At 49.0% G+C, this 60,948-nt stretch overlaps 1 protein-coding gene across 1 annotated transcript; it reads left to right on the forward strand.

Moving 5' to 3' along the window:
* Positions 1-18,776: 18,776 nt before the first annotated feature.
* RSPO4 (R-spondin 4) lies at positions 18,777-55,168 on the forward strand. The gene is made up of 5 exons (XM_002692278.6): positions 18,777-18,986; positions 46,284-46,472; positions 47,386-47,526; positions 50,640-50,825; positions 53,489-55,168. The coding sequence occupies exons 1-5, from the start codon at positions 18,908-18,910 to the stop codon at positions 53,590-53,592; spliced, it is 699 nt and encodes a 232-aa protein (XP_002692324.1). The 5' UTR covers positions 18,777-18,907; the 3' UTR covers positions 53,593-55,168.
* The last annotated feature ends 5,780 nt before the right edge of the window (positions 55,169-60,948 follow it).

Raw genomic sequence — 60,948 nt, forward strand, 5'->3', positions numbered from 1 at the left:
CAACAAGATGAGGCATAAATAAATGATGTTATTTCCTGTTCATTTCACCACCAATGATGAATCTGAGGCCCAGAGAGGGGCAGTGACTTGAGCAAGGGCTGCAGTGAGTCAGCAGAATATCTTAGACCTTCACTCAGCCTCTCCATGTCTACTGCATTCCATTCCTGCTCTGGCTATTTCTAAAGAGGAGGTCTGTCTTGATTTGCCAGCTGTACCAATCAGAAGTATTTTAGTTCCCTATTTCAGAAATCTTGTTGAACAAAGGGAATGTAGTAATCCCAAAAAGGTCACGTCCAATGGGCTGTGGGTATGGTGAGATGCAGACACATGGACAATATTGGCAGCCCTCCCCCTACACTTAGCTTTGCTTCTCTCTGTATCTCTATTGGGTAGCATCATTTTTTTCTGCTTCAGACAAGCTTTGCTCCATGTGGTATAAATAATGAAACAACATCCCCAAGACTACACTGCAATAGCCTGAAGAGGGAGATCCTCTCTGTAGCCCCAACAGAAAGAAAAGATTCCAACTGGCTCCAGTTCTAGTCTAACTAGAAAGCCCTCCTCTTGTAGCCAGAATGACAGGCATCTTGACTGACACCTTCATCCAGACTCCCAGAATTGGAAGAGTTCCCCAGAGACAGAGGAAAGGGAGTAAGAAAGCATGATGGGCAAACCCTGACCAATGCCTGTTGTCCCAGAGAAGCAGAGATCTCTCCAGCAGGGGGGAAGAGATGCTCATCCCCAAAACGAATCAGTGAATCAGCCCTTTTCTTTCATGGAAGCTCATATTTTCCCTTCCAGCTCTTGTGCTCTCTCCCTCTCTTTGACTATAATCTACCACCATCACCTTCAACAACAGCATTGTTCAGCTCAGTCCTGCCTCCATTTGCGGTAACTCCCAGATGCCCTCTTCTTACCCTTTAACCAAATCTTAGCACTTATATTCTAGGGCTCCTTCCCAACCCAGGAGATTTTTCCCTTTTGTGAATGAACTTCCCACCCTATCCAAAGACATTTTTACAGTTATGTGCTTGGCTCTGTGTGGAGACAGAAAGATATGCCAGTGTAAGAAGGTACATCTGACTTGATCTGAAATGCCATTCCAGAGGAGCGGCTGAATGGTCTTTGGAAGGCTGTAATTCATGCTGGAGGAAGAAAACAACATTCCTTCCATGGTCCCCAAGGCTGATTAGTAGACTAAGTGAGAAGAAGAATGGGAAAAGAAGACAGTGCTGGGTTTTTTTTCATATGTATGATCTAGTTTGTGCTGTGCTTAGTCACTCAGTTGTGTCCAACTCTTTGTGACCCCATGGACAGTAGCCAGGCACCTCTGTCCACGGGGATTCTCCAGGCAAGAATACTGGAGTGGGTTGCCATGCTCTCCTTCAGGGGATCTTCTCAATCCATGGGTTGAACCCAGGTCTCCTGCACTGCAGGTGGATTCTTTACCATCTGAGCCACCAGGGAAGCCCATCAAAAGTGGAGTGGGTAGCTTATCCCATCTCCAGGGAATCTTCCTGCCCCAGGAATCAAACCAGGGTCTCCTGCATTGCAGGCAGATGCTTTACCAGCTGAGCTACCAGGGAAGCCCGTATGAGCTAGTTTAGCATTCCCCAAATCTATGCTACCTAAATCTTAATTTACAGACAAAGGAGCTGGTGCTCAGACAGTGAAGTGGCTACCCAAGATCACACACCCAGGGAGCTCAGATTTGAATTGTCCAACTGTCCTGTCCCCTTCCCACCCACTCCCTAATAAACACCCCCCATTATTAAAAGATGACTCACACTACAGAAACATCTCCTAATTAAATTTGAAAATAGGAAAAGCATTTGGAATGTACTCTGAGGACACTGGCCTTAGAAGAATTACTTCCATACCAAGCATTTGTTCCCCAGCTATGTAGCAGCTGGATTTTTTTTTTTTTTTTTGTATTCCTTGATGAGCAGAATGTAAGATTCACAGAAGATGACCAGTTTCCACTCTTTACTTTCTTCCTAAGCTGCCTCAAATCCTTTGTACAATAGGGACATAGAAATCAATTGATTGATCAGTTAAGAAATCTATTGATGAATAAATTCTGCCTTTTATCAGATGTGCTTATTTGATGGAATTATTACCCCAGAATAGGCACAACTATGTCCCAGGCTCTATGCCCCCAAACACAATGACAATCGGTAGAGAAAATTGGTTTGGTTTATAGCCAACAGTCTGGGGACACATCTGTTGTCAAGCTCCAAGTCAAGTTACTAAAGTTGTGGAGGAAAATATGGCTTCTCTCCCTTTCTGACCGTTCAGAGGTGTAATAAAATAAGCTATTACTCTCCCAGCCTCCTCCTTTCTAAGCTGTGTGACCTGCAGGATGTACCTTCAGAGCGTCTCTTGTTTCCCATCAAGAGAATGGTGGGTTGTGCCAGGTGACTATGAAGTTGGCCTTCAAAATTGGCCATAAGGCTATAAGTGTCTCTTATGCTGAGTCCAGCACCCAGTAGGAACTCAAGCTAAGTTTTTGAAAGATTTAATTGAGTAGAGTTGAAAAAGTAGAAATATGGGTGAATTTGGTGCCATCTCCTGGCCATGTGACCTGAAGCAAGCTCATGACCTCTCAGAGCCTCAATTTCCTCTTCTATAAGATGGATTCAATGACACCAGCTTTGGAAAGTGGTGAAGATGAAATAGGTTGAGAAATGTTAATAGTGTTCAGGAATGGTTAGCCCCTCTCCTTCCTCACCCAGTGAAGGACAGACTCATCTCCTGTGGAAACTGAGGCACAGGACTCAGCCTCCTAGGCACCTGTCTCTGGCGCCAGCTCCAGTGGCAGTTGTGAAAGGCACTGGGCTGGTTGGTTGAAAAGAGAGATCAGGAAGTATTGATGCCCACAGCTCTGTGGCCCCTTCCTTGGCAGATGAGGAATCAATCTATTATTGGAGCGACCCTGTTGGCTAACTCAATGGAAACAGAATTCATTTATAGGCATCCCCCGCTTTATGAAAGTTCACTTTAGACCACTCTGCTTTTATGAAACATCTACTTTAGTACCTGTTTACACTAACCAAAATAAATCCAAAAAGGATTTTCACTTTTACAAAAAAAAAAAAAAAAAGTGAAGACAAAATAGCACTCAGCGTTTGTTTTGCAGCAAGTCCTTATCAAGCCAGCACACTGCCTGGGCAGCGAGAGGGGCCGCACCCAGCTCCATCCGCCCAGAACTACACTCAGCATCTCAGTATCAAACCACCATAGCTTTGAACTGTGTCTGTGAGCATCTGTGCTTTATCTCGGTTTATACTGTGCATATCCATCAGCAAGATGTTTGTTGTTCAGTCGCTCTCATGTCCGATTCTTTGTGAGTACGCCAGGCTTCCATGTCCTTCACTATCTCCTGGAGTTTGCTCAAACTCATGTCCATTGAGTCAGTGATACCATCGAACCATCTCATCCTCTGTTGACCCCTTTTCCTCCTGACCTCAATCTTTTCCAGCATCAGGGTCTTTTCCAATGAGTCAGCTCTTTGCACGAGGTGGCCAAAGTATTGAAGCTTCAGCTTCCGCATCAAGGTGTATCCTAAGGCAATTGTTTTTTCAACCTACACCATTTTGGCTTACAAAAGTTTTCATAGGAATGCTTTACTTTCAGATAGTGTGGGTAACTGTTTTCACAGTGACCAACAAGGGTGGAGGTCATCTAGCCTAACCAGTCTCTTCCTCTTCATCTCTCCTTCCCTCATTTTGCTTCATCCACACCAGCCTCCCTGCTGATTCTCAGGCCCATGAAGCCCATTTCCACCTCAAGGCCTTTGCATGGCTATTCCTTCTACCTGGAATATTCTTCTAGGCAGTTGTCACAAAGATTTGCTTTCTCACTTCCTTTGGACTGCTGCTTAAGTGACACCTTGTCAGAGAGGACTTCCTTAACCATCAACTTGTCTTAGTTGCTCTCAACATTGCTCTCCTCTTTACTTTTCTTTGAGGCACTTAAGCCTCACATGCAGAGTGCATTTATTTGTTGTCTGTCTCCCACAACCAAAATGTGAACTCCAAGAGGGCAGGACTTTGTCTAGCTCAAAGCCAACTTCAGTCCTTAGAATAGTGATTGATGGATGGTAGGTTCTCAGTAACTATCAAATAAATGGGTGGATTAAGTGGATTGGAGCATGGGAGGATGGATGGATAGATGGACGGATGGATGGATGAGAGAATGGAAGTGTAAAAAGATGGGTGATTATAGGTTTGTAGATGGGAAGATGGGTTGACTGATTGATAGGTGGATGGGTCAATGGATGGATGAGAGGATAGGAGGGTGGGTGGATGAGTTGATAGGTCAGTGGGTAGAGTGGAAAGAGCATAGGGTTTGAAATAAGACAAGCCTGTGTTTTTGTTCCAGTCCTCTCCCCACTCCTTATGTTACCTTAGCTGATCCTCTATTTCCATATCTGCAAAATATGCAAAATGAATTCTGCCTTATGGGGTCATCCTTTGCATCTCTGTCTTCTAAGAGGATGGGTAGAGGAGAGCTGAGGGTAGACTGGGTGGGTAAGATCAAAGAATGTCAGCAGAAAGTATTGCCTCTTCTGACTTTGTCTCCAGGTAGGAGACCAGATGGCCCAAGATAAGACTGAAAGTGTAGGGCTGGAAAAAAGAAGAAGGGGATGGCGAGAATATTGGGAAGGAAGAATGGGTAACACCAGTGACTCATTGATAAAGGGTCTAAAAAAAGGGCGGCACCCACAATGGAGTGAGTGGGACCAGGCTACCAGTAAGAGGAGATTTAAATCAAATCAAATCAAAGTGATTCCCAGCCACAGATTATTTGCTGGAACTTTGTGATGATTCAGAGAGGCAGCCCAGTAGTAAGGAGTAGGGCTTTGGAACCAGAGAGATCTGAAGTTGAATCCTAGCTGTGCCCTTGACTTGGGTAAGTTACTTCTTCTCTCTGAACTCTGGTTTCTTCATCTGAGAAATGTATATAATCATTATTTGGGGCCCTTATGGATGTTGTATGGAGAAGGCAATGGCACCCCACTCCAGTACTCTTGCCTGGAAAGTCCCATGGATGGAGGAGCCTGGTAGGCTGCAGTCCATGGGGTCGCTAGAGTCAGACACAACTGAGTGACTTCACTTTCACTTTTCACTTTCATGCATTGGAGAAGGAAATGGCAACCCACTCCAGTGTTCTTGCCTGGAGAATCCCATGGACGGCGGAGCCTGGTGGGCTGCTGTCTATGGGGTTGCACAGAGTCGGACACGACTGAAGCGACTTAGCAGCAGCAGCAGCAGCATGGATGTTGTGAGGATTAAAAGAGATTGTGTGTAAAGTGCTTAGTATGGAATCCTTCACTGGGGAAATGAGCTGCCATGTATCGAGGAGACTTAAGCAGCCCTGTGGAGGGGCCCACATGGAGAGGAACCAAGATCCCCAGTCAAGAGCCAGCACCAGCTTGCTGGCCATGTGAGTGAGCCACCTTGGGGGCAGACCCTCTGGTTGCAGCGAAACCTTCAGGTGTGGGTGGCCCCAGCTGATATCTGGACAGCAACCTCCTGGGAGACTCTGAGCCAGAAGCCCCCACCCATACCAGCTGCAGAGTCCTAGAAAAAAGTGGATCTCCTGACAAAAAGTGACCAGATCCGCTGAGTACAGAGGAAGAGTGGAAGCCAAACCTTCAGGGAGGATGGAGAGAGAAGAGGGTGAGAAAGCAGCCACCACACAGATGGGCAGAACTTCTGAGATGTTTCATGATGACAGAGAGAAGTGAAGTGAAGATGGGAGCAAAGTGGGGTGGACAGGACAGAGACCAGAGACTGGAGGCAGATGGAGGAGGGTGGGGAGGCAGAGCTGGCCAGCTGAACCAAGAGAAGAAGGAAGCTAGCAAAGGGGGTTGCACCCAGGGGTAGGAATTCTGGCTAGTTCAGGACCATGAGCAGCCATCTTTCCCTCCTCCTCACATAAAGAAGAACCAAGAACTAGGGATGCAGAAAACAGCCACGTGAGGGCTGGTAAGCTTCCTGCTGGTACCTGAGGCAAGGACCCCATATCCAATCTCCCTTTCTCTTAGAGAATATTACCCCTAAGAATCTGCCTGTAATGCAGGAGACCTGGGTTCGATCCCTGGGTCAGGAAGATCCCCTGGAGAAGGAAATGGCAACCCACCCCAGTATTCTTGCCTGGAGAATCCAATGGACAGAGGAGCCTGGCGGGCTACAGGCCATGGGGTAGCAAAGAATCGGACACAACTGAGCGGCTAAACCACTACTGCTCCCCCAGCTGGCTACTCTCTCTCTCCCAGTCCTTTTCCTTTGTGGCGTTTTCCGCAACTGGTGCATCATCTGTCTGCCACCCCCAGCCCCTGTCCAATCAGATTATCAACTCCAAGAGGGCGGGGACATCACCAAACTCACAGCTAGACTCAGAAGCCCGCCGAGGGCCTGGGGCAAGAAGCCCATTGTGTGCAGACAAGGTCCCTGGTTTGGGAGTTCAGTCACAGTCAGCAAGAGAGCAAATCCACAAGGCCAACTCAGATGGTGGGAAAAGGCTTAAAGGGAATGAAGCAGGCTAAAGGGACGGAGCATGGTGATGGAGAATCGGGACTCCTTGATTACGTGATCAAGGAATGCCTCCCCGAGAAGGTGACATTCAAGCTGAGAACAGGAGGACCAGAAAGAGCTCAGCGTGGGAGATCTGGGGAGTGTTCCAGGCAGAGGGAACAGCAAGAAAAAAGGCCCCAAGACCGTTGTGAGGGGGTGTGTCTGAAGAGCAGGAAGGCAACCAGTGTGGCCCGGGGGAGAGGTGAGAAGAGGTCAGCAGGACCACATCCTGTGGGCCCTGCAGGCTGTGATGAGGGGAGAAACGGGGGCCACAGCAAGTGTTAAGCAGGAGAAGGAGATGACCTGGTTTCCTTTATATCAGATCCCTTTGGCTTTTGGGGGGTCGGAGGCAGAGGCAAAACTGGAAGACCACCTGGGAGGCCTTCCCATGCATACAGGCAGGAAGTGCCGGGCACTTGGACTAGGTGGGCAGTCACAGAGGTGATGGACAGAAGGATCTGGGTTTGAGAGCTATTTCACAGGTAAAACTGACTAGCCATGGTGCTTATCTTGCTGCTGCTGCTGCTGCTGCTGCTGCTAAGTCGCTTCAGTCGTGTCCGACTCTGTGCGACCCAATAGACGGCAGCCCACTAGGCTTCCCCGTCCCTGGGATTCTCCAGTCAAGAACACTGGAGTGGGTTGCCATTTCCTTCTCCAATGCATGAAAGTGAAAAGTGAAAGTGATGTCACTCAGTCGTGTCCGACTCTAGCGACGCCATGGACTGCAGCCCACCAGGCTCCTCCATCCATGGGATTTTCTAGGCAAAAGTACTGGAGTGGGGTGCCATTGAGAGTTCAAGTGCAAATGGGTTACTTGGGAGCAGACCCCAGAAAGCAAGTGGGCAACCTGGTTTCCATCCTACTAGGAAGTCTGGAGACAAGAGTCATCCCACCCAAGGGGCAAGGAAGCTGAGGCTTATCTACCATCTCCCAGGGTGCTAACTCTCCCAGCCTGCCTGGTGGGTGGTCAGAGCCCCAGGGTCTGGCCAGCAAGTATCTAAATGGTGAACACCAAATGGTATGGGCAGGGCACCCACTGATGGAGCCGGAGAAATGGCAGGAGCGGGAGACTTGGGACTGTGGATATCTTTACCAAGAATTCCCAGGAACTGAACTGGTCTGAAGTTACAAGGAATTGGAGAGAGACTAGGGAGGCCCCCAGGTAAGGGCTGGGATTAAGAGGACTGAAGATAACTGGAGGGTTGATGCCTGTCACTTTTTCCTCAGCCCAATTTTGGCTGAGCTGGCTAGGAAGAAGGTGGTTGAGGACTGTGTGGGCTGCGGGAGGCTATGGGTCCTGAGGATCCTTAGGGCTGGGAGTCAGATGCCAGAGAAGACAAGGGGGAGATCAGGGAGCTAGGGCTCTGGACCTAGCGGCAGCCAGATCTGTGTTCCCTCTGTGTGACTCTCTGGGGCCTCCATTTCCCCATCTGTGAAATGGGTTGTTGTGAGAATTAAGGGGAGAGAGTAGAAGGACCCAGAACTCCAGCTTTTCTAATGCTAGTGTCTGATCTTGTCCCTCCCCAGTCCTCCTCAAAGGTCGCAGCTCCTGCTTCCTTATCCCCACCACCACCCACCCCTCCCATCTCCCTGGGAATACACCCCAACAAGGCTGTGCATGTCCCAAGCCCACCACCGGTGCTTCTGCTCTGCCCTACTTCCCACACACCACTCCCTGCTCCCTCCACTCCAGCCACTCTACCTCCCTTCACTACTTTGAGCCCAAGTTCATTCCCACCTCTGAGCCTTTGCATCTGCTGTTTCCACTGCCTGAAATGCTCACCCGACTTGGTGACTAAACAACAACACGTATTAGGCACTTACAATGTGCCAGGCAAGTTCTAAGTGCTTTGCATGCCTTAACTCATTTTAACCCTCACAATAACTTGATTACCATGCCCATTTTACAGACGAGGAAACTAAGGCACAGAAGGGTTCCACAAATTGCCCAAGGTCACATATCATTCGTGCATGCTCAGTCGTGTCTGACTGCAACCCCATGGACTATAGCCCGTCAGGCTCATCTGTTCATGGGATTTCCCAAGCAAGAATACTGGAGTGGGTTGCCATTTCCTACTCCAGGGGCTCTTCCTGATCTAGGGATTGAACTTGTGTCTCCTGTGACTCCTGCATTGCAGGTGGAGTCTTTACCTGCTGAGCCATCGGAAGGTCAAGTAATAAATAAGTAATAGAACCAGGACTTGAACCCAGGTGGTCTGATGCTGGCCTCCATTTACCACCAAGCTCTACTGCCTCTCAGCTGACAAACAATATATTTCTATATTGTTATATATATATATATACATATTTTTATATATAAATATGTATAAATAATAACGACATCAACTGCTATAATTTGCACCTACCCCCACTCAAGTCAGAACTTGAGCTGGGTGCTCTGCAGTCGTCATTTGATCTCCAGAGTCTTCCTTGGACAGATGTATCATCTCCATTTCACAGACAAAAAGTGAGGCTCACAGTTAAGGGTGCGTAGCAAGTAAGAGGCTCAACTTCTTCCAGAGTGGGAAGGTTCAGAGGTATGAACCTTGACTTTTTCCTTCACTTTTCTGCAGTCAGTTCCCCCCCATCTCCCCAGAGCCAAGGCTGGTCCCTGCACATCTGCCCCAGCCCACCAGAGACCTGCCTCCCCCAACTATGCAACACTTCTCTTTGTCCTTCCCTTCTCTCCCCCAGTCAATTCCTGAGAGATCAACTTGATGGTGAACATGTTTTAGAAATATTTTCACTGTTGTTTTAAAATTTTTCCCTTTGTTTGAAAAAGTGTTACAACTTTAACCGCAAAAGCAAGAAAACCCCTATCCCAGCGGACCAGGGCTGTGAGTGTAAAACCATGAACTACTGTATTAAATAATCAGAACTGAAAGCCACCCAAACAATAGAACTCAGAGTTCTGGCATCAGGAGGGCTTGGGTCTTCGAGGCTGGCTCTGGGTGGGATTAGGGGGGTTTTCAAACACAGGTAAGGAGATGAGGATCTTGCCTCCTGTAATAGGTTGTAAATCCTGCTCTGATGCCTGGGTCTTCTCCCAAGGGTGCTGAGAGCAGTTTTCTTTCTCATTGTCTTCCAGGCGATGGACTACATCCTGGGGAAGAGGGGAAACTGGGATTCACAGAGTAGATGCGGAAAGAGGCTAGAAGTAGTGTCCCAGGTTAGAGACCCCACCGAGGGCTCTGTCTGGGGCCAGAGTGGAGGCTCAGGATGAAACCAGGATCATATGTCAGTATGGGGCTAGGAGTATGACTTGGGCTATAAGAAGGACCAGGATTCAGTCTGTCATAGGATCAGGGTTCCATCAGAGCCTGAAGTCAGCATCTACTGTGAAACAATATTCGAGGTTCCAACTGATCCCAAGATGACAACTTAGACTGGGACTCAGTCCATGATCAAGAATGGGGTCAGAGCCCCATATGGGACCAGGATTATGATTCAGTCTAAGATCAGGGTCAAGAATCAGTGTGTGATGAAGGACCAAGGCTAAGTCTATGATGAGAGTCAAGGCAGAGTGTTACAACCAGGATCAGGATTCATCTTGTATCCTCGAACCACCAAATAGGTGTCTACCACTTTCTGAGACATGGGGGGAGTCTGTTCACCTACTAGGCCTCAGTTTCCTTTTTGTAAGCTGGGCTAATCATAACCCATGCCCTGTATTCTTCTGCAGTTAAATGTCAGGTGGGATGAAAGAGCAGATGTCAGCAAGCTTTGCAAACTGCAGGGCACTGGGCAGATGTTTACATAAACACCCCAGAGGAAACCCCAAACAAGGCTCACTGTGGAAAACCTAAATGTCACTAAGCCTCCTGCTCCATCTTCTATCCTACTTTCTCTTCTGCCTGTAAAACTAATAATAGCTAACAGCTACACCAAGTGGCCTCGTGCCAGGCACTGTTCTAAGAGCTTCATATATATTTAATCTAATCCTCAAACAACCCTATGAAGTAGGTACTAACATGATCCCTGTTTTCAGTGGAGGAAACAGAAGCAGAGATAAGTAATTTGCTTAAAAATATTTATGAAATCTCTGTTTCAAACCTAGATAGTTTGGCTTCTAAGTCTATGCTCAGTATGGGAACTAGGGGTGGGGGATGAGTCTGAGAGGTTCCTCATGGAGCAGACAGACTAGGGTAAGAGATGCAGGTTAGCAAAGGGCCTAGGGATGACCCGTGGCCCCCAGCAGCCTGCCTGTGCCCGGGAGGCGAGACTTTCAGCAGACCCCACTCCCACAGGGGGACATAAAAGACTGGGGGAGGAGTTGGCGGGTGGCATTAAGGCATCTCTTTAAACTTGTTTGTTTATGGAAAGAAATTTCAGGCCAGCTGTTGAAAACCTGTATTTTATGGGTAATTTTTCAATTTATTTCACACTGGTATTAAAAACAATAACCCCAACCTACCATGGAGGCTGTGATTCCACTGGGGTTGGCGAGGCGGGGGGCAGTGCTGGCTTAAAGCAGTGCCTTTGTTTGCCTGAGCATCCCAGGGCCAAGGCTGCTAGCCTTCCCCTGGGAAAAAATAGCCCAAGTAAAGAAGAAAGACAGGGGTTGTTGCAGAGGTTGTGATTTAAGAGAACAATACAAAGTTCAGTGGAAGAAGCTGGGGTGCCTCTCTTTTGTGTGTTAGTTGCTCAGTCATGTCTGACTCTTTGTGACCCCACAGACTTTAGGCCACCAGGCTCCTCTGTCCCTGGAATTCTCCAGGCAAGAATACAGGAGTGGGTTGCCATTTCCTTCTCCAGGGGATCTTCCCAACCCAGGGATCAAACCCATGTCTCCTGCATCGCAGGCAGATTCTTTATCGTAATGAGCCACCAGGGAAGCCCAACTCTCTTTTATAGATGATGAAACTGGTATAGATAATGGAAATTATTAGTGAAGATTTACTCTGAAATAGGCATTGCTTTTACCTGCACACCTCAAGAGTGGTCAGAAGAATTAGTAACTGTATTGGTTGGGTTGCTGAGGAGATCTTGAGACACAGACTGGAGTTCAAGAACTTTTCTTGGGAATTGATCTTGGGAAACACAGGGCTGAGAATGAGTGAAACAGGACCTAAAGGCAATCCATGGATCATTAAGACAGTTACCACTGGGCAAAACAGGAGCTCAACCCTGCTGGGGAGTTCTGGGAGACAGCGTAGACCATGCCTCAGGCTCCCTGACTTGCTGAAGGAGGGAGCTGGGGTATTTGTCCATCATTGGGCATCTCCACTCTGTTATTGATTCTATTAGCAATGTTTTTGTTTCAAATATTTTTTCAGTTTTATAAATTTCTGGTTCTTTTTAGTTAATTTCTATGTCTTTGTTGAGATCTTCCATTTTAATTTTTTCAAAAGAAAGTATGATTTCTTCTCAAAGCATTTTTTTATGGCTGCTTTAAAATCCTTGTCAGATAATTCCAATATCTGAATCATCAGGTATTAGCATTGGTTAATTGTCTTTTCTCATTCAAATTATGGTTTTCTGGTTTCTGGTATGACATTTAATTTTCCACATATCCTAGAAATCTGGGCTGTTATATTATATCTAGGTCTATTTTAAATCTTTAATTTTAGTAGGCAGTTTCACTGTTTAGGTGTACATATAGGTTCTCACCTACTTTGGGGGCTGTAGTTGCAATGACCATTTGGTTTCCAGAGCCCTTGCAATTCTAGTCTGGTCTGCTTTGCTCTTCTGGTGCTAGTGGTGCTAGTGTTATCCTACTACCAAAATTGGACAAAGTCAGACAAAAATGCACAGGGATCAGCAGCCTTCATGAATACAGAAGCAATGATCCTTAATAAAACATTGTCAAGTAGATTTTAGCAATATATAAAAAGAATCATATGGGTTTCCCAGGTGGCTCAGTGCTAAAGAATCTGCCTGCAAATGCAGGAGATGCTAGGAGACACAAGTTGGATCCCTGGGTTGGGAAGATCCCCTGGAGGAGGAAATGGCAACCCACTCCAGTATTCTTGCCTGGAGGATCCCATGGAGAGAGGAGCCTGACAGGCCACAGTCCACAGGGGTGCAAAGATCAGTTGTGACTGAGTAACTGAGTGTGCACGTGTGCACACGCATACACACACACACACACACACACACACACATCATACACCGTGGCTAAGCAGAGTTTATTCCAGGGTGGAAAGGCTAATTCAACATTCATGTATATATACACAATGGAATACTACTCAATCACAAAAAAGAATGATATAATGCTATTTTCAGCAACATAAATGGAACTACGATCATACTAAGTGAAGTAAGTCAAATAGAAAAAGACAAATATCATATGATACCACTTACTGTGAAATCTAAAATATAATACAAAATGAACTTATTTACAGAACAGAAAGAGACTCACAGACATAGAAAACAAACTTTGGTTACCAAAGGTGAAAGGAGGGAGTGTGTGGGATAAATTAGGAGTTTGGGATTAGCAGATATAAACTACAATATATAAAATAAGGGAATTCCCTGGCCGTCCAGTGGTTAGGACTCTGTTTTCACTACCACATGCCTGGGTTCAATCCCTGGTCGGGGAACTAAGATCCCAAAAGCATTATGGCACAGCAAAAAAAAATAAGTCTTAAAAATAAAATAAGTAACAGTGTCCTACTATACAGCACAGGGAACTATATTCACTATCTTATGTGTGTGTGCATGTGTGCTAAGTCGCTTCAGTTGTGTTTGACTCTTTGCGACCCTACAGACTATAGCCTGCCAGGCCCCTCTATCCATGAGGTTCTCCAGGCCAGAATACAGGAGTGGGTTGCCACGCCCTTCTGCAGGGCATCTTCCTGACCCAGAGATCAAACCCATGTCTCTTAGGTCTGTTGAATTGGCAGGTGGGTTCTTTACCACTAACGCCACCTGGGAAGCCCGTCATATAATAACCTAGAATAAAAAAAGAACAAGATGAAGAATATATATATAAGAAAACCAAATCACTTTGGCGTACCTCAGAAACTAACACAATATTGCAAATCAGTCAAATTGCAATTTTTTAAAAACCAGATGCATTTCTATAGGTTAGGAATGAACAAATGGGCAGCAAAACTAAAAATACAATTGCTTCTTTAGAAAAGAAAAGAAATACTTAGGTGTAAATCTAATAAAACACACGTGTGTGTGTGTGTGTGTGTGTGTGTGTGTATACTGAAAATGATCCCAAACACTGATTTTTTTTAAAAAATCGAAGATCTTAAAAAATGGAGAGACACATATTCATGGATTGGAAGACTCAACATAGTTAAGATATAAATTTTCCCCAAATAGATCTACATGTTTAATGTAATTCTGATCAAATTCAACAAGATTTTTTGCAGACATAGACAAAATTATTATAACATTTATATTGAAAGGCGTAGGAACTAGAATAGATCAAACAACTCTGAGAAAGAATAAAATGGGTAGAATCAGTCTACCCAACTTCAGATTTCTTATGAAGCTACCATAATCTTGGTATTGGCAGACAAAACAACACATAGTTTGTGAAATCAAATAGATAACCTAGAAATATATTCATATAAATATACGCAATTACTTTTTGACAGAAGAGCAAAAGCAGTCCAATGGAGATAATGCAGTCTTTCCATCATATCAATTGGACATCCATGGGCAAAAAATGAACCCTGACTTAAACCTCACCCTTTATACAAAAATTAATTTAAAATGCACTATGGACTTAAATGTAAAACAATATGACATCTAGAAGAAAAAGAAGAGGAAATATTTGAGACCTGGGACCAGCAAATGTTCTTAGATTTGACACCAAAAGCGTGATCCATAAAATGTACACCTGGGACTTCCCTGGTGGTAAAGTGCTTAAGAAGCCGCCTGCCAATGCAGGGGACACGGGTTTGATTTCTGGTCTGGGAAGATCGCACAGGCCTCAGAGCAGCTTAACCCGTGAGCTGCAACTACCGAAGCCCATGCTCCTAGTGCCTGTGCTCTGCAGCAAGAGAAGCCACTGCAATGAAGAATAATCCTGGCTTGCTGCAACTAGAGAAAGCTGCACACAGCAACAAAGACCCAGCGCAACCAAAAATAATAAATAAATAATCAAACCACTACTGTAAGACTTTTAGGGGAAAAAAAAGGAAAAACTGATCATGTGAACCTCATCAAAAGTAAAACCTTGGCTCTATGAAAGACGCTGGCAAGAGGATGAAAGGACCAACTGCGGATTAGAAGAAAATGTTAGCAAATAACATATAGTATAAAGAATTCTTAAAATCCAACAATTAAGAAAATCCAATTAAAATGGGCAAATATGTCTGACATTCATAGACATTTGCTAAAGAAGATAGGCAGAAACTTGTACACAAATGTCCATAGTAGCTTTATACTTATTAACCCAAAACTGGAAACTATTCAAGTGTCTTTAGATGGATGAATGGCTAAGCAAAATATATAAAACATCCATATCATGGAATACTGCTCAGCAGTAAAAAGCAGCTATTAACACATGCAATAACCTCGATAAATCTCAAGCAAATTATACTAAGTGAAGAAAGCCAGTCTCAAAAAGACACATACCGCACGATTCCATTATATAACATAAGTGTAACAACATAATTATAGAAACAGAGAGCAGATTAGTGGTTTGTTAAGGATTAGGGTGTTGGGGAGGGAGTGGGTGCAGCCCTAAAGAACAGCATGAGTAAGGGAGTGCTGTGATGGTCCTGTTAGGTATTTAAATGTGGTGATGGTTACAGGAAACTGTACAGGAGATAAAATTGCATCCCAGGAATCTCTTCAATCCCTGACCAACCAGGACAGTTAGTCACTCAAGCAGGAGCCATCCAGCAGCCCTTGCTGCTCACCTGGAAGAAGAGCCAGGTCCTCTGGCTGCTTAGGAAGAAGAGCTCACAGGGGCTGGAAGTGACACAGGCAGGAGCCACCACATCACTGGGGTGAGCGTGGCCCAATGGGGCAAACTGGCCAGAGGTTCGCCAAACGTTTGCTTTTCCTCCTGAGCACGTAGTAAGGCGAGACTGTATTTCCCAGCCACCTTTGCAGGTATATGGGGTACATGACTGAGTTCTGACCAATGAGACATGGAAGGACACGCTCTTTACTTCCCGTAGGTGGTCCTCCATGCCCTGCCCCTTCCACAGTGAGCTTTAAGCCACGCAGTGGCTCAGTGGTAAAGAATCCTCCTGTAATGCAGGAGGCATGGGTTATAGTCCATGGGATCGTAAAAAAGTCAGACTTTTTTTAATTTAGCAATTAAACAGCGACAACAAAGAGAGCACAGCACAAGCTGGAAGGAACTGAGGTCCTGGCTATCCTGCAAAGGAGGACTTGCTAATCAGGAATACACACTCTGAGCATAATGCGGTGCAGCCATTATATCTAGCTTCATTTACTTGTGACAGCATCCAGTAGTTCCTTAACTGATGGCTCCTGGTGTGTACACCTCCTATTCTGCCATCAGCACCACTGACCCTGATGTCCTCCCTATGTTCAGAGAGGGCGGCTGGATGGCAGACTGGGATTCCCAGACTCCCTCCCCACTACAGTTACAGAGAACCCAAGACCCTTTGAGCAGCTCTAGGTTAGGTGGGGACCTGAATTCTGGCTCTTAGAACCCTAGAAATACCAATTCTGAAAGGATCGGAAGAGAACACAAAATCTCATCTGTGCCACTGAATGAATGGGGAAACTAAGGCCAAGAGAGAGAATAGGAGGTACCTGCGGTCCCACAATAAATCAAGGGATGAGTGGGCACTCACTCATTCATTTTTTTTTCATTCTTTTATTCATTTCACAGATATTTATTTAGCAGTTTATGTGTCCAGTGCAAGGATAAAATAGAAGATTCCTGCCCTCATGGAACTCACCAACAAGCAAATTTCAAACATGAACAGGCCTGGTAGTGCTTGGTACTACAGGCATTAAAACAGGACCAAGAGACAAAGGGCACAGGCATCCTATTTGGTCTGGAGTAGTCAGAGACGGCCCCCTCAGAGGAGGTAACCTAGAGTGGAGACAGGCCCTGAGGATATCAGGAATTTTCCAGGCAGTGTGTACATTCTCAGTAATTCAGTCGTGTCCGACTCTTAGCAACCCCATGGACTATAGTCCACTAGGATTCTCTGTCCATGGGATTTTCCAGGCAAGAATACTGGAGTGGGTTGCCATTTCCTTCTCCAGGGGATCTTACAGACCCAGGGATTGAACCTTGGTCTCCTGCATTGCAGGTAGATTCTATACCACTGAGCAACCTGGATGGGTAGGGGCTGACTCTCCAGTTTCCTAACGGTTGATCTTCTAGGGTCACCTTATTTCTCTGCATACCCAAATTCCATGTATAAGCTGAGAGACTCTTGCATCTGGAGAACTCATTCATTCATTCTCTCTACAAACAAGTTGCACACCTCCTCTGTGCCCAGCATGAGCCAGGTTCTGGCATCCGGATATGACCTCATCTCTGGCCTTAAAGAGTTAACAATTCAGAGGAAGGGACAGACACATTTATAGTTACTACCTCATGTGATCCAAGCTGTGACAGAGAGATTGTGGAAGCCCAGAGGAGGCCCTGGACTGGCCCGAGAATCAGGGAAGGCTTCCTGGATGAAGGGTATATTCAGGATGGGTCCTGAATTACTCAGCGGGGAAGGGGGATGGAATGTAGGCCAACATTCCATGAAGAGATCACTCATGAAAGGCTCAGAGGTGTGAGAGACTTGGAGACATCTGTGAAATACTGCAAGGAGTTGAGATCTTTGGGATCAAAGGGTGAAAGGAGGGGTAGAGGGGAAGGGGATATCAAAGAGGTGAGAACAAGAGGACTTGGTAGGCTTGGTGGATGGGGACCATGCTGGGACACCTTGATGCCATCCCACCTCTGCCCTAGATTTTCTGGGCTTCCTGGGCTAGGCACCACCTATCCCTAGGCCTCAGTGGCCCATCTGTAGAATATAGCACCACTGGGAGGGATGGCTCTGACATTCTACCCAGATCCCTATGAGGTTGTTTGTTGGTGTTCGTGGAACCCTATGGAAGAAGACCCGCCAGGGCAGAGCGGCCTCACTCTCTGTGTTTCCCTTCCCCTGACACGCCCTCGCTTCAGTCGTGTCCGACTCTGTGCGACCCCAGAGACGGCAGCCCACCAGGCTCCCCCGTCCCTGGGATTCTCCAGGCAAGAACACTGGAGTGGGTTGCCATTTCCTTCTCCAAAGCGACTTAGCATGGAAGAAGACCGGCCAGGGCAGAGCAGCCTTACTGTTTCCCTTCCCCTGGCATGCCCTCAAATGTCCTCAATGCACTGGGCATCTCACTAAGGGTGAAAATAGGGGCTGGAGAAGGAGATGTGGGCGTTTACCTTTTTGTTTTTAATCAAATTACACACACAGGTAAAAGGAAGAACAATGTTTCAGCAACAGACTGTCAAGGGTAAGTTCCCCAAGTAGTAGCTAAGAGGGTACAGACACTGGACCCAGACAGACCAGTGACCTGCTGTGTGATCTTAGATAAGTCTCTCAGCCTCTCTGAGCTTCCCTTTCCTCGCCGGTAAAGTGGAGTTAATCAGAACAGAATCTCACTGGGTTGTTTTGAAGACTGTATTCTGTATAAAGTGCTTAGAACAACGCCAAGCACACAGGCCTCAAAAGTGACAGGCAGTATTATTAATTACTGTTACAGTTTTCAGTGGGCAGGGCGGCGGGAGGCAGAAACGTACCCTTTGTTGGGAAGAAGGAGGAATTTCACCCTGAAAGGGTTAAAATTGGGCCAGCTGCTCCCAACCTGTAGATAAGGTTAGAGGAAACACAGTCCAGGCCCCGGGCCCCTTGCCTGGCGAATTTATGAGGTGCTGGTCACTTTGAGGCTTAGGAGAAAAGAAGAAAAAGAAAATCGGAGGCAGAGAGTGGGGTGGAGGGAGAGGCTGAGAGCAGGACAGGGTCACCTGGCGTCTGAGCGTCTGTACCTGTGTGTGTGGCGTGGGGGACCATACCTGTGTCCGCCACGGGGCAGCGCAGGAACGACGCCAGAGCGCTCACAGCCCGACAGACCGACCTCTCGGCCCCTGGCCTGGCGACCCCCTCCGCCCCCACCGCGCGCCCGCCCCTAGCGGGTTAACGCGCCGCCCCCGAAGCGCCAGCTCCTCCCAGCCCGCCGCGTCTGGGCTCTGCCGACGCCCTCACTCGACCTGGAGGCCGGGCCCTGGGCGGACGGCGGGTCCCTGGCGGCGGGACTGACCCCGCGCCCGCGGATGCGCCGGAATCAGCCCCCGCGCCCCGCCGCACCGCCGCCGCAGGGTAGCCACTGGGTCGTCGGTTCTCCCAGGGCGCCCGCACGCCCGCCTGGACCAGGCTGCCCAAATGCGGGCGCCACTCTGCCTCTTGCTGCTTGTCGCCCACGCCGTGGACATGCTCCCCCTGAACCGAAGGAAGAAGCAAGGTATGAGGGGCAGCCGGCAGGATGGCCGGGCAGTGCAGCAGGATAGTCGAGGGGTGGCCCTGGGGGCATCTGCCTGGTGCCCGGCTCCCCAAACTGTTAGCTCTTCCAGACTGCTGTCAACCCCACTCTACAGATGGGGAGACTGAGGCCCCAGGATACTGTGGGGCAAGCTGGACCAAGAAGGGTTTCTAGGGAGGGAAAGAGCTGGCAGGGCTGACTCCTTATGCCCACTCCCTGTAATAATAGTATTGCTGGGAGGAAGGAAAGTGACTTTTGCAGAGACAAGAAGCCTCAGGTGACACAGGCTAGGGGTGGAAGGGACTAGGGGACAGAGTTAGTGGCTCAGAAATCATCCCAAGCATCAGTATTGAGCCAGGAGGTGAGGTAAAGAGCCCTGAGCTGGGAGTCCCAATGCCCCGGTTTCAGTATAGACCCTGAATCTCTGCATGACTTTTCAGAAGGCAGTAGTTTTTGGTAGGTTCTCCCTGGGTGAGGGCCTGAGCTGCGTGAGCTCAGGGAGACTGGAGTTTGACAACATTTATTCTGGGATGACCTGGAAGACATCTACACCCTCCAAGAGCCTCAGTTTTTCTGTCTTGACCTAGGGCCACTAAGAGGATGAACCAAGGTTCAGATTATAAATGTACCAGGGGCACAAAGTCGGGGGCCCCTTGCACTCTCACCTTGGGACTCTATGCCATGTTCCCTCTCTGCGGGAGTCAGAATGTCCCAGGAGGTAAGTTTGAGGTTGTCCCTGCAGACCGAGGAGGGTAAGCGAGTCCCACACCTGAGCCGGCAGCCCTTTGACCTCCGTCCAGTTGGCAGTCTGAGAGTTGACGGCCAAATGCCAGCCTCTGTGCCCAGGGTTTTCCACGCACGGAGGGAGTCCCCACCGCATCCTCATGACATAGGGATCATCCTATTCATAGAGCCAGGTGCCAAGGCTCAGACAGGCTGAGTAACTTTGCCAAGTTGACCAGCAGGTGAGTAAGACCCTGTGTCTTCTTTCTTTCCAGCTCTGGTGTTAGGTTTGAGCAAGGCTGCATGGGAAAGAGAACAAGACTGTTCTCTGGGGGCTTCTAGTCCCTTTTAGTATAAAGCCCTGAATAGACAAAATCACTCCTGGAGTGAAACAGGGGGCTGAGAGTGGTTGTTGGAGAATGGAGGCGTGGGTTTGGGTGGGAGAGAGAGACTGAGGCCTGAAGGACTCCAGGTCCAGGCGTGACTAGACAGAGGGGTCCAGGGAAGGGAGAGGTGGGTGGGCTTCAGGTGAGCTGCGGGGAGTCTGCGACCTCATGGGGACACTGGTCTGTGAACGGCCCTTTTATGGTAAAGCTCATAGGCTCTGGAGTCAGCCTGCCTTCCTCAGTTACCAGCTGAGTGACCTTGGGGATGTCACTTTGCCTCTTTGAACCTCAGTTTACCCATCTGAGGGTCTATTAGAAGCTCTCTAAGATTTTCTTAGTTCTCAGAAAGACCAAAAAAAAAAATTAAAAGTGTAAAACACCTCTCTCCTCAGTAACTCCTCTTTAAAATAGGAATAATGATCTTCATATCCAACTCACAGGGCAGATGTGGGTAAGACTCAGTGAGTTAGCGTTTCTGTTAAGTGAGTAGCCAAATGCAGTAGTCATTCTCCTTTCCTGCCCATCATGTCTTTGGTCACTCACAACAACCCAGAGAGGGTGGGGGGATGCTTATTTTCTGCATGAGGAAACTGAGATTCAGAGAGAAAAACTGATTGTCCAAGGTGGCCCAGCAGGTTAGTAGCAAAGCAGGCTTGAATCCCAGCTGGTCTGACATGATGCTGAGAAGATGTCTCCTGAGCTCTGTTGGTCTTCCCTTCTCAGAGCCTCAATTTCCCCATCTGAAGAGGAGCTGGTTTAGAAGAGCTTTAAGCTGCTTCTAAGTTCTCAAACACATGCCACACAGAATCAAGAAGAAGAAAACGTCTGGTCCCTCTTCCATCCCCAGTTGCTCAGTGAGGAGGTCGGGCACGGCTGCACCTTACACGGCCACAGTTTGGTGAGGGGGCTACTGGCGCCCCTCCCCATGGTTGTTGATCTGTTGCATCTGGAACACATGCGTGTCCGGGGCAGCATCTTCTGCGAGAGGCTTTGTGACTCTGTTTACCTGTCAGGTGCAATGGAGATAGCCTTGGATCTTAGTCCCACCCCACCCCCCACTCCTTTTGGGAGAGTGGATTCCCCCAACCTACCTCCTACCCACAGCCTTGGTTTCGCCATTGGCACTAAGGTGGAGGTAGGAGGTAGCAGAAAGCTTCCTGTAACCTATTCTGCAAGGTGGTCATAGGAGTCTTGGCCAAACAGCTTTGAGCATTGCTGGCTTCAGCAGATTTCTTGATGGCGGGACTTATCAGAGCATTCGTGGTGAAGAGGCAGAGGACAGAGAATAGGACCTTTCCCAAACCAGTTACAGATTAGCGACCATTTTTCATAAGACAACTGCTTGGAAACTTCCACACAAGATCCCCGAGGGTCTTCCCAGCTTTGACATTCTGGTCTAACTTTGGCAAGAGAATGTGTCCTGAAGGCACGTAGATATTAGCAATGCCTCTTTTCTCCTTTCCTCTCCCCTCCTTCCCAGCCCCGCTTCCTTCTTTAATTCCTTCCTTTCTTCTTTCCTTCCTCTCTCTCTTTCCCTTGCTCATTCAATAAGCATTACAGGGCAGACCCTGCGCCAGGCTCTGTGTTGGGAAGTCTGGGAGTGTCAAGGTAAATGGACCTGGGGCCCTTGAGGAGTAGCTAGTGTGGAGGGATGCCCTTCCCTGGTCCTCTCCCACCTCCCTTCCAGCGTTTGACCTGCTCTGCAAGGTCAAGAGGAACGTTCTCTGGGCCCAGCAGCCGCCGAGGCTGAGCTGTCACCCTCAGGGCCTGGCTCCCACAGACCCGTGCTTCGTCAAGCTCCAACATCACTTTTTTTTGATGAAACCTAATTTTTCTGTTTCCAAGACAAGAAAGACGAAAAGAAAAGGCTTGAGAATGGTTCTCAGAGCTCAAGTGACTCTTACAAAACAACATGTTGATTAATTAAGTATAAACGAATCAGAACCAGATGGGGACGTTTCTCTTGAACATGCTGGGGTGTCCCGGCAATAGGAGAGTCGGGCAGGGTGAGGGGTCCTGGTCTGTAACCCTGCCTTGATATGGAGCTTCATTTAGGCAATGAGGAGAAGACAGGCTATCCCCGACTCTCCTCAGTGTCTATGGCCTGCCAGGGAGGGGCCTTGTGGATGCAGTTGTCCCCCACATTCACATGGTGCCTTTAGATCCTTCTGGACCTGGGGCAGCAAAGGGCAGAGGGAGGAGCTCTGGAATTCAGGGCCCTCTCTTGCCCTGCATGTGTGATTTGGGGCAGGCCACATACCTTCTCCAATTCACAGTTCCACATCTGTGAAATGGGAATGGTTGTGCGTACCTCTTTGGCGTTTGGGCCAATTCACCACAGTCACAGGGAAAGGGGTCTGAAGGCATACAGTGGGTGCTTCATAAGAACTCAACCACTTCCCCCTCCATTTTACAGCAGAGCGGATGCTCCCTGGGCTGGGGGGAGGGAGTCTCATGTGGGTTGAATCTCACCTCTGCCCTTCTCCCCTCTCTGAGCCTCTAGAAATAGAGATTTCTTTACAAATAAAGAAAATTATCTGTACAGTGACTATGGCAGTGCCCACTCCAGAGGCCTGTTAGGTGGACTGAATATAATAATTCTCCAAACTGAGAACCCCTGTGTTTATGTCCAGACAGGCAGCACTGTCCCCTGCCCAAAGACAGAGAAACTGAGACCCGGAAGGCAGGTGCCCAGGGCATTGGCCGTGATAGAGGAGGACCTGGGTTTCTAGTCTCCAGGTCAGGGCCATGGCTGGGCACAGAGCAAAGTATATCTCACCTCCCTCTCCCCTGGGTGGAGATAAGCCTACCCCTGCCCAGCCACCAAAGGAGACCCTTAGGGCGAGCACGTGCCAGGAACTCTGCGTGTGGGTTGTGAAGTCTGACTGTGGTGCTGCCTGCATTACTCCTATTTCCTAGACAAGAGGTCCGAGGCTCCGAAAGAGACAGAGACCTGCCCAGGAACTCCCAACAGCTGAGTTGGAAGGTGGACCCAGAGTTTTGGAGGCTCCGAAGTCTGTGCATAGAAAAGGAAGTGAATCCCATCAGAAACTTGCCAAGGGCTACAAGGAGGAGTTCAGTTCAGTCGCTCAGTCATGTCCGACTCTTTGCCACCCCATGGACTGCAGCACGCCAGGCTTCCCTGTCCATTACCAACTCCTAGAGTTTACTCAAACTCATGTCCATTGAGTCGGTGATGCCATCCAAGCATCTCATCCCCTTTTCCTCCCGCCTTCAATCTTTCCCAGCATCAGGGTCTTTTCAAATGAGTCAGTTCTTCGTATCAGGCGGCCAAAGTATTGGAGTTTGGCATCTGAGGCCCTCCATGAATGGACGCTGGCCCTGTCTGCAGTCGGACCTCCACCCTCAATACAAGGAGGAGGGTTGGTAGTAAAACAGGCTCAAATCAGTCTGACATGATTCTGAGAAGATGTCTCCTGAGCTCTGTTGGTCTTCCCTTCTCAGAGCCTCACTTTCCACATCTGAAGAGGAGCTGGTTTAGGAGATCCTTAAGATGTTTCTCCGGAGAAGGCAGTGGCACCCCACTCCAGTACTCTTGCCTGGAAAATCCCACGGGCAGAGGAGCCTGGTGGGCTGCCATCTATGGGGTCGCATAGAGTCAGACACGACTGAGCGACTTCACTTTCACTTTTCACTTTCATGCATTGGAGGAGGAAATGGCAACCCACTCCAGTGTTCTTGCCTGGAGAATCCCAGGGACGGGGGAGCCTGGTGGGCTGCCATCTATGGGGTCGCATAGAGTCAGACACGACTGAAGCAACTTAGCAGCAGCAGCAGCAGCAGCAGCAAGATGTTTCTCAGTTCTAAAAGACACACACACACAGAGAAAATAAAGAAAATGAAGACTTCCAATCCCTCCCCCATCCCCAGTTGCTCAGTGCGGAGGTCGAGCATGGCTGCACCTACCATGCCCACTGTTTGGTGAGGGGGCTACTGGCGTCCCTTCCCACAGTCGTTGATCTGTTGCATCTGGAACACGTGCATGTCCAGGGCAGTATCTTCAGAGAGAGACTTGTGGCAAGGAGGAGGCATCTGAGAGGAGCCCCATCAGAGGGCTAGGTCTTGGGAATTTGTCAGCCGGAAGCAGCAGTAGCATAGGAGCTGGGGACTCTCGAAGGCAGAGCGGAGGGTCTGGCCGGTGGGAACGGCCAAAGGGGCTGTGTGGCAGAGCGGGTGGAGGTCTGACTGCAGACAGTTCCAGCATCCTGTCATGGAGGGCCTCGGATGCCATTTGCCTGTCACCATCGTCACAAAGAAATGTTTACTGAGCCCCTCCTGGCGATCAGGCCCTAAATTAGGTGTTGGCGAGGACAGCAGAGTTGTGCTCCATTGTCCCTGCTCAGTCGCTCAGTCCAGTGCTCAGTCGCTCAGTCGTGTCTGGCTCTTTGCGACTCCATGGACTGTAGCCAGCCAGGCTCCTCTGTCTATGGGATTTTCCAGTCAAGAATACTCCAAAAGTCTACAAGCAATAAATGCTGGAGAGGATGTGGAGAAAAGGGAACCCTCTTACACTGTTGGTGGGAATGCAAACTAGTACAGCCATTATGGAGAACAGCGTGGAGATTCCTTAAAAAACCGCAAATAGAACTGCCTTATGACCCAGTAATCCCACTGCTGGGCATACACACCGAGGAGACCAGAATTGAAAGAGACACGTGTACCCCAATGTTCATCACAGCAGTGTTTATAATAGCCAGGACATGGAAGCAACCTAGATGTCCATCAGCAGATGAATGGATAAGAAACCTGTGGTACGTATACACAATGGAGTATTACACAGCCATTAAAAAGAATACGTTTGAATCAGTTCTAATGAGGTGGATGAAACTGGAACCTATTATACAGAGTGAAGTAAGCCAGAAAGAAAAACACCAATACAGTATACTAACACATATATATGGAATTTAGAAAGATGGTAACGAATACCCTGTTCGCGAGACAGCAAAAGAGACACAGATGTATAGAACAGCCTTTTGGACTCTGTGGGAGAGGGCGAGGGTGGGATGGTTTGGGAGAATGGCATTGAAACATGTATAATATCATATAAGAAATGAATCGCCAGTCCAGGTTTGATGCAGGATACAGGATGCTTGGGGCTGGAGCACAGGGATGACCCAGAGGGATGGTACAGGGAGGGAGGTGGGAGAGGGGTTCAGGATGGGGAACACATGTACAGCCGTGGTGGATTCATGTTGATGTATGGCAAAACCAATACAATATTGTAATTAGCCTCAAATTAAAACAAATAAATTTAAATTAAAAAAAAAAAAAGAATACTCCAGTAGTCAAGAACTACTGGAGCAGTTTCCTATTCCAGTCCCTGCTGTCAGAGAGCTCAGCATCTCCTAGAGGTGTCAGAAATGAATCCATCACGAAAAAAAATGGCACAGACAGGATCCTGCTGCTTCTCAGTATAGCTCAGAGAGGCTGGTCGTTGGTGGTCCTCATCTCAGCTGAGGAATCTGAGACTCAGAGGTGGGACATTGCTCAGCCGAGGTGTCAAAGGATAAGGGGATCCTCTTCAGTTTGTTCGCCTGCCTCCTCTCATCCATCTATTAGTCCGCTGTCTCTTCATCCATCTTTCCATCCTTCCATTTAGTGAAAAAAACTGAAGCTTACGCTGATTCAGAGCTTTTCAAACTGAGGTTTGGAATCATTCAGCAGATCTGGGAAATAAATTTAGTAAATGCAACTACAATTTAGAATGCTGAAATGGAGTAGAATAGAATAAAACAGAGCAGTATAGAGTAGAATGAAATAGGGTGAAGTCAGCAAACTTTTTTGCAAAGGACCAGATAGGTAATATTTTAGGCTTTGTAGGACATACTCTTCCTGTTGTTGTTGTTTTTTTTTAAACAAACCTTTAAAAATATTAAACCATTCTTAGCTCACAGCCATACGTAAAGAAGCCATTCAGTTCAGTTCAGTTCAGTCGCTCAGTCGTGTCCGACTCTTTACAACCCCATGAATCGCAGCACGCCAGGCCTCCCTGTCCATCACCAACCCCCGGACTTCACCCAAACTCATGCCCATCGAGTCGGTAATGCCATCCAGCCATCTCACCCTCTGTCGTCCCCTTCTCCTCCTGCCCCCAATCCCTCCCAGCATCAGAGTCTTTTCCAATGAGTCAACTCTTCACATGAGGTGGCCAAAGTACTGGAGTTTCAGCTTCAGCATTAGTCCTTCCAAACAATGCCCAGGACTAATCTCCTTTAGAATGGACTGGTTGGATCTCCTTGCAGTCCAAGGGACTCTCAAGAGTCTTCTCCAACACCACAGTTCAAAAGCATCAATTCTTTGGCACTCAGCTTTCTTCGAAATCCAACTTTCACATCAATACGTGACCACTGGAAAAACCATAGCGTTGACTAGACGGATCTTTGTTGGCAAAGTAATGTCTCTGCTTTTGAATATGCTGTCTAGGTTGGTCATAACTTTCCTTCCAGGGAGTAAGCGTCTTTTAATTTCATGGCTGCAATCACCATCTGCAGTGATTTTGGAGCCCCAAAAAATGAAGTCTGACACTGTTTCCACTAAGTTAGCCCATGGGCCATAGTTTGCCAACCCCCTTCATGGAAAATACCAGAATGCGTTGCAGATGTTAAGATGAGTTATCACTTTGAGAAGTGGGTTTTGCTCACATACATATGTGAGTGTGTGGGTGCATGTGTGTACCCGTATGTAGATGTGTGCACATTGATGTGGGTGTGTGTGAGTGTGGATGAGGGGTGTGTGTACTCTGTGTACTGTGTGTGTACTGACATAAAAATGTAATTTTTACTATTGTCCAAAAAGTGTGGAGGCCACTGTATCAGCTGGCCCAGTACAGTCCTCCCGACAGTTCTGAGAGGAGGGTTCCAGGGGATCCTGGGATTGCAGATGGGGAGTTGAAGGCCCCGTGGGTCACACAACCATAGGCATGTGAACCCCAAAAGTCTGGCTCTGGAGCTCCAAACAGGAGGCTAAATTGCCTTTAAAGTAGCAATTGCCCTCGACATATTTGTCCTTACGCTTGTTTCTAACGGCCCTGAATCTGATGGTCATGTCCTTCCCAAGATGTTTTCTTTTCTCAAGGTGGACTTTAGCCCCAGGAAATGGAATGATCCATCAGGGTCTAAATGTCCTCCTGCATCAGACATCCCCAAGGAGCTGCTGAGTGCTGGACACTGTATGTTCCTTTCACATCGACCCTCCCCCAGCCCTGCCGGGTGGATATGGTTACCCTTCTTCCTTTACAGAAGAAGCAGGCTGTCTCAGAGAGGGAAACCGACTTATCCAAAGTCACATAGCCAATGTTCCTGATTCCAGAACCATGGGAGCAGGTCCCGCCTACTAAAGAGTGCTCCAGAAGGTCCATCTAATGCTGCCAGTACCCACCCGCTCATTCATATAGGCCTTCACAGTTTGCAAAACAGTTCAACTTCCATTTTCTCTCTGGAGTTCTGGAGACAGGTTATCGAATGATGGAATGCTAGGGCTGAAAAGTTGAGGCCTTGGAGACCCATGTTTGTGTTAAAAAAAAAAAAAAGGAGCTCCAGGCGAGGAAGTGCCTCAGCCAAGATCACCCAGCCGGGGTGGAGGTGAGGATGCAGGACAGGGGGCAGGGCCGCGAGGGTGGCCTTGGATAGGCAGAAGAAGGCAGCTTGCTCCAGAGCCTGCAGTCTGGTTTAGAGCTTCTCAGAGCCTCAGTTGCTCGTGTCACTTGGGAATGCTCCGTCTGCTTTGTCTTTCTCCCAGGCCCAGAAGAAATGTTAGATGAGAGGGTGCAACAGAGAGGGCTTGCACAGCTCTGCAGAGGTTTCTTAGTAACCAGAGGCCAGCCCAGGTCCAGGAGCTTGTAAGGGCCTCCAGGGTTACCTGAGTGCCACACGGGGTCTGTGGCCTGGGTGTGTGGTTCCATGAGAGGCACCTGGCGGAGGCCCGGGACCCACACAGAACAGCCATGCCCTTGAAGCAAGTCCTTCTGTCAGAGCCCAGACTGTGGACACTGTTAGGACGTAGAAAAGCCCCAGGTTCTGTGGATACCCAGGGACACACACGTCGTTTATGTGTCAAAGGGGTTCTCATGGGGACACACACCTCAGTTACCCAGAAGGAACAGGTTAAGTGTGCTTACTCAGTCGCTTCAATCATGTCTGACTCTTTGCAATCCCATGGACTGTAGCCCACCAGGCTCCTCTGTCCGTGGGATTCTCCAGGCAAGAATACTGAAGTGGGTTGCCATGCCCTCCTCCAGGGGATCTTCCTAACCCAGGGATGGAACCCATGTCTCTTATGTCTCCTGTATTATAGGTGGATTCTTTACCGCTGCCCCTCATGTATATATCCACACACATATATGTTCCTAAAAACATGTATTTGTTTCTTTAAAGGTACTTAATTTTCACTGCAACAAAGGTTTAGAAAGTCTCTTTTTGATTTTGTTTTATGGTTATTTCCTCTATGCCAACTGTTACCTGTTTTATTTACCAATGTCAGGCACTGTGCATATAAACTGACTAAATTCTCCTAAGAAACCTGTGATGTGGGTACTATTATCGTCCCCATTTTACATATGAGAAAACTGAGGCACAGAGGGGTTGAGTGACTTTCCCTAGGTCACACAGCCAAATTCAAATCCTTCCTAGTCCCAGAGCCCAGACTCCAATTACCAAGCTCAGTTGCCTCCCAGCCTTATTTAGTCCTTGCAGCAACCTGGAAAAGGATGTTATTATCCACATTTCACAGACGAGGAGACTGAATTAAGAGAGAAAGGAGCATGAGTTAAAGAATGTGAAACTGCCATTTTTATAGGCTGAAAAAAGCCAAATATTAGTGATTTCATATGTTCCAGTCTACTAGCTTGGCAAGTAAGTTTGGCAAAGCCAGGATTTAAACCCAGATGATTGATTCCAAAGGTTGGGTCCATAGCCACCCTTCCTGGCCTTCTCCCAGTACATCCAGATAATAGCCCACGAGGTAGTTGGATCCTGTAGTTCTACAGAGGCCTTCCAAGCATAGAGAGGGCTATCAACTTGCCAGGGTCACACAGCCAGGATGGGGAGAGGTTGGAATGTGCCCCCCACCCCAGGTCTCCCTGGCCAGAGCCTCCTTGTCTCAGCTCTGTGCAGCCATCAGCGCCACCCAGGACACACACACACCCTCGGCGCCCCCCGGGGATTCCTCCAGGGTCCCACAGTGCATGGTCTGGTTCCCGCTGCACGGGGGAAGCTCCCTCATCTTGGGCACTGCTGCCTCAGGCCAGGCCGCCACCGCCCGCCCTGGGTGATTTCTTATAATGTCACGTGATTCACAGGGCCCCTGATCTGTGGCCCTTGATGGGGGCCTCTCTGGGTTTGTGTGGGTGGGGGGGTTCTGTTTCACTAGCTCAGAAGAAAGGCATGCACAAGCCTGGGGGACACAGACCACGTAGGGAAACCACTCCCTTTCGCCAGAAGCCTCCACTTTCCCTGCAGACTGACTGCAGTGCCCACATCCGCAGGGTGGGGACACCCAGAAAGGAATGTCACAACTGCTCTTCTGCAGCCTGCTCTGCTGTTGGCAGGCAGGCACGGCTGTCTCCAGCATGTCCCAGATGAGCGGTGGGAGGTCGACTGACTGGCACGAAGGCCACGGGCTCTGCTGCTCACCAGCTGAGTGATGTTGGGCAGGTCACCTCTGGTGGCTAATTTGCAAGATGGGGCACAAAAGGCACCCACGGCACATGGTGAGTGCTCAGTTGGTGAGAAGAGTGTCTAGTGCCGGGCAGGGAGTGCGGGATTTGGGCTCAGACAGGCCTGGGCTCAGCTCCCAGCTCTGCTACTGCCATGTTCGTGTGAAGATATTTCATTACTGAATCTCAGTGTTGTCTGTCAGTACCATGGTGACAATAGTAGCAGCTACATCATAGGATTGTCTTGAAGATCAAAATTGTGCATGTAACCCACCTGGGAGACAGTAGGTGCTAATAAATGGTGACGCCAGTCATGCGTCATAGGAAAGCTTGCTCTACTGTCCAGGACGTTCCAGCCTAACGTCAGACAAGCCCCTGCCTGGGTTTGAAAGTCCTTGGCAGACCTAACTCTTCAAAAGAAAGTTATTTGGGGAAGCCCAGATTCAGAGGCTAGGGAGGCCCTAAGTGCTATGTGTCTACAGCACAGTGACTCACCCTCTCTGAGCCTCTGTTCACTCCTCTATGAAGGGGGACCTCAGAGAACAGCGGTGAAGATAGAAGTGTGTGTGTGTGTTGCTCACACATTATAAACATATAAATGATGTGATGAGGCCTGACATCCTGCCCTCTGCCCACAGCAGCTGGAAAAACGCAGTCAGATGCTGCCTTTCAGACATACTTTTCCTTCCTCCTCCCCTCTTGCCTGCTTCTGGCAGACATGTGAGCCCAAGAGACTTAATTCATAGCACATTATCAGCTTCAGTCGAGCTGATAATGCTTATTTTGTATTATCGTATTTTTTCCTTATTTTTTAAATGATTGCGCTTCGTCACTCAAGTTGTGTCCAACTCTTTGTGCCTCCATGAACATTAGCCCACCAGGCTCCTCTGTCCATGGGATTCTCCAGGCAAGAGTACTGGAGTGGGTTGCCATTTCCTTCTCCATTTTAAATGGTTACAAACTGTCAATGTTTAATTTAACTCTTAACATTTACTTCACTTATTTTAAAATTTTCATTTTACTTAAACATCTTATTTTTATTAATTTTAATGTATTTAGTTTATTGAAGTATAGTTGATTTACAATGTGGTGTTAGTTTCGGGTATACAGCAAAGTGATTCGGCTATATATATATATGTATTTTTTTTTTTTTTCAGATTCTTTTCCCTTATAGGCCGTTACAAAGTACTAAGTATAGGTCCCTGTGCTATCCACTAGATCTTTGTTGGTTGTCTGTTTTATATATAGTGCCTTAGCACTTTATAATTTACTGTCTTTGTTCTGGCCATGATCTTGTGGGTAAAAAGCTAATAAACTGTGTTATTTGCATGATATCTAATTTGCTTATCATATCTCCTTAGATTAGTGAATTTAGGCATTTATAAATAAATACTTTATATGAACTCCTTTTAAGTGTCTTTTGTGGATTTGTTCAGCTTGTCTAAAAATGATTTTATTAGGGTTGTATCAAATGTTAATCTTTTTCCCAAGAAATGTCAAACTCAGATGAACAAACATGATAAGAATTTCATATGGTGAACATTTTTGCAGAATCTGATGCATTCTAAATGGTTGTTACTATCAAATGAAATTGCCCTCAAATTTTCTTGCAAGGGGTTAATGCAATTTATTTAAATTTACAAATTTATTTTTATTTTATTCTTACATTTTATTTGTCTAAGCATTTTGTTTTTCTCTTATATTTTAAAATGCCTTTTTAGTTTAAATTTTTATTAGTTTAAATTATGTTTTATTTTAAATCTTTTAATTTTACTTTTTGGGTTGTTAATTTCTTTTAAGATAATGTTATTGTGTTTTTATTTGCCCACTTTTTTATTGGGTTTCCTGAATTTTCTTCATCAGTTTATAGGTATGTGTGTGCTCAGTTGGTCAGTCATGTCTGACTCTGTGACCCCATGGACTGTACTCCACCAGGCTCATCTGTCCATGGAATTTTCCAGGCAAGAATACTGGAGTGAGTTGCCATTTCTTACTCCAGGGAATCTGCCTGACCTAGGGATCGAACCCGTGTCTTCTGCATCTCCTGCATGGGCAAAACAAATTCTTTACCAGTGCGCCATCTGGGAAGCCATCAGTTTATAAGACTTCCTTGTATTACCTACATATTAATCTCCTGTTGGTTTTCACATGGAAGATATCTTTCTATAATCTGTTATCCCAACTGCTAACTTTGTATATACTTTGGAGAGTAGACATTGTTACTTATAATACTGTTCAAGAAAAGGTTTGAAGGTTTTTTTGGTAGGAGTGGAGTTTTTCTATCTTATGGTCTGGGCTGTTTGATCTTACAAAATTTCCTTGTAAAAAGGTCTCATGAGAAGGATGTGAGTTCCCAATTCTCTGTCTTTTGAGCAGATCACCCTTCCTGTGAGCGATTCTTCCTTGACAAGTGTTTTCAGTCCTGATGCAGCGGCCCTAGGGCCTTCCCTGAGGATACTCCTGGAACTCTCAAATGCAGGTGACTCTTCTCTGTCCACCTTCATTCCTGGTTGTTCCTGGGTCACTGCATTTCAGCCGCACACGTCTATTAAACCCTTGCTGTCAGCCAGACTCTGTCCTTGAGGGCCCCAGACTGATGAAGGTGGCAGGCCCAACAGAGTGAATAGGAGAAGTATCAGCTGGATACACCAGTCCCGGGTCAGGGGGAATTGGCTGGATATTTTCCCCACGAGTGGAGCGTTCCACCAATGGCTGACATTCTGCCAGGGCTGCTTTCTCTGAATGGTTTCAATTCTTGGACCATCTTATTCTCTTGCATCAGTAATCCTCCCTCCAGCCCCCTCCCTGTTAAAGGAAAAAGAAAGAAATTGGCACTCAGGACATTTGTGAGTAATGCAGACTTGAAGATTGACGGTCTGGGGATGCTGCTAAGGGCTCCATCTGCAGTGCAGGTGGTTTCAGGCGTAAGACCACTGAGTCATTCCTGCGACCTCCTCTCTGCTTCTCCCGTCTGACCCCACACCACACAGCTCTGGGCCCCTCCCTGTGGGCCTTGGGCTCTGGGACGTGTGACTTTCAGGGGCACTTTTCTACCTTTGGAGAGCCACCAGGCGTGAGGCAGCAGGAAGGGGTCGACAGGCCATCAGGGAGGTACAGCTCCCAGCAGTTAGGAGCTAGGGCTCTGGTTTGCATCCCACTTGACTCTTTGCTGTGAGTACTTGGGTCAACTGCTTTACCTTTCTAAGCCTCAGTTTTCAGTCCGTGAAAGTGGGTAAATATAGCCCAGCTTTGCAAGGCTGTGATGGGTTTGCAGTGATTTAACAGAAGGACCTGATGGCACAGGGTCCTGCATGCTGTAGATATTCAGCAGGCATGGGCCTGGCTCTGCCCCTCTGCAGACCTGGTCCTTCAGAGGGTCTATAGGAGCTCATAGAGATCGGCATCGCTGCCTGTGGCTGTTTGTCTTGGTTCTAGCTGTTAATCCTGCCTTTAAATGGATAAGAAGGATTACAATCCCCATTTTGCAGATGAGAAAACTGAGACCGGCTAACAGTGGGTGTGGAATTTCCCAGCCCTGCAAGCCTAGGTCCCTCCAACTGACTGGGTTTTGGTGTGGTGGAGACAGTACCCCAGGACCATGAGAGGTTTCCTAGGCAAAGCCTCTGTCACCTTCTTCCGTTCAGCTCCTCTCTGCTGGCATCATACCAGTTTTGAGCACCTACTATGTGCCAGGTGATTTGTGTGCATTAATTACCCATAACCTCAGGAGATAGGACCCGTTTTACAGAAGAGGAAAGTAGGATCCAGATAGGCGAGGCCACGTGCCCAGGTTTCCACAGCCCCCATCCATCTGGGTTGGAAGCCGAGCTGGGGCTCTGAAGCCAGAGCTCTTATTCACCGTGCCAGGAACTGCTGAGCTGAACCCAGGGCAGCAACAAGGATAAAGCTGACTCCCATTTGGTGAGTCCTTGGCATATGAACCGGGCGTGCTGCTAGGTGCTCTGTAGGTTATTACTGCCCTTCATCCTCCAGACAACCCTTTGATAGCATCATTTTCATTTTGCAGCTGAGATGTGAGGCTCAGAGAAGTGAGAGGGACCCCCCAGGGTCAAGGTTGCAGAGCTGGGATTCAAACTCAGATGTATATGACCTGGACTCCTGCCTGCCCCACGCTGCCTCCCCTCATCTCCTACTTCCTGAGCTGGGCAGTTGGTCTGGGGGCCAGGGCAGGCAGATGCCTGTTCTGTTTTTCTCACCTTCGAGAATGACCCAGGGAGCCATCCAGATGGGGCCTCAGGTTTCAGCCCAGCTTGGAGGTGGCAGGTATGCAGCAGGTGTAGGGAGCAACTGAACAGCAAGATGTGAGTGAGGCTTTGTCCCAGTGGCCTGTGAACATCAAGAGGCCACCACAGGTCATGGAAGCACGACCAGAGCCAATGATGTGAAGGAGCAGAAGGGATTCAGGCACCTCTGGAGGAGGCTGCAGACTAGATACCATCATGGGATTCTCAGATCAGGTCTCTTTAGAGCTGAGAATGGGGAGCTGACAGCAGCTCACACCAGCTACCTGCTGCACCATGAACTAGACTGCTTACCTTTTAATTCTCATAATTACCGTTGAGCAAGACTTGTCCATCTGCTGCTCACAGCCAATAGCCTGGTCCAGAGCCCTCCAGATGACCACAGGCCTCCAACTTGGGCTCCCAGCTCCCACTGCTACCCCTTCCCATCCATTCTGCCCAGCCCCAAAGGGACCTCTTGAGATGCAGACTCTTGTTGACCTGCACCCTGCAGGGTCTTCCCGTCTTGCTTCCAGGAAAACCCAGAACTAGCCTTTTCTGAGCCCAGCACCTCGCTCTGGGCTGACCTGCCTTTTTGACCAGTCTCTGTGTTCTGGCCTCACTGCCCTCTTCCATGCTGAGCCCCTGGACCTTTGTACCTGCTGGTTCCTCTGCCAGGAATACATTCCTTGTATGTCTCAGGGAGTCCTGTCTTGTGGCCGGACCCTCCTCTCTTCTGCTCACTCTTTCCTTTCATTCACTTCCTATCACTGTCTCAGATGACCTCTCTCTCTCCTTTAGGATGCAGACTCCATGAGGAGAAGGGCTGTCTTGTCCTCTGATGGATCCCCAATGTCTACAACACTTCTTGGCTCATAGTAGGTCCTTGATACATATTTGTGGAAGGAACAGGATTTCTAGTGAGTGGATGATTGCCTTTAGCTTACAGTGAGCAAACTGAGGTCCAGTAACAGGCCCAAGGAATGAAGTATGAAACTGGGATCTAAAGGCAGGTTTCTTGGCTTCCCTAGTGGCCCAGATGGTAAAGAATCTACCTGCACTGCGGGAGCCCTGGGTTTGATCCCTGGGTCAGGAAGATTCCCTGGGGAAGGAAATGGGTACCCACTCCAGTATTCTTGCCTGGAGAATTCCATGGACTGAAGAGCCTTGGCGGACTACAATCCATGGGGCCGCAAAGAGTCTGACATGACTTGAGCGACTGACACTTTCACTTTTCCTTTCCCATAAAATAAGAAGTGATAACAGCACCTGCCTTCTTGCTTCTTAAAATGAGGTCTGGAAGCCAGCACCATCAGCATCCCTGGGGAGTTTTGTCAAAAAGCAGACTCTCAGGCCTCACCTCAGACCTTTAGCATCAACATCTACACTTGAACCCAAGACCCCTGGGCACTTTGTATGCTCAATAGTTTAGGAAGCCCTGGCTGACCTCACAGAGTGGTTATTTTAAAATCACATGAGTTCATACACATATGACACCAGGTGAACCACCGTAAAGTGTTAAACCAACAGTACACATCGAGGAGTGGAAGTGCCTCTGTTTTCAATAAGCAGCCCCAGGTGATTCTTTTTTTTTTTTAATTTTCAATAAGCATAATAAATATCTTCAAAGAGATAGGCTATTTGGTAGTAACTGATGAAATAACCACTTCCCGGGTAGCTCATTAATAAAGAATCCACCTGCAATGCAGGAGACATAAGAGGTGCGGGTTCAATCCCTGGGTCAGGAAGATCCCCTGAAGAAAGAAATGGCAACCCACTCCAGCATTCCTGCCTGGAGAACTCCATGGACAGAGGAACCTGGTGGGCTACAGTCCATGGGGGGCAGGGGGGTCACAAAGAGTCGGACACAACTGAGCGACTGAGCACACATGCAGTAAAATAAGCAGTTATCTTTAAAAGACTAATTGGAGATACAGGGTCTAAGAGGAAAATGCATACAGCCCCAGGGGATTCTGATGTGGATTTGATTCTAAGGCTCCCCACTGGCTGGGAAACAGCAGATGTGTGTGTGAGCCCTGGCTCCACTACCAGCCTCCATCTCCCCACCTCCCCAGCCGGTGGAAACTAATGTCTAAGAAGGATTCAAGCAGGAGCTGGGGCAGGGTACTTACCCACTCTTCCAAGTCCAGGTGGTAGCAAGAGAATTACTCAGAGAGGCTGGAGGGGACCTGAAGGACAGGGAAACGGTCATTTGGCCCCCTGATTGAACACATAGGTACTGATCTGCTCCATGTCATGGAGATAAGGGGAGATGAGCACGGGATGAAGGGAGATTGAATGAGATGCAGAAGGGCAGGATCAGTCTTGGGACAACCTATACTGCCACTGTCTGGCTAATTTCCTGTCTCTATCAAGGTCAAATGAACATTGAAGGAGACTAGCCTTAGCACAGCACAGGAAACCTAGCAAGGCCTTAGCAAGGGGACCTGTTACTCTATGTGGAGGATTAAGGGAGGCATTGGGATACACTGGCGGTGGGAAGGCAGTGTGGCCTTGAGGTGAGGCCTTCAGGTTCTGCAGTCACACTGCCTGTGTCGGACTATCCAGTCAGATACCTCTTCGTAAGTCACTTACCTCTTAGTAAGTGACCTTGAGCAAGCAGCAGCATTGCCCTGGACCTCAGTTTCCTCTTTTCTGAAGTGGATACGATCATTGTACCTAATGAACCATGCAGCGTCTCTGCATGGAGGGGGTAGCGGCCATAAAAAGGACAAGGCAGTGATGTGCAGCACTCGCCAGGATACTTTAAGCGAGCAAAGCAAGGCGCTGAAGAGCCGTGCAGAGCACTGTGGTTTATCCTTGCCCTCTTGGAGCTCACCTTTCAGTGGTGGGAAAGAGATAACAAAAACTCACACCAACCCCTCACATATCAGATGGAGATAAGTGCCAAAGAAGAACAAAGCAGGGTGCGACAGGGATCTGCAATGGGTGTGACTTCAGGCAGGTGGTCAGGGACGTCTCATGGGGAAGAACATTCCAGTAGAGACCCCAAGGGGGTGAGCCCTGTGGATGAATGTAGGGAGGGCATTACAGGCAGAGGGAATGGCAAGCGAGTGCAAAGGCCCTGAGTTGGGAGTGGTCTTGGCATGTTTGAGGGACAGCAAGGATGAGGCCAGCATGGCTGGAGCAGGGCAAGTGGCGATTGGGAGGGAATGTAATTGGCGTTGGTGTAGACTTATTTCTGATAGATTGTCTATGGGGTAACCCAAGTAGAAGAGGCAGGGTGACTCCAAGATGTTTGACCACAAGTGAAGTGGCCATTGACACATATGGACAGGAGGGGCAGTTTGGGGTGGGCAGAGGGAGGAAAGTATTAAAAGTTTCCATTTTGGATGTGTGCCTATTATACTATATTCTGAGGGTTCTACCCGTTAAACCCTTGGTGTCGTGTATTGACACTGTAGCAAGGATTTGCTCTCTGCTTCTTGCCCAAGCTCCCTCCCTGCCACCAACTTATATACAGTGAGTCCCCTACATACAAACAAGTTCTGTTCTCAGAGTGCAGTCTTAAGTCCAATTTGTTTGTAATTCCAACAAAGTTAGCCGAGGTACCCAACTAACAGTTCGCTATATAGTACTGGACTATAACAGTTTTATTATCCTTTTCACACATAATACATAAAAACAAACACACACACACACAAAAAAAACCATTTTTAATCTTCCAGTACAGTTCCTTGAAAAGCACAGTAGTACAGTACTACATCTGGCACACAGGGGCTGGCATCAGGTGAAGAGGCAATAAAATTACTGACTAGAAGAGGGAGGGGAGCTGGGATGGTGGAGCTGAAGGGTCATCAGCCATAGGAGGTAGGGGCAAGCTGCAGTTTCACTCACGCCTGACGCTGATGGCACAGGTTCTGGTTCATTGCTGGATTCAATCCTCTTGCCCCTCTTGAAAAACTGATCCAGTGACATCTGGATAGTAGCTTTTTCTCTCATCATAGATGACACGGTAGCACTGAATTGCATTCTGAATGGCTGCTGCAAACTTCACGGACCTTTCTGCATTCAGGTCCTGTTTCTCAAAAACGAACAGTCTTCTCAAATAAAGAACATCCCCTTGCCATCTCCTGCATTGTGGGCCTCTTCAGCTCTTCAGTTACTTATTCTTCCCCCTGTCTCTCTTCATCCTTTCTGTGGACACACTGGCATCTTTGAAAGTTCACAGCCTGAAGATTCGTATGTAGGGGATTTCCTGTACTGTCATAAACTCACCGTTCTTAGGAAACCTTTCTTCTGACACAAACCAGTCCTGTCCCACATCTGCCTCTCCAGAAAACCATCCCTGATGAACTACAGTCTGAACCCAGCTCCTGGCTGCCTGGGTCCTTCATTTAGCTCTGAGCTCTGCTGGGCAGACATCATCAGCTTTTTTGGCAATATATGAACCAAGTTCCTCCAACTAGACTGCAGCTTCCCTGAAAACAGCTTTTGAGAACTTTTATTAAGCCATCATTTATTCATTCATTTAAGAAATATCAGGCACCTGCAGCCTGGTGGGCTACAGTCCATGAGGTCGCTAAGAGTCGGACACAACTGAACGACTTCACTTTCACGTTTCACTTTCACACATTGGAGAAGGAAATGGCAACCCACTCCAGTATTCTTGCCTGGAGAATCCCAGGGACAAAGGAGCCTGTTGGGCTGCTGTCTATGGGGTCGCACAGAATCGGACATGACTGATGCAACTTAGCAGCAGCAGCAGCAGCAGCAGTGTGCAAGACTGTGGAAATTTGAAGGAGAATGAGCCAAGCTGAACTCCCAGCTCTCAAGGGAGCCCCTTGGGGTGCTTTCCATGCACCTCCCATCAATCAAGTGCTAAAACAGTGCTCATTTGTCTGCCATGAGCTGTGCTAAGTACTCGGCATGGATGAGCTCACAAGTGCTGGGAGATGGTTGCTACTATTGTCCGCATTTTGCAAAAGAGGCGACTCGGGTTCAGAATAGTGAAGCCACTTGCCTAAGATCACACAGCCAGAAAATGGGCGTTTGTCATGCTGGAAGCTGAGACAGTGTCCCCACACCCGCCCGCCCTGGTCTCTCCAATCAGGAGTCATCGCTAGGGCCCATGCCTTGCTGGGATGGTGAAATCTGCTCCCAAGGCAGGAATGTGCCCGGGGGTCCTCTGAGCCAGCCTCCAGTGGCAAAGACTGCCTCCCATATGTGATGATCTGAGCAGGCAGATGGGAGCCCAGATGTTGTTTATTTCCTCTGGTCATCGGTAACATGCATCTTCCGCTGCCAGGCGGGGATAGGAGAATGCGCCGTCCAGCACTCTGTGTGGGGGTCTCCCCCCCACATACATGGTTCTGGATCCTTCTCAAGGGCCTGGCCCTCCTCAGGTTGCCCTGCCTTGGGATAGGTGATGGTGGTCTCTTTTTCTTCTTCTCCATCCTCCTCTCTCCCAGCGAGTCCTTCAGGACAGCTGTGTTAAATCCTGTAGTCCACCACAACACACACTGTTCTCATGCAACACACACTTCCCTGGGCACACCCCAAATGTGAAGAAACTCTACCTTAAAAATGTTAACATCAAGTTAAAAAGTTCTGCGCTGATTGCCAAAGCAAGTCTGAGATCACAAACACCAGTGGAGGCATGGCCGGTGGTGATAGCAACGTTACTGAGACCCTCGTTAACTGTTATGCCTGCTCAGGTCCTCAGGGTTCTCTCAGGTTGGTCAGTGTGAACCCTATTTTACAGGTGGGAAAATTGAAGCACAGGGCAGCTAAGGCACTAGTTCAAGGGGACGTGAACAAGAATAAGGGGCAGAGCTGCTTGAACGCAAGCAGTGTGGCTCTTAACCCTGCTCCACTTTAAAGTTGGAACCTGTTAGCAGTGTAGATTCTCAAGCCCTACCCAGACTTACTGAATCAGCAACTGAGGGGAAGGCTCAGCAATCAGTGATTTAACCAGGCCTCCAGGTGAATCTGATGCATGCCCAAGTTTGGGAACCCCTACTCTGCATTGCCTTCTAATGTGAATGAATGAAGCAGCTGTAAGATACATGGATGATAATAATGGCGGTTGACCTTTGCCCTCAGTGTCAGGGATAATAACGGAGTGGTGGGGACCTTGGCAAACCGGAGAACATAGGCCCTGTCTGTGGAATTCCAGCCAAGCATTGCCCTGCGGGAATGCAGGCCTGGTGTGTGGGCAAGTATTTATAACTTTTCCAGCTTCTTATGTGAAATCTGATTTTTTAACTGTTAGTGAATTAGTTTTTTGGTGTTTTTTTAAGTGTATAGCTGAAGTTCTTGGCTTGGGTATTGAGGATTTGTCAATTTCAGGCTCACAGTGGGCTGCCAAGAGATGGGCCTGCCTGAGAGACCAGGTAATTTTCAGGATCCTAGATGTCACCCTGTGCCTCTGACCCCCTCAGGGAAAGGTGGGCAGGAGGCATGATAATGCAGAGATGACTCTGAATCCACTCAGATCCCTAAATGAAAAAAATATAGTGATCACTTGCAAATGACTCTGAATCCACTCAGATCCCTAAATGAAAAAAATATAGTGATCACTTGCAAACACCGAACCATTGACTCCCATCAAAACAAGGGGTTTGTGGTCATTCTCAGGATGTGGGTGACCCTGAGATTGGGAACCCTCGTTTCAAAGAACACAGGTCATTCCGTAATCCCAACAGAAAGAATAAACTGCCCTCCACCCGAGACCAAAGCTGCCTCCTCTGTCTCTGTCCTGAGCCCTTCACCATCCCAAGGGTGAACCGCTCTATGCTAAGACTTTTCCATGCATTATACTGTCTGCTTTCATCACATCTGCAAGTTAAGTCCCACCCCCTTTCACAGCTAGAATGACTGAGGCCCAGAGAGTTGAAGTACTTTTCCCGTGATCACTGCCACATTTCGTAACCATTGAGTCCCTAGCACTGGACTTCACAGAGAGTAGAGGCTCACTAGCTATCTGTTGAATGAATGGTTGGATGGATGGATGGATTACTGAACCTTGGTCTAATGCACGTGCTCAGAGTTGTTATAAGCCTGCATCCCTTAGTAAACTACCAACCCCGATGTGATAAAAAGCACACTGTCATTCTCCGTAAGATGGACATCCAAGTCTCAACTTATCCCCTGGCTGCTTGAGGAAAGACAAAGTGACTCCAATGTCATTCCAAGCCCCTCTGGATGCTGGAGCAACACAAGATCATCCTTTCGGGGCCATTGGTACTTTGACTGCGGGAGGATGGTCTTGATGAAGGGAAATACTTACTAAGAGAAATCACATGGGGTGTCATCCCCTGTGATGCCCCAAGAAAACTCAGGGAGGTTGCAATCAGAGCTCAAATACTGATACTTCAATGAGAAATGTGCCTCAGAGGGGAGAGAGGGCAGTGATGAAGGCCAGCATCCAGTTGAGGTACAGAAGGAGCCAGGGGTTTTCAAAGCATGTGCCCTAGAACCCCAGGGCCCCTTAGTATGCCATGTGGTCAGGCTGAGCGGGCAGAGCTTCAGGCCCTCAGCCTTGCTAAAGCCGAGCTGCTCTACCATGACCCGTTGGGCTCCACTTACCTGGTGACCTATAGCATTCTGATTGTAATTTGACGTGAGGAGAGCTACCTCACATTAACTAGTGACTTTCTTTGGGACTATGGAGTGAGCCAAGACTTCAGGGACTAGAAATTGGACTTAAAAGATGCTCAGAAACTCTGACCATCTGGACCCCATGAAGTTTCCCCCCACCCCCACCTCTCTGCATCTAATTTATTTCTGTGTGTGTGTGTGTGTGTGTGTGTGTGTGTGCTTCTGTGTAGTCAGGAGTCTTTGTCTGCAAGAGACAGAAAACCATACTCAAAATGGTTTTAGAAGAGAAGAAACTTTATGGACCCTCCCAGGAGTAGATCAGATGCACAGGCAATCTCTTGCATGGCCTCCATTCTTGGGACCCTCTCCCCTCATGCGTTGTCCACCAACTCTGGTCTACATCTTCTGAAATCAAATAGAGTGTAAACACACACACACACACACACACACACAATCCTAAGACTAGCTTCCGTCGAAACACGTGCCTGTGTCTGGACCAATCACTGCAGTCAAGGGGACCGGATGCTGATTGCTCAAGCCCATGTTAGCTGCATTTGGACAGAGGTGGTACCACATGAACCTCAAAGTCAGAGATGGGCCTTTGCTAGACAAGCGTGTTAGTGCCCACCAAAGCTCCTCACACTTGTACACTGGAACAGGCCACCCTGCCCTCCTGCAAATGTCCTTAGGTCAAGAGGCCATCCTAAACCATGGTCTGTCCACCCACAGTCAAAATTCTCTAGAGAGATGGTCTAATGGTCCCAGCCTGGATGACTTGTCAGGCCTTGGTATACAGCCTGTCCACCACTGGCTAGGGAACAGGGTCAAGCTGTACAAGCATAGCTGCCAGGTCTGGTTCTCAGGGAAAGAAGAGTGTGAGCAAGAAAAGACACACACAAAATGCCAATTATGTCTATTTTGGTCTTGTTTAAATGTACATTCCCGGGCCTAGAGGCTTTACAAGCCTCCCTGGAGATTCTTATGCATAGTCAAGTTGAGGAGCCATCAAGTCTGGATCTTTCTAAAGCAACATTGTACAAACTGTAGTTGTCATCACTTATTATTCATAAAATTAGCACTCAAGTCTCTACATCTGTAACCATGGGAAAATGGGAGGAACAGCATTGCCCTTTCTAATGAGTTATAGTCAACTACCGCACAATTGCACTCATCTCACATGCTAGTAAAGTCATGCTCAAAATTCTCCAAGCCAGGCTTCAGCAGTACATGAACCATGAGCTTCCAGATGTTCAAGCTGGTTTTAGAAAAGGCAGAGGAACCAGAGATCAAATTGCCAACATCCACTGGATCATGGAAAAAGCAAGAGAGTTCCAGAATAACATCTATTTCTGCTTTATTGACTATGCCAAAGCCTTTGACTGTGGGATCACATGAAACTGTGGAAAATTCTGAAAGAGATGGGAATACCAGACCACCTGATCTGCCTCTTGAGAAACCTATATACAGGTCAGGAAGCAACAGTTAGAACTGGACATGGAACAACAGACTGGTTCCAAATCGGGAAATGAGTACGTCAAGGCTGTATATTGTCACCCTGCTTATTTAACTTATATGCAGAGTACATCATGAGAAATGCTGGACTGGAAGAAGCACAAGCTGGAATCAAGACTGCTAGGAGAAATATCAATAACCTCAGATATGCAGATGACACCACCCTTATGGCAGAAAGTGAAGAGGAACTAAAAAACCTCTTGATGAAAGTGAAAGAGGAGAGTGAAAAAGTTGGCTTAAAGCTCAACATTCAGAAGACGAAGATCATGGCATCTGGTCCCATCACTTCATGGGAAATAAGATGGGGAAACAGTGTCAGACTATTTTTTGGGGCTCCAAAATCACTGCAGATGGTGACTGCAGCCATGAAATTAAAAGACACTTACTCCCTGGAAGGAAAGTTATGACCAACCTAGATAGCATATTGAAAAGCAGAGACATTACTTTGCCAACAAAGGTCTGTCTAGTCAAGGCTATGATTTTTCCAGTGGTCATGTATGGATGTGAGAGTTGGACTGTGAAGAAAGCTGAGTGCCAAAGAATTGATGCTTTTGAACTGTGGTATCGGAGAAGACTCTTGAGAGTCCCTTGGACTGCAAGGAGATCCAACCAGTCCATTCTAAAGGAGATCAGTCCTGGGCGTTGTTTGGAAGGACTGATGCTGAAGCTGAAACTCCAGTACTTTGGCCACCTCATGTGAAGAGTTGACTCATTGGAAAATACTCTGATGCTGGGAGGGATTGGGGGCAGGAGAAGGGGACGACAGAGGATGAGATGGCTGGATGGCATCACCGACTCAATGGACGTGAGTTTGGGTGAACTCCGGGAGTTGGTGATGGACAGGGAGGCCTGGCGTGCTGAGATTCATGGGGTCGCAAAGAGTCGGACACGACTGAGCAACTGAACTGAAGTCCCTCCCAGCATCAGAGTCTTTTCCAATGAGTCAACTCTTCGCATGAGGTGGCCAAAGTACTGGAGTTTCAGCTTCAACATTAGTCCTTCCAAAGAATATTCAGGACTCATCTCCTATGAGTTATAGAGATGTGATGAAAGCCGGAGTGAGGCCATCAGATTCAAAAAGTCAGGGGTGTCATTACAACAGCAAGGCACTAGAGGGCACCCTACCAACTGCTGGGATCAGGGATGCAGCAAGAGGCAGAGGCAACAGCTCTTCAGAGAGCTGGTGATGAATAATGATAGTTGAGATCCATCACCTGTCCACATACATGCATGAATGCACACACACTGACAACCCTCCCAGGTCAGGGGTGAGTCCTTGTTGGGTTGTTTTTTCTGCAGCATGTTGAAATCTCACTCTACAAATACTGCAGTAGCTCTAATTGGAATTTCTTTGCTATTTGGCTGCCTGACCTTGGGGAAGGCTCCAACTTCTCTGGCCTCTGGGTCCCCAGTGAAGCTGCAGGGGTTGGGATGCGTGATCCCTAAACTCTTCTGAGAGACAACAGTTAGTAAGGGTTTTGCTTTGCACCATCTGCGTTGCTGTTACAGTCACTTTTGTGGGCTGCAACCCTCCCAACCAGGCTGTAAGGTCCCAGAACAGCAGGGCCACGTGTTGCTCACGCCTGCAGCCCCAGGCTCTGCCAGACACAGAGGAGGCCCTGAGCAAGTGCGCCGAGTGGCAGTGTGGTGCTGACTGACGTGTGTCCCTGCACCACTGATTCTGGGGGATGCTGGGTGTGTCATTTCACCTCTTTGAGCCTCTGTTTCTTCACTTGCAAAATGGGCAGTACCACCCACGCCCATGTCAGGCGGTCTCCGACCACAAACTCAGTTTTCAGGAAATACCCTTCTGTTTCTCTGTCATTGAACATAATTTCTAATCTGAGTCCTATTCTGCCAGGTGGCAGAGATCACCTCAAGCCAATAGAGGGTCTCTTTGCCCTTTGTTGGTGGGGTCACATCTCAGGGCCAGTGGGCTTACATAGTGCCAAGGTAACTAGTTTATTAAACAAGCTGAACTTGGTGAGGTATAAACACGCAACAGTTTCATGTTTCCCTAATCTCCACCTCTATGAAGCTGCCTGGCCCTTTCCTGTCCCTTAATGACACCCAGTTACTTTCTGACTCTCCCCAGCTCCCACCTACCCCCAGTGGTCTACCATACTGCCTCTTGCTCAGGCGCCTGCCAGAAACCAGCCTTCTTGGGTGAGGCTTCTTGAGCCTGACTACTCCTGGGAGACTTGCCACTGAGAACCCCTCATGCTGGCCATAAAGGATGTGCAATTTCTTCTGCTGCCTCCCTTCCCTCTCCTGGTCTCTTTTCTGTGCTCAAAGCTGGGTTGGAAGGAGCAGAGCCACAAAAGCCAACATCCAACCGGGGTGTGAGGTGCTGGTCACCCCCTTTTGCAGGCAACAGTCTCTGTGAGGGGTACCCTTGCATCTCCTCTCACTTGGTTTGGGGGTTTGGGAAGTGAGGGGAAGCCACAGCAACCCCCTCTTCCCCAAGTTGACAGCTCCTAACTCTCCTGAGTCCTCCTGTCTTGGTGTCAGCATGATCAGAGGTGGTCGGATGGCAAAGACTCCCTGTAAGCCCTGGAGGACCTTTCTTTCTAGGGTATTTCTCACCTTTTTCTCCCCAGCTTTGGTTGCCAATTCTGGAACAAAAAGTTCCTTCCCTTTACTTGCTGTACTTGAGGATGTTGGGAGCCCTTGATAATGGCGTCAGTGAGGAATGGGGTATTGTTCACAAAGGCAGCAAGGAGACGAGGGTCTTCTCCCACCCCCTCATGCATGTGCACCACAAACACACTCAAAAATACACACTGTATTAGTGAAGATTAAATATGTCAGTGAGTGACCAAACTTTTAATCTTATTTCCCCAACATCTTTAACACATGATCCAAAACAGATGCTCGTGCTCCAGCCCTCGTGTTCACATTCCACCCAACAGGAAGGATCAGGGGATGACAAAGGGCATGCCCCCTGCCCTTTAAGCTTTCTAGAAGTTGCACACACACTGCTTTACCTTATAACCTACTAGCCAGGTTTTGGTCACATGACCAAAGTCACATGATCTAGTTGCATCGGAAGTGCAGTCATCTGAATGGCCACGTGCTCAATTACTGTTCTATCCCAATGAGACAGTCTGAGCTGCTGACACATGTGGTCTCACTATCTCTCTCTCCCTTTCCCCACCCTCCACCCTGGTCTGGCTGGCAGTGGGCACTGGTCCAGGGGGCAACTGCACAGGCTGTGTTATCTGCTCAGAGGAGAACGGCTGCTCAACCTGCCAGCAGAGGCTCTTCCTGTTTATCAGTCGGGAAGGTATCCGCCAGTACGGCAAGTGTGTGCACGACTGTCCCCCCGGCTACTTCGGCGTCCGCGGCCAGGAAGTCAACAGGTGCAAAAGTATGTGGCCCCTCCCTTGTCTTATGCTAGCACTGCGCTCCTGCGCACTCCTGGTCCACATCCCACCTCTCAACACAACAACCCCTGGGGAAGCAATGTATGCCTGAGCCCAGACTCAGATATATGCTAGCTTTCAGGCTGGCTCTGAAGCCCTAAGCAAGTCAGTGCCCTCTCTGAGCTCAACACTAACAACAGGGAACTTCCACCTCTACACTAGTTTGCTCTGTGGCCTTTGGCATGCTACTCACTCTCCCTGGGCCTAGCTCAATGGGAAAAGGAGTCCTAACTCCTAACTTTGGTTTTCACTGTGAGCTGGGCAAATCATGACCATCTTTGAGCTTTGGTGGAAATGGAGTAGGGAGTCCTCACTCCCAGCCCAGATTCACTGTGTGACTTTAGGCAAGGTATTAGCTCTCTCTGAGCCTCAGCTCATATGATAAAGAGAATCAATATAATCATGTTTCCTACCTTGGACATGACACCTGCCCCCACTGAGCCTCAGTTCAAATGAGAAAAGGAGTTCTGAAATGCAGCCCCATTTGTGGACAACATCAAATGAGATGTTAGTCACTCAATTGTGTCTGACTCTTTGTGACCCCATGGATTGTAGCCCGCCAGGTTCCTCTGTCCATAAAATTTTCCAGGCAAGAAAACTGGAGTGGGTTGCCATTCCCTTCTCCAGAGACACACTGAATCCGGACCCCAGTATTACAGAGCTTGGGTCACTCAGAGGCCCTCCCCAGTCCTGGGCAGCCCCAGAGGGTCCCCTCCCCAGGCAGCTCCCCTCACCAGGGCTGGCTCTGGCTGTATTACAGAATGCAGACTCAGAGGCCCTCCCCAGTCCTGGGCAGCCCCAGAGGGTCCCCTCCCCAGGCAGCTCCCCTCACCAGGGCTGGTCCTGGCTGTATTACAGAATGCGGAGCCACGTGTGAAAGCTGCTTCAGCCAGGACTTCTGCATCCAGTGCAAGAGGCGGTTTTACCTGTACAAGGGAAAGTGTCTGCCCACCTGCCCGCCAGGCACTGCGGCCCAGCAGAGCACACGGGAGTGCCAGGGTGAGTGGGGGCATCCTCTCCCTGCCCTGTCCCCTCCCTCCCTGGAGCAGGGGCTGGTGAGGGGTGTTAGGAGACCTGGAAGAACCCGTAGCAGAATGTCACGTGATGATGGGAAACCCAATGCCGTGTCAGGGACACATAGGAACCCTTCAATACACTAGACCCATCATAGGCACTATTGTGATGATTACCATTACTACCAACATCTACATCATTATTATTGCCAAGGGCAGCTGCAGAGCACAGAAGAAGAATATTGATTTTGGAATAAGACCTGGGTTCAAATGCTATCTCTAAAAATCATCCGTTAGTGAACTTGAGCAAGTCAGTTAAGCTCTCTATCCTTCAGCTTCTCCAAATGTTAAGAAAATTACAATAGAACATAAAATCTACTTCATGGGAGAGGGTTGTTGTAAGGGGTAAATTAATACACTTTAAAGTACTTAATGCAGTAGCTGGTACAGTAAGTGCTCAATATATGTCATTATTATTACCTGTCATATTAGTTGTCATGACTGCTGTTTTCCCCCTACTCCTTTCAGATTCCTGTGTGAGCACCGCTTCTGTGATCTGTCCTTTTATGAGGCTGTTCTCCAGCGTTCTCACCTGAATCACATATCTCTGCCCACACAGTCTCTCTGGGCTCATGTTCATGGTCATTCCAAACACTGATGGCTCCTAACTCGCTCTCCTCAGCTTCATTTTCTCATGGGCAGCAGACTCACATCCTCACCTGCCCTGTGGGTGCCTTCTTCCCTCCCTGCCCATCCCCAGCCTGGTGCTTCCTCTGGGCTTCCTCCATCAGTGATCTGCTCCACCAGCCACAGGCTGGCCATCCTGGAAGCATGGGCATCACTGTGGACTCTTGCCTATCATCCTACATCCAATCCAATCTCGTTCATCCATTCAGGAAATATTTGCTAGAGCATCTTCTATGCTCCAGGCACTTTCTAAGTTGCTGAGGACATATTAGTGAACAAAACAGACAAAGTTTCTGCCCTTGTAGACATGACATTTTACAGGGGAGACGGAAGATGCACAAGAATAAATACAGATGTTAGGTGGTTTAAAGAAAAAAAAAAAACTTTGGGGGAAATGAAGCAGAATAAAGCTCCCAAACTTGCCCCAGCCTTCCTTTCCCTTTTCCCCACCCTACACCCAAACATCCCTTTCTCTCCTCATTCTCTGCCCATTGCTAGGATCTTGGCCACAGCCTCTTGCCCATATGCCTGCCTCCAGTCTCACTGTCTGCAGCCCACACTGTCTCTCTTTCCAGAAGCCAGAGCGATGATCTGAGAATGACAATCCGATCAGGTTCTCTTCTGCACAAGGCCCCTCAGTGGCTCCCATTGTTCTCCAGGCTGTGGGCAATGTGGTCCCCATCTGCCACCTCTCCAACCTATCAGGTTTTTCCTCCCCCACTTGAGTCTGTGCTCCAGCTTCCCCATGGAGGGCAGAGTCATCTGGGGATTTCGCTTGGGTATTTCTTTCAACTATGGGCTTTTCTGGTGGCTCATATGGTAAAGAATCTGCCTGCAATGCAGGAGACCTGGGTTCAATCCCTGGGTCAAGAAGATGCCCTGGAGCAGGGAATGGCAACCCACTCCAGTATCCTTGCCTGGAGAATCCCATGGACAGAGGAGCCTGGCAGGCTACAGTCATGGGGTCAACAAAGAGGCACGACTGAGCGACTTAACACTTTCACTTTCATTTCTTTCAATTGGAGCACTTGTCCTTCCTGCCCCTCCCTGAATCTGGCTGACCTCCCCATGCCCACTTCAAGACTCAGATCAGGAGTCTTCTCCTCTAGGAAGCCCGCCAGGTGGCTCAGGATGGGGCCCCCTGGTCTCCTACTGCTGCCAGGGCTTCCCCAGGTCTGTACAAGCACTCTGCCCTTCCAGCCCCACTGCTGTAGACGGTGAGCTCTGGGAGGCAGACCCGGGGCTGTGCCTTCCCTGCCTCATCTGGGCACTCCGCACAGCAGGGGGCACATGGCAGGTACTCAGTCTGTGCTTCCCAGATGAATGCGTCTGTGAAGGACTGTAGTTCCAGGGTCTGGAGACCTGGTCACTGGGCCCTGCTGGATCGTAAACACTTGCTGTTCTGCTGTGCGAGCGCCTCTTTTCCCTAGTTGTTCAGTCGCTCAGTTGTGTCCGACTCTTTTCTGACCCCATGGACTGCAGCACTCCAGGCTTCCCTGTCCTTCACCATCTCCTGGAGTTTGCTCAAACTGTCCATTGAGTCAGTGATGCCATCCAACCGTCTCATCTTCTGTCGCCCCCTTCTTCTCCTGCCCTCCATCTTTCCCAGCATCCAGGTCTTTGCCAATGAGTTGGCTCTTTGCATAAGATGGCCAAAGGACTGGAGCTTCAGCTTACCCCTTACCTGTTCTGGGCCTCCGTGTCCTAATCTGCAAAGTGGAGGTATTAAGAGCTGCCCTATTCTCTGCCTACCTTTCCAGGACTCTTAAAAGAATCAAATGTGAAAGAATACTATATATTATATATTAAAAAAAAATTACTCCCTACCTTTTCTCTCCATGACCTCATTTTGCTGTTGTCCATGACAACAGCACAGCATAACTCCCACCTCCTAAAGCTTATCAGAAGCACACGATCAGGTTCAGAAACCAGGTCTTGGCCCTGAGGGCCTCCCAGCCAACCTTGCAGCCTGTCTCCTGTCCCTCCCATCCTGAACCTCCCCTCTGTCCCTCACTATAGCATCCTCGTGCCCCACACAGGATGGCCAGGCCTCCAGGGCTGTGCACACCTATCTGGGATGTACTTCTTTCCGCTGCCACCTGATAAGTCTGCTCTTCTTCTGGCTCCTATGTCACCTCCTCAGGGAAGCCTTCCCCTTTAAAGCCACACAGTCGGTCACTCAGGCTTCCTGTCCGCAGTGGCCTGTGTTTGCATTAGTAGCGCTCTTATCCCAGGATCTCATAAGTAGCTGTTTAAACGTTCCCCTTTGGCTCCTTAATGGTAGCCTGGGACTCTAACACATGGAGATGGTGTCTTCAGGGAGCTGAACCCCTCAGACCCTGCACTTGATCTGAGGGACACTCACTGCCAACTGACCCCATCCATCTGTCTGTCTCCCTCTCCCACCCCCAGAGGAGTGTGAGCTGAACCCCTGGGGCAGCTGGAGCCCTTGTACACACAATGGGAAGACCTGCGGCTCGGCCTGGGGCCTGGAGACCCGTGTGAGGGAGGCCGGCCGGGCCGGGCGAGAAGAGGCGGCCACCTGCCAGGTGCTGTCTGAGTCAAGGAAATGCCCCATCCGGAGGCCCTGCCCAGGAGGTGAGCACCAGGGTTGGCACGGTGGGCAACAGGCAGGACATAGTGACTGAAGGACCCAGCCCCCACAAAGCGTCCCTGTAGGGCTGCCTGAGGGCTTCGCTAATGGCTCAGATGGTAAAGAATCTGCCTGCAATGCAGGAGACCTAGTTTCAATCCCTGGGTTGGAAAGACCACCTGAAGGAGAGCATGGCAGCCATTCCAGTATTCTTGCTTGGAGAATCCCCATGGACAGAGGAGCCTGGTGAGCTACAGTCCATGGGGTCACAAAGAGTCAGAGGCAACTGAGTGACTCAGCACAGCACAGCACAAGGCTGCCCGAAGGCCCCACTAGTCACAGCTTCCTGTGTGTTGAGCATTGCCCTCCCCAGTGTCCACCTGCAAGGGTTAGCCTCAGATCCCTTACGAAGATCAAGCTTGTCCTTTCCAGCAGGGGTTTGAGACCCCTTCAGACTGATACCTCCTATAATAAAGGACTTGGGACAACCGCTTGACACTGAAACAAAGTCATGGATAATGTGACCTATTTGCACTTGTCATTAAAAAAGAAAAATCAGTATAGTACCTAGCTGGGCTTCCCAGGTGGCACTAATGGTAAAGAACGTGCCTGCCAGTGCAGGAGATGTAAGAGATGAGAGTTTGATCCCTGGGTTGGGAAGATCCCATGGAGGAGGGCATGGCAACCCACTTCAGTATTCTTGCCTGAAGAATCCCACAGACAGAGGAGCCTGGTGGGCTATGATCCATAGGGTCACAAAGAGTCAGACACGGCTGAAGGGACTTAGCATGCACCCACGCCTGGTGCCTAACTATAAGGAGAAACAAGTTTCATTATGGCCGTGCTTGGGTCCAACACACCAGAGAGTACTGACTGAAGTAACATCACAGTGAAGGCGGTAGCCGTCCACAGTCAGGGCCTCAGGCACCACCGTGTTGCCATCAGAGACTCAGTTTCCCAAATGGCGACCAGTTCTCTGTAAAGTCCAACAGAGCTGTCTCACCTCCTGATTGACAGCACACTGGTGGCCCTAGACTAGTCAGCAAGGGGACAAGTGTCCCACAGCACTTGGCATTCATTCACACACGAGACAAGAGTTCGGCTCTGAGCAAGCTGATTCCTCGCTACGTGAAGCTAGGGCAGCCGTTAGGGAACTGGATGGGATGTGCCTTCTTCCGGGGGGACTGTCCCACGCATGGTGGGCAGCTGGGGACAGGGGATGAGTTTGAGATGGGACCACAGAAATGAAGAGACCCCAGACCTGGGGAAGCAACCAGCAGCTCCTGTAGAAGAGTGTGGGGCTAGTGATGCAAGAAGATGGCCTGGATGTGCAGACACTTTTTAATCAGAAATTTAGGGCTGTCCTTGGTCCCACCAGATTCCCTGATAGCTCAGTTGGTAAAGAATCAGCCTGCAGTGCTGGAGACCCCAGTTCGGTTCCTGGGTCGGGAAGATCCGCTGGAGAAGGGATAGTATTCTTGGGCTTCCCTGGTGGCTCAGCTGGTAAAGAAACCACCTGCAATGCAGGAGACCTGGGTTCAGTCCCTGGGTTAGAAAGATCCCCTGGAGAAGGGAAAAGCTACCCACTCCAGTATTCTAGCCTGGAGAATTCCATGGACTGCAGAGTCCATGGCGTAGCCAAGAGCCGGACACGACTGAGCAACTTTCACGTTTTTGCTCCCACCCATGTCTCCATCTTCTTGCTTGTGGATAATCGCTCACAACAGGAAGAGCATTCCAGGCAGAAGGCACAGCCAGAGCGAAGGTGTGGCGGTGGCATGAACCTGCCAGTGACCAGGATGGTGTGAGCAAGGGCGGGGGTTGGGGGACAGGCCACAGAGATGACATGGTCTTTTGCTCCGGGTGAGCCGGGAGTCACTCAAAAGTAATGCCCAGAACTCCAGCCCAGGCTGTGCCTCTGAGTAAGTGAGGGCCCTCCTGGGCCTCAGTGGCCTTACCTGAGAAATGGGACTTGATTGTGTGTTTGTGTTAGACACTCACGCCAGCTCCGTGGGGGGTGGAGGGCACAGCGGGGTCAGGACTCCCTGGCAGGTCTGGGGTTTGCATCCACTCCCCACGGTGGGAGAGCCAGTGGGTACAGACCCCGGTGACGGCGTCATATGGGGCATCCGGGCTGCCCTTGCCTCCCGGATATCCTGGAGATGAGATACACGGGGCACCTGGAGCCACCGCTGGCAACAGCGGGAGCATCAACCAAGTGCTGCTGTCACTGTTGTTTGAGGGCAGAGCTGGGCTGGGAGCTAAGTGGGGAGGTTGGTGCTGAGACTCCGGTGAAAGGTGTTGCGTCTCCAGCAAAGAGCCCAGTAAACCTCGCAGTGAGTGCACGTGGGCGGGTCCTGTCCCGCCCCCAACCCCAACGGCCCTCCAAGCCACCCTATCTCTTGACAAAGGGGGCCCCACATGGACCTCGAGCCCTAAATGAGGCAGATGCCCAGCATGGGTGGTGCCCCACAAGTCAGTGCCCTCATCAGCCCCTAAGGAATTGAGAGTGTCCGGTTTAGGGTACGTGATACTGCCGTCCCAACTCTCAAAAGGAGTGGTTGTCAGGTCAGCACCGCTGTGTCATTCAGAGCCTGCTGCGGGGAGTGCGGGTACCCCTCATCTGTCAGGATGGCCTCAGCAGCAACACTCTGTGCTCTTGTTGCAGAAAGAAACCCCAATCGGAAGAAGGGCCAGAGAGAGCGGCGCCCTCGCAAGGACCGGAAGCTGGACGGCAGGGGGGATGGGAGGCCCCGGCCAGCGCCCACCTAGGCGCCCAATCTGCAGCCAGGGCCTTGGCCAATTCAGGAGTTCTCTCTCACCCCTTCACTCTCTAGCTGTTCCCCCTCCTCTCCCTTCCCTGTTCTCTTTTTCTCACTCACATCTCCTCTCTCTTTTCTCCTGCATTTCCTACATTTCTGCCACCTCGGTTTTCCCCTCCTTCCTACCCTTTCTTTCTCCTTTTTCTTGCTTTCCTTTTATCTTTTCCTCTCCTCCTGTTTTTCTCCACTGTGTCCCCACCACCACCATGCACATATTAAGACAGAGACCAACTCCTGTGCACCCCACCCCCCCCAACTTCTCACTCTCTATTCCTCCTTAAAGAAAGCACACTTCTTTTTCTAGGTCTTTCCCTGATCCTCCTCAGCCCCATTGCAGAGAAGGTGTTTCTAAGAGCGGGGCCCAGGCCACAGCCAGGCAGGCTGGTTGAGTCCTGAGAGCCCTACTTCCACTCCAGAGGAGACTCTGGAACCCTGAGCTGTGGGTGCCTCCAGCTCTAGCCCATCCCTAGAGGCATCTCCACAGCCCCCAGCTTCCCTGGGAAGCCCCTGGAAGAGGCTCCGCAGGCTTCTGGATACCCCAGCTGGCCATGGAAGAGCCGTGACGGGGCCTCTGGCCGGACAGCCAGCCTTGTGCCGAGTCCACCCTTCTGGAAGCTGCCTGCTGCACGCATCAGTGCTCCCTCAGCACCCTCCCTCTCAAGGTGCCCTGGCCCCTGTTTCCCGAGCTGCTGGTCACCTATGTCCTGCGTCCCAGCTCATCCCAGAAGAGGCCATGCAGGCTGAAAGGAACTTCGAGATTCTCCAGGCCACTCCATTCCCTCCAGCTCCTCCTGCTTGTTGTACCTCTGGTGAGACTGAGGCTGAGAAGGGACTTGTCCAAGGTCACCCAGGGATCCCATGGGCTGTGCCTTCCACTTGCTCACCTGCTCAGCACACCCACAGCTGCAAGGAAGCCTTGGGAGCCTTGGGGAGGTGAGGAAGGAAGTTGTCGGGTCAGAAGTAAGGGAGGATTCCCCTCCTCACCCACCTCACCCCTGACACCCCAGCCTGTGGCACGCCCCCCAACCACCAGCCAAGGCCATACACCAGCAGGAAGAGCAAGACAAGGCACCTCCTCACTGCCTGTCACTCCACCATCAAGTGCCTCCCGTCTCCTTTGCTCTCCTAACTCCCCAGAAAGTGGTGCTTCCTGCATTGGCATTGCCAGCAGCCAAGAACAAGGAGCGCATGAGACCCCAGGGTCCCAGGGTGGCCTGGAAATGGGGGTGTCAGCAGGCCGGAGGAGAGGCTGAAGGTGATGAAGAAGGACAGCCCCACCCAGAGACAGCGCCCATTCTCAGGCTCCCCTCCACCTGACACAGGCAATCCCCTATCACTGCCTCCAGCAGACTCTGGGGGCCCTGTCCCCCAAGGCCTCACTCTTTGTCTCCCTGAGGTCAGCAAGAGCCCCTCACCTGGCCAGACCACTAGCTTCTTTTCTGCAAAAGTTAGTGCCTCTGAAATGCTCTGTTGTTGTTTCAAGACTCTACTTTTTTTTTTTTTAATAAAGGGAAAAGAAACTCTCAGATGCTTCTTGGGCATCAAGTGGTGTTGCAAAATCATGATCCTGATGAATTTGGAGTAATTGAACCTAAACAATGTAGGGTAGTTTTCTCTGGAATGCCCAGGGACCAGAGGACCAGGGTGTGTAAGAGACTGGGTGGGGAATGGGCCCTCAGCCCCTCCAGGCCTCTCACGAGAAGGGGGCTCAGCCAGAGGCAGACGGGTGCTGTGCTCCCCTACTCCCGTACCTCTCAGCCCCGAGATCACAGGAGAGGCCCCAGGAACCCATCTGTGCCTGTATGACATGTCTGGAGGGTCAGGGACACCTAGGAGGACACCTTCCCAGAGCTGTCTAAACTCCCTGGGCTGCTGTTGGCGGGGGGGCAGTTAGCACTGGGAGGCACAGGTCCAAGTCTCAGCTTGTCACCGACAATCGGTGAGGTCAAGGCCAAATCATTTCCTCATTCTGGGCCTCAATGCTCCCTTTTGATGGATGAAGAAGAGGCATAACTGGGTTAAATCCATTGCCTAACCTGGGGGAGGGGTCTTCCCAGGTGGCCCAGTGGTAAAGAATCCACCTGCCAAGCCGGAGATGCAGCTTCCATCCCTGGGTGGAGAAGATTCCCTGGGGTAGGATATGGCAACCCACTCCAGTATTCTTGCCTGGAAAATCCTAGGGACAGAGGAGCCTGGTGGGCTACAGTCCATGGGGTCGCAAAGAGTCAAGTATGACTGAAGTGACTAAAGAGCAACAACAAAAACCTCGGTGGCCTAACAGCATTTTCTGGTGCTACCTAAAAATTCCGATTTCAGGGCCCTGTCCCAGACTTAACTAATGTGAACAAATGTAGGAGCAGACAGTAGCAAATGGACTACGCCAAAGCCTTTGACTGTGTGGATCACGACAAATGGTGGAAAACTCTTAAAGAGATGGGAATACCAGACCACCTTACCTGCCACCTGAGAAATCTGTGTGCAGGTCAAGAAGCAACAGTCAGAACTGGACATGGAACAACAGACTGGGTTCCAAATTGGGAAAGAAGTATGTCAAGGCTGTATACTGTCACCCTGCTTATTTAACTTATATGCAGAGTACATCATGAGAAATGCCAGGCTGGTTGAAGCACAAGCTGGAATCAAGATTGCCAGGAGAAATATCAATAACCTCAGATATGCAAATGACACCATCCTTGTGGCAGAAAGCAAAGAACTAAAGAGCCTCTTGATGAAAGTGAAAGAGGAGAGTGAAAAAGTTGGCTTAAAACTCAACATTCAGAAAACTAAGATCATGGCATCTGGTCCCATCACTTCATGGCAAATAGATGGGAAACAATGAAAACAGTGAGAGATTTTATTTTCTTGGGCTCCAAAATCACTACAGATGGTGACTGCAGCCATGAAATTAAAAGACACTTGCTCCTTGAAAGAAAAGCTATGACCAACCTAGACAGCATATTAAAAAGCAGAGACATTACTTTGCCAACAAAGATCCATCTAGTCAAAGCTATGGTTTTTCCAGTAGTTATGTAGGAATATGAGAGTTGGACTATAAAGAAAGCTGAGTGCCAAAGAATTGATGCTTTTGAACTGTGGTGTTGGAGAAGACTCTTGAGAGTCCCTTAGACTGCAAGGAGATTCAACCAGTCAATCCTAAAGGAAATCAGTCCTGACTATTCATTGGAAGGACTGATGCTGAAGCTGAAGCTCCAATACTTTAGCCACCTGATGCAAGGAGCTGACTCATTGGAAAAGACCCTGATGCTGGGAAAGATTGAAGGCAGGAGGAGAAGGGGATGACAGAAGATGAGATGGTTGGATGGCATCACCGACTCAATGCACATGAGTTTGAGTTAGCTCCGGGAGTTGGTGATGGACAGGGAAGCCTGACGTGCTGCAGTCCATGGGGTCACAAAGAGTGGGACACGACTGAGCGACTGAACTGAACTGAGGTGAGAGCAACATTCATTCCAAGACCAGACTGGGGGCGAGGGACGCTGACTCCCAGTCCCGGATTACTAGGTCTAAAGTTGAGTTGACTACACTTCTGATTCTGATCTCAAGGCGTAATCTGATTCTACAGAGTTGATATTCTACATGGAGTTTTCTGATAAGCATCAAATTCTAGGATTTTGAATGTTCTGAATTCCAAGACACGAAGACAGAAATGGAAAGTTCCAGTCCTGCTATCCCCTGACTATATTCTTTGCCTCAGAGGACCTGGTTCTCTGCCCCACCCAACTGGGGGCTACAGACAAGGTTTTTTTCCTAAACATTTTCAAGTTAGGAGATGAAGTTTCTTCAGGGCCCAAACCCCTCCCCAAACCTTTGGATCTCAGGCGGTTCATTGTCCCTCCACCCCAGCTCCTGCTGTTGTTCAGTCGCTGTCATCTCCAACTCTTTGTGGCACCATGGACTGCAGCAGGCCAGGCTTCCCTGTCCCTCACTATCTCCCAGAGTTGGCTCAAACTCATGTCCATTGTGGCCCTGATGTCATCCAACCATCTCATCTTCTGTCGCCCCCTTCTCCTCCTGCCCTCAATCTTTCCCAGCATTAGGGTCTTTTCCAGTGACTTGGCTCTTCACATCAGGTGGCTAAAGTATTGGAGCTTCTTCAGCATCAGTCCTCCCAGTGAATATTCAGGGTTGATTTCTTTTAGGATTGACTGGTTTGGTCTTCTTGCAGTTCAAGGGACTCTCAAGAGTCTTCTCCAGCACCACAATTTGAAAGCTTCAGTTCTTTGGCATTCAGCCTTCTTTATGGTCCAGCTCTCACATGTGTACATGACTACTGGAAAAACCACAGTTTTGACTATACGAATCTTTGTTGGCAAAGAGATACCTCTGCTCTTTAATACGCTGTTGCGGTTTGTCGCTGCTAGTCTTCCAAGGAGCAAGCATCTTTTAATTTTGTGACTGCAGTCACCATCCACAGTGATTTTGGAGCCTAAGAATACAAAGTCTGTCACTATTTCCACTTTTTCCCCATCTATTTGCCATAAAGTACATGATCTTAGTTTTCTGAATGTTGAGTTTTAAGCCAGTTTTTCACTCTCCTCTTTCACTTTCATCAAGAAGCTCTTTAGTTCTTCTTTGCTTTCTGCCATAAGAGTGGTCTCATCTGCATATCTGAAGTTGTTGACATTTCTCCTGGCAATCTTGATTCCAGCTTGTGCTTCATCCAGCCCGGCATTTCACATGATGGACTCTGCTTCTAAGTTAAATAAGCAAGGTGACAATATCCAGCCTTGACAATCTCAGCCTCACCCACAATCTCTCCAGAATTTAAGCCCCTTCCTTGGAAGAGGACCTTCCCAAGTGACCACCTCTTACAGATCAAGCTCAGAGAGAAGCTCAGAAACTGGTGGGGCCACCCAACAAGAGAGGGCAGTCAGACAGAATACATGGGGAGGTTCTGGGGGATGGCCCCTCCGGATGCTACCCAGAAGGAGAGAACAACAGCTTAGCCCAAGTTTAGGCTCCCCTACCTGACCCCTGTAGGCCCCCCACTCCAGTGAGACCCACTAAGGCTCTTTCTCCAGGCAGCCTCTCTGCATGGCCTGTGCTCACTTCATATACCTGCCTGACCAGGCACCACGTGCTTGTTCTACCCACCTTCTGTCACTAGAGGGCGATGCCCAACCAGAAACAGGCTTGCAACAGACCACCAGTGGCAATGGGATGAGTGGCATTCACGCAGTTCCAGAGGGTCGGACATGAGGTCAGGAGCCCAGGCCCTTTCTCGCACAGAAGGGGAACGGACTCAGCAGAGGACTCTCACCCAACATCCCATAGCCAGTCTCCATGACGGTGGCAATTCTGATCCTCCTGCCGAGACTCACAACATCCCCACCCTACCCCCAACTCCTGGAGCTTCATAGTCTCCATTTCCATTTCCACGTGTATGAAAACCATGCTATTGGTCCTTCTGGCTCAGGAAATCTGCTTTCTTATAACCAAAAAAAACAAAAGTAATAACAATAATGCGGACTAATAACAAGAATATCTTCTATGTGTTGAGGAGCTACTGTGTGCCAGACACTGCTAAGTGTTTTAGGGGCAGTATCTCATTTTCTTTACTTTCCTCCCCTCAGTATAGATTATATTAACTCCCATTTTTCTGCCTGCCTCTTATGCGCATATATTTTCACATCCTTTATCTCCTGCTACCTTCATAGCATCCCTGAAAACAGTCTATAGAAGAGGAAATTGAGGCTCAAGTTAAAGCCATTCAAAAGTCATTGATCTCATCTCTTTATCCACCTGGTAAATATGCATAAAGTGCCTGCTGTGTGCCTGGGACTGTGCTGGGTGTTGGTGATAAGGACCCAGATCTTGTCCCTGGATCTTTCAGCCTGTGGACAAGTCCATACAATGGTATGATAAGGCCCCTCCACAGGGAACAGGATCTAGCAGGAGGGACAGCAAATCTGGGAGCTCCACTTCCAGGCCCAGAGAGCCAAGCTGGGAACTGACGAATGAGGAGGTGTGAATGTGATGGGCGGGGAGGGTCCCAGCTCAAGGAAACAGTAGGTGCAGAGAGGCCTGGAGAGGAAGCTGCTCGTGGGGGTGCCAGGCCCAGAATTCCTAAGGCTCTTAGGCTGTTAGACCCTAGAACACGGGGACAGCCCTGGGACCTGCTGGCTCCCCACCCTGCCCTCCATGACTCCCAGCCTCACCTTTAGCAGTGCTTTTCCATTCAACCTGCCACCCACAAGGCAGAATATCATCCAGCCAGACCTGCCACTAAAGAAGCCATCTCCGGAGTGGGTCCGCCAGCCCTGGCCTTTCTAGCCCCAGCTGTAGCGTCTTCCCAGCCAAAGCCCCGGCAGAGATAAGCTAGCCCTGCTCTGTTCTGTCTGGACTCCGATCCTCAGAACTCATGAGCACGGTAAAATGGATGATGCTTTCCACCTCTCAGGTTGGAAGGTTTTGTAGCAACAGACAATGGAAACAGGGGTTGACCGTGGTACCTCTCTCCTAGGGTGGAGGGACAAACAGCAAGGCCACTAATCCCATCTCCATCGCTGAGCCTTTCGGCAAGACCCTCTGGTTTTCTCACTCCAGTATTCATGCCTGGAAAATCCCGTGGACAGAGGAACCTGGTGGGCTACAGTCCACGGGATCGCAAAGAGTCAACACAACTGAGTGACTAACACTCTGGTTTTCTCTGTGCCTCAGTTTCCTCATCTGTAGAAGGGGGAAATAGGTGTCCCTCCCATTGTCACTGTGAGGTTTAAATAGATTAACATAAGAGCAAGGGTTTATATATACACAGCTAGAGCTCAATAAAAGTTTTTATTATGACGTATTTGTTTATTCACTCAACAAACATTTCTTATGCACTAAGTGTGAGCCAGGAACTTGTGCCAGGCACTTAACATTAAAAACTTAGATTTGTGCTCTGCTAGATCTTTCTGGAGGAGATTTTATTATTATTCCTGTTTTTTTTTTTTTTTACAGACAAGGAATCTGAGTCTCAGAAAGTAAGCAGTGGAATGGGAGCTCAAACCGTTGCCCTCCACCAGGCTGCCTTCTCATTCATGCATGGGCACCCGAAGGCTTTGCTCTCTTATGGCAAAAACACTGATCTAGAATAAGAATTCACACGCACTAGCGAAGATGGTCAAGCTCACTCAAATTAAATGACAATAAAATCACACAGAGCTTCTGTTTTCCACCTATCTGATTGGCAAAGAGCCAGAATTTCAAACCACCGGGCTGTGGGTGAGCTTCTGGAGCTCACTCCTACCTTCCCCAGGGAAGCCCAAACTCTACAGAGAGGAAAAGGCCAGCCTCTACAGCT

The sequence above is a fragment of the Bos taurus genome, chromosome 13 (assembly GCF_002263795.3).
Source record: "Bos taurus isolate L1 Dominette 01449 registration number 42190680 breed Hereford chromosome 13, ARS-UCD2.0, whole genome shotgun sequence".
In the NCBI taxonomy this organism is placed as follows: Eukaryota; Metazoa; Chordata; class Mammalia; order Artiodactyla; family Bovidae; genus Bos; species Bos taurus.

Bases quoted from the DNA above. Each gene is read 5' to 3' on its own strand.
- RSPO4 (XM_002692278.6), top strand. From the start codon at position 18,908: ATGCGGGCGCCACTCTGCCTCTTGCTGCTTGTCGCCCACGCCGTGGAC. The intron at 46,473-47,385 runs GTATGTGGCCCC...GCTGTATTACAG, and splicing joins GGAAGTCAACAGGTGCAAAA to AATGCGGAGCCACGTGTGAA. The intron at 50,826-53,488 runs GTGAGCACCAGG...CTCTTGTTGCAG, and splicing joins CCGGAGGCCCTGCCCAGGAG to AAAGAAACCCCAATCGGAAG.